General features: G+C 35.5%; 2 protein-coding genes across 4 annotated transcripts in view; one reads left to right on the top strand and one right to left on the bottom strand.

Annotated features, from left to right (window-relative positions):
- LOC135839417 (V-type proton ATPase 116 kDa subunit a 1-like) overlaps positions 1 to 23,070 on the bottom strand; it is a 30,614-nt gene extending 7,544 nt beyond the window's left edge. Inside the window, exons 1-13 of one of the 2 annotated variants that reach the window (XM_065355435.1) lie at positions 22,825 to 23,070; positions 22,493 to 22,669; positions 22,278 to 22,406; positions 16,202 to 16,323; positions 12,609 to 12,735; positions 12,345 to 12,521; positions 11,715 to 11,927; positions 11,470 to 11,620; positions 11,227 to 11,366; positions 6,210 to 6,446; positions 6,013 to 6,122; positions 377 to 531; positions 16 to 245 (exon numbers count right to left, since the gene is read on the bottom strand). In XM_065355435.1, the coding sequence (XP_065211507.1) occupies positions 16 to 245; positions 377 to 531; positions 6,013 to 6,122; positions 6,210 to 6,446; positions 11,227 to 11,366; positions 11,470 to 11,620; positions 11,715 to 11,927; positions 12,345 to 12,521; positions 12,609 to 12,735; positions 16,202 to 16,323; positions 22,278 to 22,406; positions 22,493 to 22,669; positions 22,825 to 22,941 (2,085 nt within the window). In that variant the 5' untranslated portion in view covers positions 22,942 to 23,070. Of the gene's footprint in view, positions 1 to 15; positions 246 to 376; positions 532 to 6,012; positions 6,123 to 6,209; positions 6,447 to 11,226; positions 11,367 to 11,469; positions 11,621 to 11,714; positions 11,928 to 12,344; positions 12,522 to 12,608; positions 12,736 to 13,499; positions 13,598 to 16,201; positions 16,324 to 22,277; positions 22,407 to 22,492; positions 22,670 to 22,824 lie in introns of both variants that reach the window. The other variant, XM_065355443.1, reaches the window with a different exon arrangement.
- Positions 23,071 to 33,782: 10,712 nt separating this feature from the next.
- LOC135839348 (uncharacterized) lies at positions 33,783 to 70,854 on the top strand. Of its 2 annotated transcripts, XR_010557583.1 has the most exons (8): positions 33,783 to 33,982; positions 36,969 to 37,011; positions 41,199 to 41,422; positions 56,106 to 56,258; positions 57,043 to 57,251; positions 57,787 to 57,954; positions 58,042 to 58,127; positions 69,891 to 70,064. XR_010557583.1 is itself a non-coding variant. In XM_065355344.1 (7 exons), the coding sequence occupies exons 1-7, from the start codon at positions 33,898 to 33,900 to the stop codon at positions 70,545 to 70,547; spliced, it is 1,539 nt and encodes a 512-aa protein (XP_065211416.1). In that variant the 5' UTR covers positions 33,785 to 33,897; the 3' UTR covers positions 70,548 to 70,854. The 2 variants fall into 2 exon arrangements, 1 of the variants encoding a protein (XP_065211416.1); XM_065355344.1 differs by lacking the exon at positions 58,042 to 58,127 and having other exon boundaries at positions 33,785 to 33,982; positions 69,891 to 70,854.
- The last annotated feature ends 1,235 nt before the right edge of the window (positions 70,855 to 72,089 follow it).

Raw genomic sequence — 72,089 nt, 5'->3', positions numbered from 1 at the left:
CTCTGCACAACTCACCATTTCTTGTTCCTTCTTTCTGGCTCTCATGATATGGACCGGTTTAGCGAACAACATCCACGGAACGCATAACAAAGCTATGAATAACAGGAACTTTTGCAAAGGCTCCTGTATACCGAACATAAACACACTGCCGCAATTGGGTAACGGAGTCAGGTTGTACTTGAAGAGCATCATGTTGATAAATGTGATTAAAATCGAAGGAGCACATCCGGGTCCGACTTTGAAATCTGATCAATGAAAACCAAAAACCAATATTTATTAATTTCCATAGTTCATACATTATAGTATGTTCATACTACGACAGTACGATCTTTTATTAATTATTTGAGATTAAAAACTAAATGAATAGGTAACTCACTCTCTGCAGCAGCATCTCCTGAAAGCGTGGGGTCTGTCGGTCCGTAGAGCATCCATTTCAGGAAGATCAGAAACACCATGTACAAGAATAGGAATGTTAAGAATATAACTTGTGGTATGAATTCGCAGATAATGTTCAATGGTCTCTTGAAGTACCTGTAGCATTTGATCACAAACAAAAATAGGTACCATAAAATCAATTCATTAAAAATAGGTTAAAGTTGAAGTCAATAAGGCATAAAATCACACAAAATATCTATATATTAAAATTATGACCGGATTCTTTTGACTCTGAGATCTCAGGAACGGCTGAACCGATTTTGCTGGGTGATGTCTCAAAAAAAAGCTTTTGACCCGCAGATGTGCAGGTTTTCATTGAAAGTTCGAAAAGTTTCGCCGAAAAGCTCAAAAAAGCTCAATAATTGATTTTAGCCTTTACGTAGCGCATTTGACGTATACATAGTAATACGTATATTGTAGCCTACCTTGAAAGAGCATCGAAAGAAGTCCAATGTCGAAGAAAAAAGTTTACATAAAAGCTGCGCCTTAAAGCTCAAAAAAGCTCATTAATTCTTTTGACTCTGAGATCTCAGGAACATCTGAACCGATTTTGTTGGGTGATGTCTCAAAAAAAAAGCTTTTGACCCGTACATGTGCAGGTTTTCATTGAAAGTTCGAAAAGTTGCGCCGGAAAGCTCAAAAAAGCTCAAAAAAGCTCATTAATTGATTTTAGCCTTTACGTAGCGCATTCGACGTATACATAGTAGTACGTATATTATACCTTGAAAGAGCATCGAAAGAAGTCTAATGTCGAAGAAAAAAGTTTACAAAAAGTTGCGCCTTAAAGCTCAAAAAAGCTCAATAATTGATTTTAGCCTGTATCTAGCGCATTTAATGTATGCAGAGAAGTACGTATATTATACCTTGAAAGAGCATCGAAAGAAGTCTAATGTCGAAGAAATAAGTTTACAAAAAAGTTGTGCCTTAAAGCTCAAAAAAGCTCAATATTGATTTTAACCATTGATTTTAGCCTATACATTCAGCATTCGCCATGTACAGAGAAGTGCGTCTATTATACCTTGAAAGAGCATTGAAAGAAGTCCAATGTCAAAAAAAAGTTTACAAAAAAGTTATGCCTTAAAGCTCAAAAAAGCTCAATAATCTATATATTAATAGCAAGGTGGTTTTTTTGTGATCGTTCGTTTGGAAGAACCGCCGAACCGATTTTGTTCGACGATGTCTCAAAAAAAAGCTTTTGACCCGTAGATGTGCAGGTTTTGGTCAAAAGTCCAAAAAGTTTTGAAAAAAGCTCAAAAATTGATACAGTATAAACAAGCGTGACGATGTATACGCGAAAGTACGTATGGTCCACCTAGAAAGAGCTTTCCAAAAAATACTTTTTCACCATATTTGCAAAAATTTTGGAAATAGCTTAAAGCTGCAAAAAGTTGAAAAAGCTTACTTAGATATGATTTAAAAATCGTCGTCTTAATACGCAAAGTGGCCAACTCCATTTTTGTAAATTGTTCAGGAAATGCGAAAAACAGTGTTATCAACTTTTGATGGGTGTTACATAGTTGAGGTTATTTATTAAAGTAAAAAAAAAATTCTGCCAAAATTTTTTTTCACTTGACACATTTTAAGCCACTTTGAGTGGAGTTAGATATTTTTCCCAACTTCAAACACAGATACTACACCAATGAATTCATCTGAGGTAATTTTCAATGTCGGAAGTTATTTACGAAGTGTTCACCTTTCAGATGGTGTTCATAACTCATTTTCAAGTAACGTAAAAATGAAACTGTTTTGGGTAGCTAAATACAGAGTGTGTTATCCTTTGGCGGAGTTAGATAATTTTCCCGACTTCAACCTCAGATAATAGACGAATGGGCCTGCACAAGCGTGTTTTTAAGATTTCAACTTATGAATTAAGTGAAGAAAAATCAGATGACGCTCGTAACTCATTTTCGTCAAAACTTGGAGTTAGCCACTTTGCGTATTAAGACGACGAAATATAATAGCAAGGCAGTTTTTTTGTGATCGTTCGTTTGGAAGAACCGCCGAACCGATTTTGTTTGACGATGTCTCAAAAAAAGCTTTTGACCCGTAGATGTGCAGGTTTTGGTCAAAAGTTCAAAAAGTTTTGAAAAAAGCTTTCAAATGATTCAAAAAGCTCAAAAATTGATACAGTATAAACAAGCGTGACGATGTATACGCGAAAGTACTTAAGGTCCACCTAGACACAGCTTGCCAAAAAATACTTTTTGACCATATTTGTTAAGTTTTATAGAAAGCCTAAAGCTCGAAAAAGTTGAAAAAGCTTTGTACATGACATAAACAATTAGAATTCTTCAATATCCCATAAACATTTTAAATTACCCTAGAAAGTGTTTGCCAAAAAATATTTTTTGGCCATATTCGTAAAGTTTTGAAAAAAGCTTAAAGCTCAAAAAAGCTCAAATGTCAAATTTTCCTTATATTATTGTGTAATACATATGTCGATTGATATGTTTTTGAGGTCGTACAGTTCGAATCTGGAGTCATTTTTTTGTTGGTTTGTGGTATCAAATCTTCGGAAAGTTCTGATTAAAGCTTTGAAAAGCTTTAAAAAGCTCAAAAAGTTCAATGCAGTATAAATGACTGTATCGATGTATACGCGCGAGTACGTATAGTCTACCTAGAAAGTGCTTGCCAAAAAATGTTTTTTGACCATATTTGTAAAATTTTGGAAAAAGTTCAAAGCTTGAAAAAGTTCAAAACGTTATACATGACATAAACAATTAGAATTTTTCTGTACCGAATAACTATTTTAATGTATGTATGGTCTACCTAGAATGTGCTTGCCAAAAATACTTTTTGACCATATTCGTAAAGTTTTGAAAAAAGCTTGAAGTTCAAAAAGCTCAAATGTTAAATGTTCCTTATATTATCGTGTGATATGTCGATTGATAATGTTTTCGAGGTCGTAGAGTTCGAAACTGGAGTCATTTTTTTGGTGAGGTTGTGGGGTGAGTCATGGAGGAGCTTAAAGCTTTAAAAAGTTCAAAAAGCGTCATACTTCATAAGAACAATTAAAATTCTCCAGTGTCCAATGAATATTTTAAGTATGTATAGTCTCCCTAAAAAGAGCTCCCCAAAAAATACTTTTTGACCATATTCGCAAAATTCTGAAGGAAGCTTAAAGCTGAAAAAAGTTCAAAAAGCTTCAGATATAATGTAAAAATTAGAATACTCCAGTGCCCAATGAATATTTTAAAGTATGTATAGTCTACCTATATCGAGCTTGCCAAAAAATACTTTTTGACCATATTTGTGAAATTTTGAAGAAAGCTTAAAGCTAAACATTTTTTAGAAAGCTTCAGATATGACATAAAAAATTAGTATTCTCCAGTACCGAACCAATATTTAGAGTACTCATAGTCTACTTAGAAAAAGCTTGCCATAAAATACATTTTGACACATTCGCAGTTTTGAAGAGAGCTTAAATGAAATCCTAAAGTTTTAAAAAGATGAAAAAGCTTCATACAATCAGTATTCTCTACTACTCAATAATATTTTAATTTTAAAATAGCTTTTAAACTTTAGTTGTGATGGTTTTTATCAAAAGTTGAAAAGTCTCTGAAGGGAGCTTTAAAAAGTTTTTCAAAAGCTCAAAACAGAAAAACAACGGTGTTGATGTACACATGAACAAGTGCTATTTTTAGCACATTGGTATCAAAATTAATCCTTGAACCATGGTTTCATTTTTTTAAGTTCTGGAGTGGTTATATCTAGCATCTCACTTTTTCATCAACTTATGCAAGTTTTGGACTATTTGGGAAAATCTCTACTGTTGTATGTAGGAGTTTAGATTTTTCAACTGAGGGGTTGAATTTTTTTTGTGAGTCCTTGAGAAAATTAGAATCCGTTTTGAGGAAATTCTCAATTGCATTTTTGACTCAGAAATTTTGAAATATTTCTAAAATTTTGTCAAGTATTTTGTTAAATTTTTTTTCTTCAGTCCAAAAGGCTCATAAATCTGAGGGGTTTAATTTTTTTGTGAGTTCTTGACAAAATCAGAATCTGTTTTAAGGAAATTCCTAATTGGATTTTTGACTCGGAAATCTTGGAATATTTCTAAAATTGTGTCAAGTAAGTATTTTATTGAAGTATTCTCCAGTACCGAACCAATATTTAGAGTACTCATAGTCCACTTAGAAAAGGCTTGCCATAAAATACATTTTGACACATTCGCAATTTTGAAGAAAGCTTAAAAAAGTTCCCGGTCAAAGTTAAGTGAAAGTTTGAAATTTTCAGTCATGTGGTATTAGATCCAATTCAATGTGTTAGTTTCATTTCAACTGTAGGAAAGAAAGGAGTCTTTTTGGAATTTTTCAGCAACTTCTGCTAAAAAAGTGATAAGTAGGTAGCCTAATTCGCAATTTTGCCTAAAACTTGAAATTTTTGCCAACTTTTTGAAAAATGAAACCATGACTTTTCAGGCAATTGTTATTAGAAAGATGATACTTTTTCTCAATTTTTGTAGAAAAGTAGGACATTATTTTAATGAATGATAAAGCGATGACAGAGTGATGCTTTAATTTAGGATATTTTAGAGAACAATTTACGCTTTGGGTTATTTATGATGAAAAAGTAAGAATTATTGGAATTTTTGCTTTGAAACAATTTTTTTTCTGTCAATTATTAAAACAGCCATAACCTTTCACAATTTCCGGCAAAAAGCAACAATAACAATGTTAGCAAAAAGCAAGACTTTTTGGGAATTATAGGCGAAAAAAGATATTTTCTAAATTTTCAAAATGAACAATTCAGGTCTAGAAGAGGAGCGCAGTATGCGCGAAAAACGGGTTATCTAGTTGTATATTATGTAGTCTGTTTTTTTTTTTTGTGGGAGCACGCAGGGGTCAGTGCCTCCAAAGTGTCCTCGAAAGTGGAAAACAGCACAAATTTCTTAGCACTTTTGGCAAAAAAAATGGGAATTTTTTGACAATTTTAACAATAACAGGATTTTTTGGACAATCTTGACCAGAACAGAACTGTTTGACAATTTTTGGCAAAAAATAGTAATTTTTGAAAATTTAATCAATAATGGACACTTCTCGACTATGTCGACCAAAATGGACTTTTTTTGACATTAGAGGGTTCTAATTTCTAAATTTGAATGTGACCCTATTTTTTCCAATATGACTCCCAACTCTTTCCTTATATTTAGGTTAACGTTCGTTAGACTTCGTGAGGATAAAATTCTTCAATTTTAGATTTTCACGTAAGTACCTAATTGGTCTGAAAAAAATTAAACCCCTTACCCCAATGAAAAAATTCAATTCATTCAAAAAAATTTAAGTTCCGCGTCAGAATTATTCTAAATAATCAACTTTGAATTTAAAACTGTTCCTGGTTCTCTCCTATGAAGCCCCTCCCTTGAAAAGAATCATGAAATATTGGAAAATTTTGATTCAAAATAGGGAATTACTTTCTAAAAATTATCAATTTCCGTATAAGGAATTCTTCTGAGTAATCCTCATTTCAAGAAAAACTTTCCTCCATTTCCCAAACGATGGTGGTCAACCTGGTCCCCTCGTTGGCGTGCCCCCAAAAAAAGAAGCGATAAAAAAATCCTGTATGTAGTCAACTTACGTATGATTCGAGTAACTCAAAATTATACCTAACAACATGTGACATACTCCGAAAATAATGGAAATCTTCATTTTGTACACGTTCAGGAAGACGATTTTATTGGAGGCCAACTAAAATCGAGACAAAATTATTACAAAATGTATAAAATGAAAAAAAAAACGGTATTATTAACCCAGAGCTAAAGAAGCATATCTTACCTGCCACACAGGATCGATACCAAACGGATATGGTGTTCCGGTGCAGTCTCTACTTGGATCAAGTGTCAGGTCTGGGTTGGTCTTAAAGTCTGCTTCATTCACACTTCTCACCCTCCAGTGAGAGCCGAATGTGTTCAATGATTTGGAGAACACGTCGTTGTAAATGAGACCAGTATACATGGAGAATAATCCCATCAACAGTATGACGTAACGACCGCCGAAAAATATTTTCCAAATCTGCAAAAAAAATTATTTCAATGAAAAATCCAAAGACCTCATACATTACAGATCACCTTGATAAAATCTTGATTTTTTTACATTTTCGGTCCAAATTTGAATTTTAAAATAATCAAAAATCAAAATTCCCATTCCTTCCCTAATTTATCCTCTTAGGGTTTGCCCAAAATCTGAATTTTCAAAAATTTGTCAGTAATCGAATCCCCCTGTAGAGGGTATTTGAGGACCCCGTTCACTTTGCATAGAAAGCAGCAGGGATGAAAAACTAGCCGAAAGCTGAAAGCCGAGCAGATTTTTGCACTAAGCCAAAAGCTAAAAGTTTGCAAGTTTCATTTTTTCCAAGCCAAAAGCTAGCCAAAAGTTTCATTTTTTTGTTGGCTTTTTCAAAGGCTTTTTTTGCAGAATTGAATTCTCTAAATTCAGAAGAAAAAAGGAATGAAAAAAAATGTCGTACAATTTTATTTTAATGCGATTTAAATTTAATAAAATGAAAAAAAAAAGAAAATAATTCTAGAAATGAATATTCTCCACTATCAGTAATTATGAAATCAATGTAACTATGTACCTGAACTAATTTTTAATCCCTTTTTTTGAAAATTGGTGGTGTACCAGCTAAAAGTTTAAAGTCAAAAGCTGTAGAGAGAAGATAGGTGGGAACTTAGTCCTCTACGTGAGGATTTGGTTCCCTTGATGTACCTGTCCGGGGTATGCTCGGCTAATTAATACCCTACACCTTCCCTCGTACAGATTGTGCATATCACTATTTATCCACACAATAACTTAAACGCGATAAATCACTTTTAACACTTTATTGAGCTTCATCTAGTGAACATTGAAAAGCACTATTCTATAGGTAATACCTAAAGCTATAATAACACACGCGTCCGTGCAGTTCTGCTCAAAAGGCTCGTTGCCTCGACGTCCGTTCAGAGGAGCGATTGCTCTAAGCGACCTAAGACAACTGCGAAGCAGACACGGCAGTCTGTTTCGGTCGTCCGCATCTTGCGGAACTAATCCGCTAGATGGCACTGTACCGGCAGTGTTACCGACGACCGAGGGCATATATTCCCTGCTATGACGAGTACTTTGGGTCCTCACCTACCCTCTACAAAGCTTAAAGCCAAAAGTTTGAAGCTAAAAGCTTAATGAAATATAGCTGAAAGCTGTTAAATTGAAAATATAGGGGAAAGCCATCAGAAGCCAAAAGTTTGGCTAAAGCAAGCCTTAAGAATCAAGATAAGGTGCACCGGGGGAAGTTGGAATTCGGGGTAAGTTAGAAAACTTGCTCTAGCACCTAGAGGTTTATATCTGGCAAAGTGCCACTAAAGGTGACTTGAGGGTACTACCCCTACTTTATCACGGCATGAAAATTTTCGCAATTCAGTTTCATTTTAGATGTCTTTGGTTCAATTGTATTTTGTTGTTGTTTTGAACTTATTTTGAATTTGGTCTAAAATACAGACTTTCTATTCCTTAGTTTTTCGCATATAGCGGACGAACCGTACGTCCTAGTGAAAATCTGATGGGAGTGATCTCAAAGAGAATTAAATTCTCTACAATTTTGTTTTTGTGCAATTTTTCTAGGACACTCGGTTTGTGATCTACGCCTCTGCAAAGTTTAGCCTGTTCTGACTTCCCCCAATTGGGGTAAGTCAGGACAGTTTATATTTTATTCCACTGGGCAAAAGCTACTGTGGCAATCACGCTCAAATTTTTACCATAGGTTAAGAACCCTTATGGGAACCTACATAATAAATTTGATCCATATTGGTTCATTAGAAGGGGAGTAACAGCTGGTCAAAGTTGAAATTGCAAAAAATCATTCTGACTTGCCCCGGTGCACCTTAGCTGAAAGCTAAAGCCAAAAGTTTCAATTTTGAAATTTCAAGCTAAAAGCCACAAGCGGAAGTTACATTTTAAGGCTTTTCATCCCTGGCAAGCAGGGAATATATGCCCTCTTTGGCTACATTGCAGTGTCAGCACACTCTAGACAGACTAGTTCTGTCCGATGTGAGGACACTGAGGACAATAGTGCTTTGCAAAGTTATTGATGTGAGCTTATATCAATATTTTTGATATATCGAAGATCTGTACATCAAAATTTAAAGGTGACTTTTTTAAGAGGGAAAATCTGGGAAAATTGGGCATGTTTTTGCAGATGAAAGAATGTAATTTGTAAAATACCAGCAAAATTGCACTTTTCTTGCTGTTTTCATGAGTCAAGAACAATTTTTCTACAAAGCATACTGGTTTTTATAAAATTAAGTCCGAATTCCAAATTGCTGTTCAAAAACCAGGGTTTTCAATAAATTTTTACAAATTTTGATGTGCATCTATTATCAAAATGTTACATCGATGCACATCAATATCGTCTTAAATCGATGTACATCGATGTATATCTATAACTTTGCACCACTATGTACCAGAAGAAAGATCAAAAAACTCGCTATCCCACGGATTGGATGTGGGCTGGACCAGCTTGACTGGGGCCAGGTATGGTCAATCATTGTGAGAGAGTTCAGGGAGATACCTATCAACATCAAGGTATGTAACTGGACCTCCCCTAACACCCGCTCTAAAATTAATTAATAGCACTTGTAAATAGACCATATAACAGTGTAACAATTTAGCAAATATTCTCCCCTAATATAACTTATCTAATTTAATCTATATAGTACAGTCTGTATATTGTAGCACTACCCTAAGCTGAGGGATGGAAGAAACCTATGGTATGTGTCCATCCTCAGCATTCAAAAAATACTTCAACTTTATCCACTATGTAAGGTGGGACTGAGTGTTCCCACTTTCACACATAAGAAATAATATCCTTTTGGACAATCCTGCTCTAGGAGATCTCTTTCTGAGGTAGTTAAGGGTACAGTGGTGCCCGGAGACCTCCTAGGCCTACCCCTAAATGGGAGACGGGTCGGGGGTCGCTCCAAATCCGCGGAAGGGGGGAATGGGCTACATCCTAGGGTGACCACTCCCTCAACCCCAAAGTGGTGGGAGCGATTCTGGGATACTGCCTAGGAGCTCCGGGCCTTTGGCCTGGTGCTGGGGGGGGGGGTGGGTCAGCAGTCCCAACCAAACTGGGGCCCCCCACTCACCGCGGCTCCAGGACCACTGGGTGGCCGAACCGTCCCCTCCCCCTCCTAGTCTTGAGTAAAATTGAAACACTCTCAATCCTGGCTTAGTTTAAGTTGTACATAGTTTTATAGCTAAATTCTAGTATTAAGTTTGTCATTTAGTGTTAGAATTTACATCACCCTCCCCTTAAACTTAAGATTGTACTGGTATTATTTCTGCGGAAGGGGCGGGGCTTAGGCTCCGCCCCCCACACCGCAGGGATAAGTAATTATAAGATGTAAATAATATTCATTAATAAACCTTTTTTTTAAAAAAAAAAAAAAAAAAAAAAAAAACTAGAGGACAACTGAAACAGCCAGCTCTGCCAGCTTTCTAGTTTTCTAATAGCTAGTTGCACCTCGGGGTAGAAGAATCATTTGTGTCATTCCGCAGGTAATGGGCCCATTTGGTCGATATTGAGTTATGGGAGTGGGGGGAGGGGTGAAGTAGACCTCCGGAGCAATCATATAAGCTGGATAGAAGCCCAAAAAGTGCAAAAAACTCCAACAAAATCCATAATTAAAAATTTGAAAAGCCCCAATTTTGAAAAAATTGCCTTCAAAGTTTTTTTTTTGAAAAAATCTGAAATTTTGTGTAATCTCAGAACTGTCATACCTAAAATTGAAGATTATTGTTTCTGATGTCAAAATATTACCACCCACCTGCAATAGCAATTTTATTTACTCAATCTTTTCATGTTTATGAACATTTTAAGCCTGAAAAACAATGATTTATTGAATTAAAATTTTGCATAAAAATTCATTACTCTGTTCAAAAGCAGAAAAAAAATGATAAAATTACATTTTCTGTCAAAATTCAACTTGTAAAAATGAAAATTGTGAAAAAAATTTTTTTTTCATTTCTTTCTGAGGCGTGATTTGAACCCATACCTCCGGTTCAGTACACCATTACTAATGCCACACGGCTATCGCTGCAGCTAGCAAAATTGTGTTTTTGAGTGGTATATGTACACGTTGCCACTGGCAACTAGGTGCAGTACAATTCGGAGGGTATTTTTTTGGAAGCGGATTTACTGCGAAAAAACAAAATTGACCAAATGGGCCCTTCTTAGAGAAACTTTAATTCCGTCTGCGGCCTTGATACTTTAACACGTGATAGTCGGATATGTTCTACATTGAAATCCATCAAAACCTCGATTATCGATTCTTTCAACTTTTTTACTAAAAACACGATTATCTCGAAGAATAGAAGCAACCAAATGGGCCCATTACCTACAGAATGACACATTTTTATGTAAGTGTACAAGGTCGTAGACCGTTGCATGGCATGCACAGAAGTCCTCAATTGTATATGAGTATTGTCAATTGTGCAATGAACCTGTGAAAGGAATATTCAATATTGTGTTGTCTTGTTTACTGTTGAAGTGTTGATAGAGTGTGTGGTAAATCCCTGACTAGGTCCCTACTAGGAAGGGTGGTGCCAGCTTATTCCAACTCATTTTAGGAGGAGTAAGTCAGATTCAGGGTTTACCACTACATTTGGCGCCCAACGTGGGGCGCCAAAAATCCAAATCCGCCTCCCCCCATCCAACATCTACTGGTATGATTGGATGAAAACGTTCCGATTCGGCCTCATCTAATCAAATCTTGAAAGAGATAACTTGAAGTAACATAATTTCAATAAAGCCACTCACCTCGTTATCAATTTTCTTGGCAGCTAAGGGCTTCTCTTTCATAACCATCCATGCGGCGAACAACGCCATCAACACACCGTGTCCGAAATCACCAAACATGACAGCGAATAAAAATGGGAATGTAATGATTGAATATGGCGCTGCACAAATCAATAGCATCAATTTCATTAGATCAACAAATTCTTCTTAATTGGAAATTGGAATACATAATATGAGCATATAGTCAACGCGTTTCACACTTACTCGGATTAACTTCTCTATAAGTGGAAATACCATAAGCATCGAATAAGGCTTGGAAAGCGCTGGTAAACTTATTGGTTCGAATATACGTTGGAGGATCTTCAAACGTTTCCATACGATTTAAAATTGGAGGAACAGAGCTACCGCTTCTTTCCTGTAGTATAAAAATGCACAAGTTATAGAAAATCTTAATCTCAATAATAATTATTGAGATTAACTATCATATATAAAAATGTAGGTGTGCTCACTATTCCTCGACGTAAAGCCAACTGGATGGATTCGATATCTAATATAGGCACCCAGCATTCAGCTATCAGACATTTTTGGGTAACATCTATATTGAAGAAATTCAACGTATGGTAAATTGCTTTGATTTTGCGCACTTTAACGAACCAGTTAACGACATTCTTGGCTGCAGCGACGAGAACTCTATGTCTGTGGTCTTGTGTTTGACCCAATACCTATAAAAAAATCAAAATTTTATATTACGAACCAATCTATACTTAGTGTGGCTGTGGCACATGACAATAGAAATAATTGCATCTCTCCTCCCCCACGGATCATCTCGGATAACTTTTTCTTTTAAAGCAAACCTGCCAAAAAAATGTTGTTTGAAACCGTTTTCAATCCATTTGGCACGTCGAAAATAGGATATATATCCCTAATTTCAGCAATTTCTAGGTTAATTTGGTTAATTTTTTTATTTTTTTTTCTGATCTTTTGGATTAAATTTTGATTTTTGGAAATTCACGAAAAATGGTCCGCTTTTAAGAAGAAAGTTATCTCAGATGATAGGTGGGGAAGGGGGTGTGCCATTATTCTGATCATTATATGCCGAACTGAAACATTTAATTTCAACAGTACCAAGTCGCACTTACTGTGTTCAAATCTTCGATACGAGTCATCACACCCATGGCCATTTCTCTACGATCAGCTGGCGTTTCTGGACACGGATACAGCGTTGCTCTGAATCCTTCGCAAATCTTCTTCACCTTGGTCTTGAGTTGGTCTCCTTGGAAGAAGATTATGAATACGGATTTCACTACTTTGTCTCCCTGCAAAAGAATTCCAATCCTTATCAGTGATCTTCCCAATTCATTATAATTATGTACATACTAAAAAACGGTTCAATAATAACTCACCGTAGATGGATCTTCCAAAGCAGTTTCGATTTCTGTCTGCCTCAAGAATACGTTACCGTGACAGGCTCTCCACAACATACGCTCGAACGAGGGTATCCTCTCTCTTAGAATAACGCCAGCTACAAATCTACCAAAATATACATTAAAAACGTATTAAAATCGTCATTGTTTTGAAACAGTTCCTTGCTTAAAATGTACGTTTATAATAATTTTCATTTGAAATTTCTTTTTTCAGTTTTATGAAAATTAAGGTCTACTATCCGTCGTTGGTTCTAACTAGGCCATGAGTTTCAACCTACTTCAGAGTTCAGATCTCACATTAAATGACATTATAATGTACACGTACAATAGAAGAAGAATGAAGAAAAAACATTTTTTAGCTACCTAGATTTAAAAAATTGACTGAAATCACCTTTTTTTTTCTTCAAAAATCGATATTATTGATCGATTGATTTTTTTGGTGGTTCGATTAATCAATTTTCGATCTAGAAGATCTGAGGATTCTTCAAACTAAAATTTATTTTTCATTTCAAGCATGATCGAACAACCATAAAAATGGGCCCAATAAATTATCACCGAGCGTAAAATTATTACCTTCGTATACCTTAATAAATAGATATTGTATAAAAATACACATTCGCTTATTAGAGCAACTTGCAAATAGGCAACCAGCCACACATATTCTGAGCATCTTATGTTTTAAGGTTTTTTTCAAATGCTCAGATTAGCTTAATACATACATTCACATACGTATCGAGTATTTTTTAAAAAAATATTCAGCGTTATAAATAGGTAAGTAAATATCTTTCATCGTCGCCATAAATACGATTTTGAGAAAGAGGAAGAATTTCAGAGAGTAAAACAAGAGAGAAAAAAATAGTGTCAACTTACCCAAGCTGAACAGGCCCCGCTCCGGTTTGTCGAGCAATAGAGTCATCCGTGATTAATGCACGTGTCATCGACTCGGTTGGGTGAAAACCACCCTCTTGCTATACCATTTAGGTCACAACATAAAACGTTGAGTATTACATGACAAAATTTGTAAATAAAAAAAACAAAAACAAAAACAAAAGCGAAATCTTATGAAAAATAAGTACATGCATTAGAAAATAAAGCTTTGTGTAATGCTTAACAATTTTCAAAATGTCAAATTTAAAAAAAACAACGATTTTTGATGAGATTTCTGAAAAATTTTGCACTATTTTTCACCAAAGTTACCTGTATTTTACCAAAATTACCAGTGGTTCACCAAAATTACCAGTAATTTACCAAAATTACCATTAATTTACCAAAATTACCATTAATTTACCAAAATTACCATTAATTTACCAAAATTACCATTAATTTACCAAAATTACCAGTAATTTCAATTTACCAAAATTACCAAATTTTAAAAATTATGCCAAATTTAAAAAAAAAAGGTGCAGATGAATTGATTCAAGTTTGATTTTTAATCATGCTCAATTTTTCATCGGAAAGATGACATTTTTTCGCTACTTTATCAAAATTAAAAACAAGCAAACTTTTTAGTAAAAATTAAAAAATCGATCGTGATCGGCAATCGAATATCGAAAATCGAATCTGAAAAAATCGATCACGACCGAAAATCAAATCTCGAAAATCGATCATGATCAAAAATTGAATCTCAAAAATCGATCATGATCGAAAATCGAATCTCAAAAATCGATCATGATCGAAAATCGAATCTCAAAAATCGATTATGATCTAAAATCGAATCTCGAAAATCGATCATGATCGAAAATCAAATCTCGAAAATCGATCATGACCGAAAATCGAATCTCGAAAATCGATCATGATCGAAAATCTAATCTCAAAAATTGATTTTAGAATCTCATGTGACCGATCATGTTTGAAATAAAAAATCAGTTTTAGCATCAAAAATTGAATGATCAAATTTTTAAACTGTTTGTCCAATTTCAACCTTGAAAATAGATTTATTACTCCACCAAAAATCGATCAATAATCGAAAATCAAGCCTCAAAAATTGAACAATCGAATCCTCATTACCCTTCAATCAAAATCAAAAATTGATTTTCACCTCGAAAATGAACTTCTCGATCATGTTCAAAATGAACAAATCAATTTTTGCCCCCAACAATAGACTTCTCAATCAACACTCGATCACAATCGAAAATCGAATAATCGAATCTTAAAATCGATTTACTCGCGATTTTTTGATAATACGTATACTTTGTAATCAATCATGACCAAAATGAAAAATTCAACTCGGAAAATATAAGTAAACCTCTCGATCAAAAATCGATTATGATCGAAAATCAAACTCAAAAAATCGCTCAATTTGCGATTTTTACATTTCGTATGATCGATCATATTAATCGAAATGAAAAAACCAATTTTACCCCCAAAAAAGGGCTTCTCTGCCCAAAGTCGATCTTGATTGAAAATCAAGCCTCTCAAACATCGAACAATCGAATTCTCATTTTTCCCAAATGAAATCAAAATTCGACTTTTAATCTCAAAAATAGATTTATGATCACGTTCAAAATAAAATTTAAAAAAAGAAAAATAGCTTACCCCCCTCCCCTCCCCTCCCCTCCCAAAATAGACTTTTCGATCAAAACTCGATCACAATCGAAAATCGAATTTTAAAATCGACCAAGTCGCGATGTCAATTACGATCAAAATGAAAAATTCAACTCAGAAATAAACCTCCCGATCATGAATTGATTTTGATCGGAAATACAACCCTAAAAAAATAGATTAATTTGCGATTCTTACATCTCATAAATGATCGAAAATGTTCGAAATGAAAAAAAATCGATTTCAACTTCGAAAATGGACTTTTTCTCCAAAAATTGATCCGCAAAAATCGAACAATCGAATCCTCATCGTTCTCAGTCGAAATCAAAAATCGACTTTTAACCTCAAATATCGACTTCTCGATCAGGTTAAACATGAAAAAACAAAATCGATTTCACTTCTAAAAAAATATCGCAGATAAATCGATATTAATGTTCGATTACTTGATTTTCGATCGTGATCGATTTTCGAAGAGGGTGTGTGTGTGGGGGGGGGGGAGGGAGGGGAGTAAACATTAATTTTTCATTTCGAACACGATCCATCATATATAGAATAACTTGTATTAATTAATAATAAAGACACGCGGACAAAAGCTAAGCTGAAGGAAGCACGTATTACGTAAGTATGTGTACAAGTTATAGTACAAAGTAGGTATAGTAATCATTATCAGTCAAAACCAAAACAGAGAAAAATCGTAAGTAAATTAAGTACTAGTGGAATAGTATTGTACGTAGAATAGTACCTATTAAAACGTATAGAATTCAGAATAAATAATATGAAAAGTAGAAACCCATGGCCATGTGTTCGAGTTAAATCAGAGACTAGGTGAAAATCACCATCATGCAGCCATAGCGTCGAAAAATGAAAATTCGGTAGAAAATTATCCCTGAGGCTACACCCTCGACTCTAAACGAGGTAATGCAATATCCACGTCTCACGAATTGGACGGAGGAGGGGGGGGGAATTATCAAGAGAAAAAAAATTGAAAAAATTAGCTATAAAAGTATGATGTATGTATTTGTACTTCGTACCCTAATTTTAACGACTGCTGTCCACCGGCCCGAAGTCCTTCCTCTCCGAGTAACGAGACGTGTTCCTCCTCCCAACTAGGATCAGTCATCTGCGTATAGTGATTCGAATCTCCCTTATAATCCTGGCAACATACTGTGATGACTTGATTATCTCCATCCACACGGCCCCCAACAATTCTTTTGGACTTTCAACCCATTGAGGGAAGTTTTGGGAGCCATGGGTGAGTCAATTTGTAAAACTATAAGACTGCATTCGTGTTCAGCGTTATCGAAAACATACTATTTCGTGTGTCACACGAATGAAACCATTTTTTTGTTAGGTTACCATCTTTGGGGAGGTGCTGGGGGCCGTGGATAGGGTCTAATCAAAAATCTGACGTCATATTTGTGTTCAGCGTCACCAAAAACATACAATTCGATATATTACATGCACCAGTTTCACTTTTGAAAGTTACACCCAAATTTGGGAGAGGGGGTGCTCCCCCCTCCATTGAAAGATTCCATCTGGAAAATTGAATATTTCGAAAAAAAAGATCAAAAGGTACGTCTATGGAAATCTTATCAGAATTTCAAATGGCAGCTCCTACTTACTGCGCCATTTTAAAATTTGAACTTTCAATTTGAAAGTTCAACTTTCAACTTTTGAAAACTTCAAAATGCTTAAAAAGTTTAGAATGCAATGCCCTTTCGAACTGTAAAATCAGTTTTGATCAAAGTATCATAGCTTTGGAGAAATGCGCTGCTGAAGTTGACTACTTGGACTCCTCCAGACAATGAGAAAATAATGGAAGCCCTCTCTCAGCCGCCCCCTGAGGGGGCTGGGACCAAACTGATTGCGGGTTTCTTACTTCCTGGTTGGTTAGATATTGTGAGAAAAATTTGAGCAAAATCAAAGGACATGACTCGAAAAAGTTGGTCGAGTTCCTTTTTGTCAATTTTTCCAAAAATGGGCACTTTTTGACAATTGTGCCAAAAAATGGACCCTTCTTGACTATTTTGCCAAAACTTGACGCTTTTTGACATTTTTTCCCAAAAAATTGACATCTGTATTTTGTTTAAATCGGTACCTACAATTTGACCCAATATTGAATTTTGACAAATTTTTAGTTTTGTACCTCCTCTTTTTGGACACATTATTGCGTTGTCGGGTCAGGGGTTCGAGTGGTCTTCAAAAATTAAATCTGCTCCTTTAAAACTCCACAGTTTGATACCTATTTGATATTTCTTGAAAACTTTTGGTTTTGAACGTTCCCTTAGGCTGAGGACCATTTTAGAGTTTGAGGTAGAATATTTTGCTCTTTCAAAAACCCACATTTTGACACCAAGAGAACCCATCTATTTCAGTTACACAATGTCTTGGACAAACATTAGATCCAAATATTGACCTGATAATAGACAGGGATGGATAAGTTTGCGTCACTGCCGATGGAGCATGCTCGAAAAATAGTGACGCCAATGCAATTGCAGGTGTAGGGATTTGTTTTGCACCAGCGACCACCAGAATCTGTTCTGAATGTTTCATAACACATCACTCACCCTGATTATCCTACTTCTAATAATTTGGCAGAGCTGATCGCAATCTGCACAGCCTTAGAAATTTTGAAGGACAATGAGATTCGAAAAGTCAAATTGTTGGGCGATTCAATTATGCCATCAAGGCACTCAACAATACTTGCTCATCTTGGCAAACCAACAACTGGAAGAATTCACAAAACAAGCCTGTTCGTCATAAACAAGTGTTCAAAGATAATTCTCGAGTTGCTTTGCTTGTAAGCACGAATTTACCAACATAATAACCGATTCTTTAGCCTAGAAAGGTCAAATCATCATCAAAATTATTTTCAAATTTCCTTTTAGAACATATTTTATGGTTTGGGTTCAATAAATCCCACTTTTTCAACAACTCACATTCCATGCAATATTACAAACCTAACCTAACATTTTCAAAAAAATACGATACTGGTTCAAAACACATGTTTTCTTAGGATTAGAATTATTTTTGAAGATCACTCAAACCCACCAGTGTAGCACTGACGAGATCATCAGTGGCCTTGACAAAAGTATTGACATGATTTTACATGATTGTTGATTGAAAAAAGTATGAACATTATTATCCACAAAGGGGTTAATCTAACTATGTTTAAGATGATTGATTAAAAATCGACAATATTTTCAAAAACTATGATGAAAATGCTGATGGTCGTCAATGCTGTCTACATTTGTATCTACAGTCATGTGCAAGATGTCGATATATTGTACATACATATCGCACCTCGGGAGTTATAAGGTCACATCTCAAAAAAGTGAAATTTTACAGGAGAGTGATTTTCTTTTTTTTAAAAACTTGATTCATTATTTTCATCAACTTATAATCAATTGTGAGGAATGAATAGCATGTCATTTTGAAGATTGGGTATCCTACCTTCATTTAGCATAAGAACACTTTGAAAAATAAAATCCTAAAGAGGAAATATTTCAATGTTTGGAAAAAGTTTTGAGTTATAACCTTTCATAAAAAGTGATCTGGAGGCGAAAAAAAGCGTCCAAAAAAATTTTCATGATAACAAAATTGTAGAGAATTAAATTTCCAATCGACATAATGTCGTTAGTTTTTTTCTAGAGTGCTTAGTTTTTGAGTTTTTCCCAAAAAACTAAAATTTTAATATATATGCAAATTAATTTTTCTGAAAAATGTTCTATTTTAAAAATTTTTTGTTTTGGAACAAACCTACAAAAAATACACTCCTTGTGATTATTTTACATCTTAAAAACGTTCAACACTATCGAAACTGGTTTCTGACACTTTGTATGTGCAAATTTTACTCAAAGAAAGAGGAGTTTTTTGAGATGTGACCTTATAACTCCAAACAACTTGCAATGTTGTAGAAATTTTGAGTTAGGCCCTTTGCATTTTTTACATGATCTAAGCAGCATACCCGACTCAAAGTGTTATTTTTGGTTGCAGGGGGTCATGCAAACCCCAAAAATGCAAAAACATCAAAATCGATTTTTTTTGAGATGTGACCTTATAACTCCCGAGGTGCGATATGTACATACTTTTGTAGACCCATGATCAATATTGAAATTCAGGTTGTCTTGTTGATCCGAAGTTGATGTCGACTAAAGATTGACAAAAGCATCTACAAAATTGTGATCTTGTATAGTTACTTTTTTTGATCTAATAATTGTCATCAACTTTGGCATTGGCAAGATGACCTGAATTTTGATATCGATTATAGGGTGTACCTACAAAAGTATCTGTGACCCCGCCTGACAAAATCGACCGTTTCGACAAAATTTCAAAAAATGATTTTTTTTTTCAAAAATCTGATCTTTCAACCCTTAAGATTCATTTTAAACGTCATTATTTTGGACACTTTTTTTTGTTGAAATGGTTGATTTTGTCAGGTGGGGTCACATCTACAAAATGTCGTCATCGAATAGATACTCCTGTAGATCTTGTCCGACATCAACCATCTGGTTAATATTGATGACGTGGATTACAAGATCTATAAAATATTTTTAGAAATTTCAAAGTGTTGCCAACTCTTTTGTCAATGTCTGAGTCGACAATACAATAAGAAAAATTTTCTAAGTCCAGAATAAGATGGACTGAATATTCTTTTAAGGCCTCTCCACTCATCAGCAGCAATGGTCTAGTGGTTAGGGAACGTGAGAGAAGTGAGTGGTAACCTAGGTTTGATCCCTGCCCTTTGAGAATGATTTTACTTTAATCAAAAAAAGAGTTTTGGGCATATTTCCCACATTTTTAATCAAAATTTGCTTCTTTTAGCCTCAAGAAAATGACACCAATGTTGAGACCTTGTCGAGACAAAAAATGAACGGAGACGACAGTCGATTTTGATATCAACTTCTCACTTGTCATTTATTGACATTGGTGTCAACTAGAGCTGAAAACGGTACTCGCTGACAGCGGGTAACTATTGTATCTGTATCGTAAATTCTCGCTACTCACTAGTAGCGAGTAGCTAGTTGAAAAAATGTCGCACCGGTTCAGGATATAACTAGTAGCGCATTGAATGCGTAGCTGGTGTACCGGCATGACATCATCATTGTCATCAATCATGTCAAACGTCAATCACACATACGAACGACAGGTGTCGAAGCGTAACTCCTCCCACTTACGCATTATCAAATTTTGGGGTGCGTGCGCAGACCAAGTGCGAAAACTTTCGGGTTGTACTCGCTATACGCTACTATCAATATCCGAATCAACCCGATACAACCACTAGCGGGTTTAGCCGGTATTTTAACCAGATACCGGTAAGCGGGTAGCGTAACCGTTTTCACCTCTAGTGTCAACACATGCCATGTCTACAAGTGACGGATTAGAGATCTCATCTTTTCCATCCAGTTTGACACCGAAATGAGCTACAAGGTGGTGGAGGGAGGGGTGGGGGAGAATAGAACCAAAAATTGCCAAAAAAAATCAGGGTTGAAAACCATTTGGAACCACCACAACCACTTTTTTTTAGGTCAGGTGAAATGGGAACCAGAACCATCAGAACCGTTTCAAAATTTGGAAGAGAGAAGTATGTACCAAAAGAACAAAGAACAACCATATAAAATGATTTTGAAACCATTTAGAACCATTTAGAACCGATTGAGTTTTTTAAGGAAAGAACAACCAGAACAAGAACCAGAACAAGTTTCAAATAAGAAGAACCATCAGAACCCTTGGTTTATTGTACAGACTGTTGGGACAGCTCAGGAAGTAGGGACTGTAGCGCCAAAAAGTATCCTTCTTGTGAGCTGACAAGTCGACCTTTGTATAATTTCAGGAATCGGTTCTTTTTGGTCTCCTCATCATTGAAACTTCGTTTTTTTTACCAAAGTGAATAAGAATTTGTGTTTTTCATGCAAAATAAGCGAGGTAACATGGAATTTTTTCAAATTTTCAATTTTTTGCCAGTTTTTGGACCTGGAACTGTTTGGAACCATTTTTTAATTGGTGGAACAACCAGCACCACCAGCAAAATATCAAAGGAGGAGTAAAAGGAACCACCAGAACCATTTGAGTTTGAGAAGAACTGAGAACCAGTTTGGAAGAACAATGTGAAAGGTACCTTTTGGAAATAGAACAAAACCATTACAAAGCCATGTCTGAGAACCTTTTGGGAACCAAAACTGGGAACCACTAATATTCTAAGGTTCTAAGAACCACCACCATTACAACCAATTCAATTTCAAACGGTTTTCAACCCTGCAAAAAATACAAGATGGGTATAGAACTGTTGTTTTCAAGGAGTAAAATACACTTCTAAAACATTCCTATTTTGTTCGAACCTTCAAATTGAGTCTATACAGGGGAAGTTCAAAACAACAAATTTCCAAAAAGTACAACTACATACTTATATGTAGGTTCAAAATGTTCTTTTGAGGACGACGAGATCTCGTTCTTATTCCCACTGAAATTTGAATAAAAATTTAGAAAAATTCTAGAAAGTTGAGTGAGAGCAGTTTTTGAGACAATTTTTCAAATTTTTTTGGAAGATTATTATACATATTATATGTAACAAACAACTTTTATAATCAAATATTGGAAACTTAGGAGGGGGAGGGGTGAGTCTCATGGAATTGAAGGGGAGGTGATGAAATTGGTTGTGATACGGGTCATTCGAAAGGAAATTTATTTCTAAACACTTTTTGTTATTATATGTATGTACCTACTTTTTAATACTTCTTTGTAAATTTTGAAAGAAAATCAAAAACGAATTTTGAGAACGGTTTTTTGAGCTTTTAAGCTCAACGGTTGTTCCAAACAAAAATTGAAGATGACCACGTTGTAGGGGCGATTTTTTTTGGTACAACAAATAGGTGAAGAGATAAATGGAATTTCAAGTTAGGGGGTGGACCCTCAGAAGAGAGGGAGGGTAAAATAGGCTAAACATTTTTGTATTGACCTGTAGAACAATAATCAATCATAAAATTTCTTTCGACATGACTATACATACAAGACCTACCAATAATATTTTTAATAGGTACTTATGATAATGATAATGGAAGCTTACTTATTCGCAAAATCTAATCGAAATATTTTCCTGTTGATACGTACCTCGTCAAAAAACGCTTGAGTTTTACGTAAGATATGTTTCAATTCGGTAAGCTCGAGAAAATTCCTTTTTAAAGCTTCGGCGTTCTGGTTTACTTCTCTCAATTCGTTTTCTAGTTTTTCAAACGTGGCCTGAAAGCAAATGAAAAAAAAAACCGTCGAATAAACTATACTTCAGATGTAGGATGACTGAAGAGATAGATCGTACGATAGGTTACCTCTAAATCGATCATTTCTCTGGGTTGGGGAGCTTCGGGAATTTCGCCAGTGTCTAGCATCGGGATACCATCCTTGTTGATTTCTTTCTCCATGTATCGAAGTTTTCGTTCCATTTCGTCGCATCTTCGAACCTCGTTGACGAACTTCCTTTGGAATACGTTCACGTCCGGATTCAACTACACATACCAAGAGAGAAATTGTTATTAAAAATGCACACCAGTACCAAGAACACGTTACCTCTTTCCTGATGGAAGTACCCCAGGGCGAATTCGAGCACATCGCGGTTGATCATAATGTAAAGTGTGAATTAAGGCGTAGCCCTTGTACTTACATCTACAAATTGAACAAGGCCGAGTTCTCCGAGCTCCGAAACACAAGCATACGCGGCTTCACTTTGAAGAAAAAGCTGACATAAAGTCATCTCTTCGCTGCGAAAGAGAGACCCCATTTTGGAAAACTTCCCTAGACTGTTTCACTATACTATTTAAGATGGATATACTGTCACATGAATCCATCGGCAAGGACAGTCTACAATTACAATTAGTTATCTAAAAGGAAAGATAACAACGTTATCAGCCTCACCCACTTGTTAAAATTAATAATCCAATGACTTAGCACATTCGAGCAGGTATTGTGAAGTTCACATCGAAAGAGCAACCGGCGGAACGAACTGCTCGGCTGTACCTGCTTACAGTGCCTACGTACACGATTACACGTGTATGTACGCGTGCGTGCTGGTGGGGGGGGGGGTGCGGTAGTTTTCGTCGCTGTTCAATATCATGTATACCATTTGAAAGCACTTATCGGCAAGCAGCAAGCTGCAATGCTAGCTGTGTGGCAGTGGTGATGGATCGTGGTGCAGGAAGTATGCGGATCAAATCGCGCCTCAGGCAGAAATTTTTTCAAATTTTTTCAATTTTTTTTCACAATTTTAATTTTGACGAGTTCATTTTTGACAAAAAATGTAATTTAATTCATTTTTTTGCATTTAAAAAACGAATAATGAATTTTTGTGCAAAATTTAAATGATTAATAGTAGTTTATTCAGCTAGGGAGTAAAAGTGATTTTTGGAATTTTGAGGTTTATTGCCCAAGCGAAGCGAGGGAAATCAAAATCGTCAAAAATCACTGGTTAATTTTTTTCCATGACCCAAAAAATTGATAATTTCGAGTTAGGTGTCGAAATTTTGTGTTTTTGAGCTGAAAAACTCAAAAATGAAGTCCTTTTGCGATTTTGATCCACAGTGGAGGGGGTAGTACATGAAGATTTTGAAAAAAAAATTGAAAAATATGTACCAAGTGGGGTGTCAAAGTCTTGTGTTTTTGAGCTGAAAAACTCAAAAATGAAGTCCTTTTTTCATTTTGACCCACAGGGGAGCGGATACCAAATAGATATATTGAAATTAATCTCGATTTATTTGGACATATTTGCAATTACGGTAAAAAGTTGTGTTTTCTCGTTCCTTTTTTAATTTTATGATTTTTGGTCAATTTTCGAAAATGCAAAATGTTTTTTGCAATGCTTTCTCAATTTTGAAAAATTAATAACTACTTAAATGCGATTCTTGAAGAGTTCAGAGGGGTGCCGAATGAAGGGGGCGATTTTCCATCTTTTCATCTACCCACGCGTTTTGTCAACACCCTTCTATGATGTACACAATCTGTGAAAATTTAAAAAGTTTTCAACAACCCCCCTCCGAGAAACAAATTTTTAAACTTTTGATGTTTAGGGGGCAGTTTCTCCAAAAAGGGAGGAGGTGGGAGGTCAAAAAATTTTATGGGGAGTTTTTACACCAAAGTTGACTTTTTGGACCACTTTCGATCCATTATGGATCAAAGGTCGTTCCACCCATCTTATAGGAGTAGGCCCCTTTGAGTTCTAAACACCGACCTACATACCTATCTACTCAGTTTGAAGCACTTCAAATTTCATCTGTCATGTTTGTCTCATTGTCGAAGAGTTAAGGATGTATGTAACATATTCGATTTACTATTTTATCAATTAACTCTTCCGAATATCATTCCAGATGAAGATAGGCACCTAAAATGGAATGCGAAGAAGTATCTAACGCAGACAGAATACCACTGTGTTTAGGCATAATTTGCAGCGAAACGTCGCCCATGTAAACCAGACATGGATTAATCGTTCTGGTGCCGGTATAAGTACGCACATACTTACCTAATTATATGGTTCCATCTCATTGCATCGAGACGCAAATTTGCCAGCAGTTAACTGTGTGCGCTTTTCATCGTTTGCGCTTTTATACATCGACATCGATTGCGCTTTTGGAAAGTAAAGGTTCCCACAGGGAGGAAAAGCCTTAAAATGAAACTTCAACTTTTGGCTTTTAGCTTGAAATTTCAAAATTGAAACTTTTCGCTTTAGCTTTCGGCTATCTCAAGTTTTAAGGCTTGCTTTAGCCAAACTTTCAGCTTCCAATGGCTTTCCCTTATATTTTCAATTTAACAACTTTCAGCTAGATATATTTCATTCAGCTTTTAGCTTTTACATTTTGGCTTTAAGCTTTTGACTTTAAACTTTTAGCTGATAAAACCATCAATTTACAAAAAAAGGGAGTTAAAAATTAAATCAGGTGTATTGATTTCATAATTAGTGGGCCGGTTCCCGTTTGCGAACCATGAATAGAAGACTTGACAGCCGAAAAGCAACCCGTTTGCGAACCACAATAACATGGTGACGCGGAAGAAAAAGAATCATTATGCTCATACATTTCAATTCAAAATGCACCCATTTGCGAACCAAACCCCAAAAGTAGGACTTTTGCGAACCACTCTGTTCTTCTTTTGCGTAAATACGTAATATGATATAGACTAGGAGAAGTAGGAGAATATCTATGGTACTGCAGGTCACCGCGATAAGACTTCCATAGGTACCTTTTAAATTTCAACCGTTACAGGTGGATCATCCATAGGGGGGGGGGAGACATACATTGACCAATTTAAACTTTTGAAAATTCGTCAAAAATCCAAAAATCAATTTCTACATCTGAAATTTTGGTTTCAGAGTTTTTATGATATACTCTTCCCACCCTAGGGTAATCCACGTCAAAATTTGTAGCAGCCCAATTGCAAAACTGCGGTCCCACGGGGGTCCAAAGGTCTCAACATTCAGATTTTTGGAAATTCCGCCAAAAAGTGAGCAAGCGTCAAAAAGTCATAGGGTCCTCAAGGCATTTTTCAGACCAAAAATTCAGAAAAATTATACAGAAATGGCTGGAAAATGTGAATGAGCAACTACATGCTTTGGGAATCGTCTTTTGTGATTTCTGAGATATGACCAGCAGTTTCAGTGTTGTATAAAAAAGCTTAATATTCGAATAAATTATGCGAAGTTGAAAAAAACCGATTTTTAAATAGGTATTGAATTTTAGCCACTGTGGTGGGGGGGGGGCTTCCTGAACCGCTGTGTTAGGTGCTTGAGTTATTAGGTGATGTTTTTCAACTGGTTGGTATTGGTTCGCAAATGTCTTACATTGACTTCAATATGAATCACTCGTTCGCTCGTAGTTCATTTTTAATTCTAATCTCGTTGGTTCGCAAATGTCTCACTTTTAGGCCATTAATCAGTACAATAAAAGCAGAATAATAACAATAGGCTGGTTCGCAAACGTCTTACGCCCTAATTAGTGATAGTGGAGAATATTCATTGCTAGAGAATTACCTATTTTCTTTTTTTTTCATTTTTTTTGTTTCTTCTGAATTTAGAGAATTCAATTCTGCAAAAAAGCCTTTGAAAAAGCCCCCCAAAAAAATGAAACTGTTGGCTAGGTTTTGGCTTGGAAAAAATGAAACTTGAAAACTTTTAGCTTTCGGTTTTAAGCTTTCGGCTAGCTTTTCATCCCTGGGTTGCCAAACTTGTTAGTAATATCTAGACACCTACTGGGAGGTATACAGATTCAATGTGGAAGTATTCTTTACGTCAACAGCATTTTATAAATACCTATAATAGGTACTAACTCATTTTATCACGAACGACCCCCTCCCCCCATTTGTTCAGCAAATCTGATTTTTGAAGAAACCCAAATAGAGAGACTCAAATTAAATTACAGTACCTATACTATCGAATGGTAAAATTAAACAAATGGCAACAAGAGACAGAAAAAAAATTGACAAAATTTTGAATGGTATTTTCAATGTACCAAACCTACAAGGTCATTGGCTTTCAATCAAATTTTGATTCACTTTTTTTATAATTCTCATGTTTTTTTATTATTATTATTATTTTATTAGTGTGCTATTAGTTTCGGTCTGAAAGTGGAAAAATTCTTTGGAACGAATGTTCTCTTAGATGGATGGGAGGATTTTTTTGAAATTTTCATAGGTAGATATGGTCTAACGTGAAGCATGGAACGCCGTAATTATAATTGCAATTACTCAATTAGTTTCTTGAGTAATTGCAATTAATTAAGAAAATTTGCACCAAAAAAAGAATAAAAAGGGGAAAAAGGCCATATCAAAAGTGAAGCCGACAAAAGAAAAGCCGACCTCAGATAAATTTCAAAATTTATGTAACACCACAGGGGTTCTAAAATCTTTTCTATTGTTCAATTTTCGAATTTATTTTTCAAAATTGAATAATGGAAAAGATTTTATCAAAAGTGAAGTCGACCCCCTGTGGTGTTATATTTATCAAAAGCGGACCCGACATCTGTTTTAAAATGTAACACCGCAGGTGTCCTAAAATATTCTTATCTACAGTGTTATCTTTCCCATTGTTCAATTTCAAACATTTCTGTATTGTTCAATTTTGAGAAAGGTTTTTAGAACACCTGCAGGTGTTTCATTTACACACATTCAGTACCTAGACACCGCAAGCAGGTGGTTACCCTTTCGGAATCAAAACCCACCAGTCATTTGTGATTTTGCTGTGCTCCCAAGAGGTTCTCTCAGTACCATAGTGCTTTTGGAGTCGCATTATGCTTTCAACTCTGGAGCTTTCAGAACAGCATAGTGTACTTATTCAGAATCATGTTGTGCTTTTTATTTCAAAATTAAGTTGTGCTTTTTTTCAAATTCGCATTCTTTTTTTTCAAAATCGCATTGTGCTTGTTTTCAAAATTGCGTTGTTTTTTTTCAAATTCGCGCTGTGCTTTTTTTCAAATTTGCGTTGTGCTTTTTTTCAAAATCGCTTGTGCGTTTTTTCAAATTTGCGTTGTGCTTTTTTTTCAAATTTGCGTTGTGCTTTTTTTCAAATTCGTGTTGTGCTTTTTTTCAAATTCGCGATGTGTTTTTTTTTCATATTCGCGTTGTGTTTTTATTTTGAAACCAAGTTGTGCTTTTTTTTCAAAATCGTGTTGTGCTGTTTTTCAAAATCGTGTTGTGCTTTTTTCTCAAAATTACATCTTTATTTTGAAATCAAATCGCGTTGTGCTTTTTTCTCAAATTCGCACTGTGCTTTTTTTCAAAATCGCGTTGTGCTTCATATTTTCGAAATTGCGGTTTTATTTTGGAAATTGCGTTTAGCGATTTTTTCAAAATTGCGTTGTGTGTGCTTTGTGCTTTTTTTTCAAATTCGCGTTGTGCTTTCAAAATCCAAAATTGTGTTGTTTTTTTTTTTTTGAAATTTGGTTGTACTTTTGTAACGAAAGAAGCTACGCACACTGTTACAGCTGCGCGTTAGTTTTTTTACTGGATTATTTTTACTAGTTGTTTGTTGCACTTTTTAAATTGATAGGTAATAACAATGGGAACTGCAAATGATGATTTTTCCAATTTGCCACTTGAGATGAACATTTCATCTCATTGAGCATTTTTTCAGCTAACTAACGTACCTACCTACATACGAATAGCTCACAAACGAAGAAGCGAAGCTAAATACCTAATTAGTAATTATTTTCGTTACGCGACGGAGATGCAACCATTTCATTCGGCCAACATCATTTAATCAGAGAATTTCAGAAACAAATTTTAGCGAATTCAGCAGGTTTAATTTCTAAAATTTTTATAAAAATAATTTTTCCAACTTTTGATGTGATTTTGTTCAGATTTTGAGTTGGAAATTTTCCAATTCTGGATCAGGTTGCCTGAGAGCCTGAGAGGAGTTCAGGTTCTAACTTGCGATCATCATTATGACACTTCAGAATGTTTAAAGTTGTCGCACTTGCAATGGTTGCAGAATGAACAACACAAAACGGATAGAATTAATGAAGTAAGTGCCAACGTAATTGTGAACATTATCAATTATCATTTATTCCGAGAGTGAAACACGTTAACGATATTAATATTTCATATTTCAGCGATGAATATGCATCAATGTCTTTTAAGGTCGTCAATTGGCTAATACTGTGTTACCTACCATACCCATGTAACCGGATGTCACCGGGAGCTCTGTTCGTGATCCATGGACGATGATAAATTACTTAATAATCATGAGGAATCGGATATGCAGAAAATCACCAGATCTCATAACTATAGAACCGTAAAAATATATGTACCTAACATCAATTTCTCGAACGAAGATCGTCAGTGTGATCAGCGATGACTCCTCAATCTCCTCGCTCATCTGTGAGTATTTGAAACGGAACGGAAAATGCAATCGGAGTCTTTTGATTTCGTTCAGAGAGTTCTCCTCGAGGGCTCGATGGTCTAGTGAAATGATGCCCGCCATCATTTCCGCGCTCCAATCGACTTGGTTTCATTGTAGTGGCCGAAGGGAAGGGGAAGGGGAGGAGAATCGTGTCGTAATTTTGACATATTGATGATTTTTTTAGCCAAAACTGCATGCCAGAAGTTTGACAGTTCAGATTTCGAGACTAATAAAACTTGGAAGTAGGTATAGGTACCTATCTAAATCCGTTTGTATAGGGTTTCTAAGAAAACAGATTTTTGAAAATTTGAAATTGATAACAAAAATCAGAAAAACTTAGTCAGAGTTGAATTTTTATAATGAAAGTTGAACTTTTTACAACGAATAGAAAAGCTGTAGGCACTACCAAAAAAAAATCAGGAAAAATTAAAACACGGACACTTTTTTCAATCTTGTTTCAACGAACAATTTCTAAAAATGCGATCTTGACGCCGTTGTATACGAAATTACCCACCCCCCCCCCATTCGAACCCTTGAAGGGGAAAAAAAGAACACAATTACGATGACAAAAGCAACGATGTTTTTAGAAGACCAAATTAAAAATCAAACGTCTTTATGTATAAAGTAGGTATGTTTTTTACGCGGATTCTCGAAAATCTGATTTTTGGACGTTTTTTGAATCTCTTTTTAAAACACTTTCAAAACCTTCCAAAATCCGTAGGTATAAAAAAAACACACATCGCAAACTATTGAAATGCGATAAGCCGATGAATGGGAAACCCTCTTTTCTTTTCTATAAGTACCTACCTACGTTGTTTTCGTTTGCAAGGTACCGATCCGACAAGTGAAAGACTAGATTGAAAATTTCGATGTTTGAACAAAAAGATCGCGATCACTTATGGATTAGTATGTAGGTATGCTCTTTTGTTACGTTTTTTCTTCATTAATGTGTATACTTACCTACCTAATTTGAAATTTTTTTGAGGTAAAGAAAAAAGAGCTTCAATTATGTGTGTGATTCAACGAAACCGAACGTACATATTCGCCGAAAATCAGTCGTTAATTTCAGGTTAGTAAACGGAGAAATTCATCAACGCCGAAAATCAATTCGGTTTTTTAATTTTTCGTGTACGTATACCTATTTTTGTTTACAGATTCATTACGTTAAGAACCCTTATGGGAACCTATATACATAATAAATTTGATCCATATTGGTTCTTTTGAAGGGGAGTAACAGCTGGTCAAAGTTGAAATTGCGAAAAATGCATTCTGACTTGCCCCGGTGCACCTCATACGAGGTACCGTAGTTTGTCCACTGAAGATTTTCACCAGAGCGCTCCATTCTCTCGCAAACAGCCTTTTTTGACATCAAAAATGACCCGAAAAAAAGTTGTCGAATTTTGCAATTTCAATGACGTTTTCCTACTACTCGTAATTCGAGCACGCTGAATCCAAAAATGACGTTTGTTTTGCGATCGGACTCATATTCGGCGAAATATTCGCAATTTCTCACTGAAGAAATGCCCATGACCCAAATGGACACCAGATTTGGACTCGGCTTGCTCAAATTAGTCAAAAACGACCCTTTACTCGATTTTTTTGAAAATCAAAAAAATCCAAAGGGGTTAGTTCATAGATATGTACATAGAAAGGAAAATCATGATCATTTCGCACCTCGGGAGTAATAAGGTGACATCTCAAAAAAGTGAAATATGTTACAGGAGAGTGATTTTCTTTTTTTCAAAAATTTGATTCATTATTTTTATCAACTTATAATTAATTGTGAGGAATGAATAGCACCTCATTTTAAAGATCTGGTATCCTACCTTCATTTAGCATAAGAACACGTCTTTGAAAAATAAAATCTTAAAGAGGAAATATTTCAATGTTTGGAAAACATTTTGAGTTAGAACCTTTCATTAAAGTTGATGTGCAGGAGGAAGGAAGCGTCCAAAAAAAATTTCATGTTAACAAAGTTGTAGAGAATTAAATTTTCAATCGACATAATGACGTTAGTTTTTTTCTAGAGTGCTTAGTTTTTGAGTTTTTCTCAAAAAACTAAAATTTCATTAAATGTGCAAATTCATTTTTCTGAAAAGGGTTCAATTTAAAAAATGTTTTCCATTTGGTACAGACCAATAAAAAATGCACTCTTTGTGACTATTTCTAACTGACAAACATTCAAAACAATCAAAACTGTTTGTTAACACTTTGTATGTACAAAATTTGCTGAAAAAAAGGTGGAGTTTTTTGAGATGTCACCTTATAACTCCAAACAACTTGCAATGTTGTTGGGATTTTGAGTTAGGCCATTTGGGTTTTTTACCTGATCTAGATAATGTACCCAACTCAAAGTGTTATTTTTGGTTGAGGGGGGTCATACAAGCCCTAAAAATGCAAAAACATCAAAATCAATTTTTTTTGAGATGTCACCTTATTACTCCCGAGGTGCGATTTGTGTTTAAAGATACCGGATACAATACAAACACAACCAGAGTTGAACTGGGGTTTTCATTTCGACCCTGCACACAGCGACTCGGATGGCGAAAAAAGGCGCGCATGGCGTTTTACAACAAAACTAAACTATGACCATATCAAGAGTGCGAATTAGGTGCGATTTTTCAATTTATGATATAAAATTGAAAAACTGACTCCCCTAGGGGCAGAATGAAAAAAAGGACTTCAGATTCGTGTTTCTCAACCCAAAAAACCTACATTTTGATGTATTACTTGATTTTTTTTGATTTTTACAAAATTTGATTTTGGTAGTACCCTTAAGGGCCCCCAAGGGGTCTGAGGGAAAAAAGGACCTCCGATTTGTGTTTTTCGACCCAAAAAACCTATATTTTGACATATCACTCGATTTTTTTTTCATTTTTACCAAATTTGATTTTGGTCCCCCCCCCCAGGGATCTGGCGAAAAAAATGCATCGGATTCGAGTTCCTCGTTGAAAATTACTACGAAATCACTACTTTCAACTCTTGATAATTATGGTCATAGTTTTGTTGTAAAACACCATGCGCGCCTTTTTTCGCCATCGGAGTCACTGTGCCCTGTTGGAAATAGTTACCTATGCTCACGCGGTAATTTAGCGGTTCCAGAGATGATGTTTAATGCTAAAATTTGCGGAGAACCAATTTTGCGTTTCAAAGTTGATTTTTAAAAAAAGGAACACCAAAGTCCGTTTTCGTATGTAGGAGTACCTGTACCTGTCGATCTGCTAGGTTTGAGAACCTGATGCGAAAAGAATGAACTGTTCTATGGTGTACTTATTGCTACCTGCAGAAATAAAAATACCTATTCGTGTTCGGTTAAGGGGGGTCATACAAACCCCAAAAATGTCAAAATCAATTTTTTTCTAGATGTAACGTTATTACTCCCAAGGTGCGATATACTTAAGTAGATGATAATTATATACATGAGTAAGTAGGTATGTTCGAAATTGCGATTTTCATTTCTGTTCTTCAAACTTCTTATGTTCACTTTGCCCCAGCCCAGGGGTGTAAAGTGTCCGTTGGGTACAATATTGTGTTCGCGAGTATTCGAAACCTGCAATTTGAAGTTCTATTCTTTGAAGGCAAATACCTAGTTACCTACATTCTATACGACAAAAATTGTAATGATGAAGATTGTAGAAAATAAAATTTCCTTTCAGATAAATGTCATTTAAGTTTTTCTTTAGGAGACTTACGTTATATGTAGTTCTCGAAGAAATACCTACACATTTTTATAACGGTAAACTGACCTACTAAGCTAATACGTGGATTTTATTCAAATCGATGGTTGAAGGTAGATAGGAGAATTGCATGTGCACATAGTAGGTACCTATCCTATTATTCTGGATAAAACGTTCGGGAAAATGCTCCTTCGGGATATCGAGGTTTGGGAAAAAAGCATTTATTACATATGTACTTATTATAAAATTCGTTGGAGACAACGTTTTTGGGATTTTCTAGGTATTGTGTCGTTTCTCGCAGGAAAAGATCCGAATAAAAATACAAAAAATGTCTTATTGGTGTTACTTTTAATACACATTTTAGAACCACATGGGACTATATATATACGCGTACTTACGCGTAACAATTCTTCACAGTAATTGTACACAGTAGGTACCACTTACCTATAGACCTACACTAATACTTATACGTTCATTGTACACAGTCTTGCCATAAGTTCTGACCCTACTTCAAACGCTTGTAATACAAAAATTAAATTTTAAAAACGTAAAAGTGATTTTATATTCGGAAAGTACATAGATGAAAAAAGCTGTAATTTGATTGACGGGCATGACAGATGAAACAACAGAAGCCCCACGAATTTTTTTTGGGTTTTTTGCGTACGTGGGGCTTCTGTTGTTTCATCTGTCATGCCCGTCAATCAAATTACAGCTTTTTTCATCTATGTACTTTCCGAATATAAAATCACTTTTACGTTTTTAAAATTTAATTTTTGTATTACAAGCGTTTAAAGTAGGGTCAGAACTTATGGCAAGACTGTGTACATTTACATTGGTTATGACCTTTTTCAACCTTTGGATATCTACTGTAAGTATGCTCATTGTCAGATATTTTCATGTAAACAAGTGGGTAGGTACCTATGATACTTTGTAACATCGAAAAATTATCATAAGTATACCATTTGCATTACAACAGTTTTTATCGAATAGCGCTGCTATTTAAACTAAATAGCATTGGAGGGGAAAGGATAATGTAATTTGGCGATACTACATATTATGCAAGCCAAGTGAACCACCTCGAAAAAAATTGAAACAGTCTTTGTTTAGTCTTCTGTTCTCTGCGTCTATTTTTCATTTATTAGGTACTTACTACTTACCTAGATTACGTGTTTTTTCAAACATGGTGAAAATGTTTTGTTTTAATAATGGTATTACGGGTGTTTTCGTCTGTTTATTTTTATTATATCTTGATCCAAACTCCACAAGTAAGTTTTGAGACAATAATACACAATTCAGTATCTACGATTGGTTTGTGCAATGTGACCTACAGGTGTTACCTATATTTACTTAGAATTAAGAAAAGAATAGCATGATTGGTACCTACATAGGTATACGTAAACGTAACATATTATACATGCCATCATCGTTGTTCTCATTCCTACCTCTACCTATGTACGTACTTCATTTGAACACAAAGTTTCTTCTAAACATTATACAAGTCTTTGACAGTTTGAACACAAAAGGGTCATTCCACGTCAATCGGACCACAAAGTGGTAGGTGGGTTCGCCGTTCGCCGATTTTTTTGAAATTTTTCCTGTGGAAAGACCTTCCGAAGGGATGACCAATGGCGCAAATCGCAGCCCTCTAGCCCATTTTTAACGGCAGCCAGGGGGTGTCAAAGTTTTCAGTGAGCCTAAAATACCATCCATTTCAGCAGTGGATTACTCGATAACCGCGATACTTATCAAAATGGAACTTTTTCCAATAGTTAGGGGTTTTGAAAGGCTTTTTGGTGATATCATAAAAATCAGTGTTGCCACTTTTTTTCGTACAAAAAATCAGCTCAAAAAGTTTCAAAACGTAGTTTTTATATCGTTCCCACTCTCAAAAATTCTGAAAAAAATATATTATGGACAACTTTTCATGTTGAATAACATATTAAAAAATTGGGATGGTAACTTGGCGCAAAGTTGATTTAATAAAATTTAAAGTTTGCGAAAAAATGCGATTTTTTGATTTCAAACATGAAAACAAGTTTTGATAGGTAAAGTTGACCCATTTGCTTCTATTTTTACGTATCTCTTGAAAAAGTTGAAAAACCCCTTCCACTCGATGAAATGAACTCCTCACAAAAAAATCAAAATTCGAAAAGATTCAAAAAATGAACGAATTTTTATTTATTTGTTGTGAGTGTAATTTTTATCAACTTTTTCATGAAATACGTCAGAAAGAGGTCAAAATAACACAACTAAATAAATTCTTGTTGCTTGAAATTGAAAATTGAATTTTTTCAAAATTTGATTTTTTTGTGAAGAGTTCATTTATTTTCATCGAGTGAAAAAATGGGCTAGAGGGCTGAGATTTGCGCCATAGGTCATCCCTTCGGAAGGTCTTTCCACAGGAAAAATTTCAAAAAAATCGGCGAACCCACCTACCACTTCTTGGTCCGATTAACGTGGAATGACCCAAAAGTTATCCCAATCCCTAGGTACACTTTTCAAAGTGGGCCAAAAGTCAGTATCCCGTTCACGTTTTAGTTTTTCTTAAAAAAATCAAAAACTAAGCATCCTAGACAAAATCATGTCGATTTGAAATTTAATTCTCTACAACTTTGTTTTTATGAAATATTTTTTGGAAGCTTCCCTCCGCCTACAGATCGATTTTTGTGACTTGATGATTTTTATGAAAAAATTTTCAAAAGTTCATTTCAAAGAGTTTTAGTTCTTCTTTAAAAAATCAAAAACTAAGCATCCTAGAAAAAAACTAACGACATTATGTCGATTGGAAATTTAATTCTCCACAACTTTGTTAACATGCGATTTTTTTTGGACGCTTCCTTTTGCCTCCAGATCAATTTTTATGAAGCTCACAATTCTCGTCAACAGTAATTGAGAGGTGTCTAGAAAAAATTTTCCTTCATCCAAACTAAAGGCTAACCTAGTTATAAACGCATTTAACGTACACCTACCATAAGTAGGTTACCCAAGTTTCAAGTTACCTTCTGGTTTGTCAGTTGGCAAATTTTTCGAAAATTTTGGTTTTTTGTACAAATATCAAAAACTAAGCATCCTAGAAAAAAACTAACGACATTACGCCGATTGGAAATTTAATTCTCCACAATTTTCTTCGATGTAATTTTTTCGTAGGATGCTTATTTTCATCTCCAGATCAATTTTAATTTAGTTTTTTGTAAAAAAAAAATCAAAAATTAAGCATCATAGAAATAAACTAACGACATTATGTCGATTGGAAATTTGATTCTCTACAGCTTTGTTACTTTTTTACGATTTTTATGCATTTTTATGCATTTTTCGTGGTGATGTAGAATAAATTGTTCGGCGATAAGTCAGTTTGAAAATTTTTTGTGATTATTTCGAATGCATTTTTTATAGCAATTTTTGACACTTTTTTTTGTTATTTTTAAAATAAAATTTTCATTATTGTGATTCGAATTTAATTTTTTTTATGGCGAGGGTCAAAGTTGAAATTTACAGGAAGGTCATTTTTTGGAGGGTCATAATATGACCCCACATAAACAAGAAGGGTCCAAAATCATACCATTGGTCAGTACCTCCGTTGTGATCAACACATCCCAATTTCAGCTTCCTAGGTCATCCCCATCCCCTTTAAGGTGGGAAAACCCACATTTTACCCCTATTTGTGACCCTCTCACCCCTAAAATTGATCTAGGGGGTCCAGATTTTCAGCATACAATGGGAGGGTGCCCCGTGAGTACTTATTGCAGGTTTCATCCTTCCAACTCTATTCAAGCTCTCTCCAGGTTCAAAAAAGTGAATTTGTGGTCTATTTTACATGTTTTTCGGCGTGTAGGAAAGCCTACAACCCCTCTAAATTGATCTAGAGGGTCCAATTTACACAGTACAGTGGAAGGGTGTATACTAGAAGTGCCTTTCGCAGGTTTCAGCCTTCCAACCCTATTTGACCCTTTTCAGGATCAAAAAATGTTTGTTACCATATTTTTTGAAGGGGAAAGAAGAGAGTTGGGCGAAGCCTGAGGGACTTGCAGGGGGACGAATTCCCCCCAAACACAGACGAAGTACAGGAGCGAAGCGAGGGTGCGAGTAGTTCAAAAGCCCTCAATGTTTCTGGTACAAAAATTTGGCGCTTACGTAGCGGCAGGCTGCAACGACCTTTTTTTTATTTTACACAACAAAACACTGAAAACAGGGAACTCAGTTTATCCGAATTTGTGGTTTCACGAACTCATGTTTATCAATTTTTCTTTTCAGTCTTGTGTGATGCAGCAAACGAGCTAAAAAGTACACCGGCACCGTAAGTAACAACTTTTCCAAATAATACCTACAATTTACGCACTTCTGAACATAGTATACCTACCTACCTACCTACCTACTAGGTACATATGTACTTAACAAAAATGTTTGGGCATGTGTAAATTCGGCACACAATAAGCAATAGCTCCGGGGAGTAATGACACGTGTAGGCGTAGGCATAAGGCATTACATTTATTCGGAACACGTGAAAAAAATAAAATCAAATAACCAAGTTTTGGAGATTCAACCGTGTAAGTAGGTCTAGGTACATAGGTACCTACCTATTTTAACGACAAGGTTTTCATAAAAATGGCAAACCACGAGATGAAAATTTGCCATCTTTTGACATGCAGTTTTCATTCAAATTTTTCCAAACTTGTGACCGATTTGCGGAAATTTTTTAAAATTCAATTTTACTTACACGAATCTGCCAAGTACCTACTTTGGTGATGAGTACCTAGTCCTAGGTATGAAGACAGCAATAAGACCAATCTGCCTAGTTTGTTTTCTCTTTGTATGCCTGATTTACATGTATCATTGGTGGGCAATTTTTGTCATTAGCTTCAAGTGTGCCGAATTTACAGCATTTTCCCAAATTTTTGACCCGGCCAGCCAAATGAGAATCGATGGAGGAGCCCACTCACATCCTAGCCAAAATTTCAAGCGCTAAAATTCATATTTCAATTTTCAGCGAATTTGCGAGAGCCAAAAATGAGCGAAATCAAAATTTTAGCCTACCAAATTGAATAAAACAGCTAAAATTTGGTTTGTACCTACATAACCTATTTTCGATCTCTTCGAGTTGATAGGTGACGGTTTGAAACCGTTTTATAGAGCCTTCCGCTTCAACGGATTTCAGGAATATTTCAATATGTAATACCTAACATTGGGGTGGATCACGAAAAAAAACAGTCGGCGGAATTCAGCTTTTCTCGGACCTAACTACTCGTATATCAAACATTTTAGAGTTTTTGAAATTGACAGTTGGGTCATTCCATGTCAACTCAACCAAAAAAAGGCGATTTTGGAAGTCATGTCTTTCGATTTCGCTCAAATTTTTTTAAAAATATATACCCACCCAGTAAGTAAGAACCCCGCAATTAGTTTGGTCCCAGCCCCCTCGGGGGGCGGGTGGGGGGCTTCCATTATTTTTACGTTGTCTGGAGGTACCTACTCAACTTCAGCAGCCCATTCCTCCAAAACTATGATACTTTGATCAAAACTGATTTCACAGTTCGAAAGGGCATTGCATTTACAACATTTTGAGCATTTTGAAATTTTCAAAAGTTGAAAGTTGAACTTTCAAATTGAAAGTTTAAGTTTTAAAATGGCGCTAGAAGTGGGAGCTACCATTTAAAATTTTGAAAAAATTTCCATAGCTGTATCTTTTGATGCTTTTTTGAAATAGAGTTTTGAGATGGGATCTCTTAATGGAGGGGGAGCAGGAGCACCCCCACCCTCAATTTTGGAAGAAACTTTCGAAATAAAATCTGCATGAGGCATGTGATATATCGAATTGTATGTTTTTGGTGACGCTGAACACGAATATGACGTCAAATTTTTGATAGGATCCCATCCATGGCCCCCAGCACCTCCCCAAAGGGGGTAAAAGTTCAAAAAAGTGTTTTGTTCGTGCGACACATGGAATAGTATGATTTTGGTGACTGACGCTGAACACGAATATGACGTCCGATTTTTGATTGGACCCATCCACGGCCCCAAACAATTTTTTTGGACTTTTACCTATTGAGGGAGGTTCAGGGGGCCATGGGTGAGGTTGATTTAAAAAACTATGGCTATATTCGTGTTCAGCGATGTCGAAAGCATACTATTTCATGTGTCACACGAATGTAACCATTTTTTTGGGGGATTACCCCCTTTGGGGAGGTGCTCGGGGCCGTGGACAAGTGCAATCAAAAATCTGACGTCATATTCGTGTTCAGCGTCACCAAAAACATACTATTCCATGTGTCGCACAAACAAAACACTTTTTTGAACTTTTACCCCCTTTGGGGAGGTGCTGAGGGCCATGGATGGGGCCCTATCAAAAATTTGACGTCATATTCGTGTTCAGCGTCACCAAAAACATACAATTCGATATATCACATGCCCCAGATTTTATTTCGAGAGTTTCTTCCAAAATTGGGGGTGGGGGTGCTCCCCCTCCATTAAGCGATCCCATCTCAAAACTCAAATATTTCAAAAAAACATCAAAAGATACATCTAAGGTAAAGTACCAGTTGTGGATAGGGGTCCCGGTTGTGGATAATCGTTCCTATGGGCTAAAAAAAAAAATTATCGCTCGTATCTTTTTCTGTAACATTTAATCATTTCCTTGCATTCATGACAACATGAAAATTCACCCATGAAGTCTATGTACAAAAGCATTGAAGTTTCAAAATGATAAAAATGCAGATTTTAAAATTTTTTAGGAGGAAAATTTCAATGATGGAGAAAAGCGAGTCAAATATGTAATTTTTCATAACTGCGGAAGTTTTTGGATAGTAATAAGATGAAATAACCACCTCTGCATATTTTTGAGAATTTTTGATTTCATTTAGTACTATTTAGAGCAGTCTTTGTCCGCAACCGGGCCAGGGGGCCCGGTTAGCGGATAATTGGAAGTTTTTAAGATTCTCTACTAAGAAATGAAATATTCTTGATTTTTTTTTTTCCTCCCAAGTATTATGTAGTTCAACAGTTACACTACACAACAAAATCAAAAAAATTTGAAAAAAGTTGAAATTTGGGCTTCTCAGAGCATGTTGAAAAAAGTATAACCACAACTGGTACTTTACCTTATGGAAATTTTTTCAAAATTTTAAATGGTAGCTCCCACTTACAGCGCTATTTTGAAATTTGAACTTTCAATTGAAGGGCTCAGTTCCAAGTTGGCCTGAGTCCATTTTTTCCATTTTTGAGTTAGCATCGCCATGTGGTGGTACAGGTCGGTTAACACCTATAGAAGTTGTCCCAACACCTGGCATTACTTTTTTCGCTCAGGAGCACTGTTTTGCCTGCTCGAAAAAAAAACAATTATTCCAAAGTGGCCTAAATAGGTAATACAATTTTTTCAGAATCTTTCTAATGAAGTGCAGTTTTTTTAAAGTTTTTCAACAATTTCATTACGATTTCGAGTGAAGGCGTTTTCCTATGTACTATTCATTATGGTATGTACTTGAATGAAATTTTTTCAGAAATGTAGTAAATTGATGATTCGTGAATTTTTTTTTTAAAAAACGCATTTTTTCAGCTCTTTTTCAAAATTTTTAATGTCAGATAATTCCAAAGTGGCCTAAGTCCACTTTTTCTGACTCTTTGGCGCGCTCTGGAGCTAAAAATACGCAAATTTTAAAAAATGCCAATACCGTACTTTAAAGCAGAAAGATCAAGCTTCACAACCATATAATCACATCATATATTATTGAAGCGGAAGGGCGAGGAAAACAGTTATTTACGTTTTTCTCGAAATGGAAAAAATGGACTTAAGCCGATTTGGAACTGAGCCCTTCAATTTGAAAGTTCAACTTTCAACTTTTGAAAATTTCAAAATGCTCAAAATGTTGTAAATGCAATGCCCTTTCGAACTGTGAAATCAGTTTTGATCAAAGTATCATAGTTTTGGAGGAATGGGCTGCTGAAGTTGAGTACCTCCAGACAATGTGAAAATAATGGAAGCCCCCCCACCCGCTCCCTGATGGGGCTGGGACTAATTGCGGGGTTCTTACTTACTGGGTGAGTTGAGTATATATTGTAAAGAAAATTTGAGCGAAATCGAAATACATGACTCAAAAACGTTGGTTGAGATGACATGGAATGACCCAATTGGGTGGAGGGTGGGGGTTTGGGTTAAAAAAAACCGGCATCGTTCCAAATGGTGGGTGTTCTTTGGTTTTGACGGAAATGGCCCAATTTTTTTTTAAATGCCTCAGCTCTTTGAAGATTTATTATCTCTCCTCCAGGTGTACCACCGGCGCTAAAACATTTTCTGGTTGACTTCCAACTTGAAATGGAGGTCGCCCGCCCCCCTTCTCCCGACATTCGTTCAGAATTATCCGGCAACATTTTTATCGCAATCCACTCTCATGAATATAGCATTACCTATACCTAGGTAATGTAGGTGGGTACTATTTAAAATATAAAATCATCATAATTTACTTGATATAAAATGTCGTGATTTACCTGCAGAAAAATTTGTGAGGTGCCCACGCTATCATCACCCCATATGAATAACACTTACAAATGTATCAAAAACATCGAGGATGAATCAAAATCTTGTGTTTCTAACGGTACAGTTTTCGAATTGACAGTGATTAAAATCAAGTGCAATCCTGGTTATTTTGTAAATGGCAAAGAAGAATTGGTATCGGTTTGCTACGATAACGAATGGGTTCCTCCCATAAAAGAATGCAGTAAGTATACGCATCGAGTTTCTTATTTATTATAGGTAGTATAGGTATAACTAACTACTTGTTAGGTATGTAGGTACATTTATGTTAACGTTAGGTAATGTATTTGTATTGACTCCAGGTGAAATAATTCCGTATGTAGTTAATTCATACATTATCTGCAAAAGTGTGTAATCAAATTTTTTCGACACTTTTCTTATAGGTACTTACCTATTGTTAGTTATTTCATACATACCTACACAAGGTATGTTTCGTTAAAGTGTGCACCTATTCAATCATCAATGAATGAACTGCGATAAAGTAAGAAATGAAGGTTAATTCAAAACTAGAACATTACGTTATTCGGTACTTTTCTTGCTATTTGGCCTCCCAGAAAAATGTTAAGCCCCCCCCTCCAATTGTTCAAGGGGCTGATCCAGGAATCCTCAACGTGGAATCATTTTTGAAAAAATTGTAGTGTTGCCACGCTTGGGTAGTATAACCTGTGAAATCCTTTGGCCACTCCCTCAAAAGTTGCGATTTGAATTTTCTAAACCTGCCTATGGCCTTTTGAATTCAAAATTTATTGAAGAACTGAGCCGCCCCGGCGTCCTCCCTCCCAAAAAAGGCCAAGATAGTGGGAAATGACTCATTATGGTGTAGCTCCAAAGGACCATGTCAGTAAAACATTTTTTTTTTCAATTTTTGGAAGTTTTTGTAGTACAGGTTTGGGAATTTTAATAGAAATATTTTTGAGGGGAAGTTTGACGTGTCATAATAAGTAGGAAAACGGAAAACTGGGCATAGGAAATGGGATTGTGGAATTAATTTACAGGAGATGAACTAATTGGAACCTGCCTATACAACATTAGGTACCTAAGTAATTACGAATAGAAAATGAATCTTCTATCGAAACTGAAAAACGGGACTATTTACACAGAGGTACGCTGAGTGTTCTTCCAGGGTGGATATACCACATATATCAGATCACAATAGTGTATTTTTATCTTTAAAACTGGTTAAAAAATCTGTGAATGCAGCAAAGCAACCTCCCTTGAAAAAACGTGTGTTTTCTAAAACAAATTTTGATATTTTTTTGCACTCTCTGGAATCTGAAAATTGGAATGCTCTCAAAACAAGTGATATTAATTCAAGATTTTCTAATTTTCTACAAACTTTCTTGTACCATTACAACTTATCATTCCCACTTCAAACTTACACAAATCGTAATTCTAACAAGTTACAGTATCCTCATAGTATTCGAACCCAAATACGCACCCTAAAAACTAAACTATTAGAATCTTATTCAAATTGGAAATTTGGTGGGTCGGATGATGAAAAAGTTGTATACAAGCTACTCCAAAAGGAATATAAAAAATTGATCAACTGGGCAAATATACTCGTAGAAGCAAATTCTCACAAAGTTGCAGTCTCAAACAATATCTGCAAAACTACATGGAAGATAATAAACTCCTATCAACCAATGCTGAAACAAACCATTGATCATATTACTTTCCAAGACACCAAATACACTAACTCAGCTGATATAGCAAAACTATTCAGCCAACATTTTGCAACAGTTGGAAAAAATGGAGTATGCTCTTCTCAAACACTGGACCCACTATCCCTTATTCCAGTAAATGATTCTTCAATATTTGTATTACCAGCTACTGCTGCTGAAGTATCCAATATAATACAAGGTCTCAAAAATTCTAATTCAAGGGATAAATATGATCTAGATGTAGGCCTTATCAAACAATCTGACCAGTATATATCCCATATACTTGCTGATCTTTTTAATGACTCTATAGATCAGGGAACATTTCCAGACTGCTTGAAAGTAAGTATTGTAACACCTGTTCACAAGAAAGGGGAAAAATCAAACTTAGGCAACTATAGGCCCATCTCTGTAACGCCAGTATTCTCAAAAATTTTTGAACGGCTGCTATATAATAGACTACTCAGATTTCTATCATCTCATAGCATTCTAAGTGAAACTCAGTTTGGATTCCGTCGTGGCAAAAACACTACCCAAGCAATATTTCATTTACTTAACAAAATTCTTCAAGCTGGCCAAGATGGTGAAAATTCTTTGGCAGTGTTTTGTGATTTATCAAAAGCGTTTGATACAATGAACCACAAAATACTGTTGAGAAAGTTGGAGAAATATGGGATAAGGGGTCCAGTCCACAGTTGGCTAAAATCCTTCCTTGAAAAAAGGGTACAAATAATAAAAATCCTAAATGGTGAGACTTGCACCTTTTCTGAAGAGAAAATAATAGACATAGGGGTCCCCCAAGGCTCCATACTTGGACCTTTACTGTTTATTCTCTATGTTAATGATTTGTCATCCTACATCAATGCACTCCTAACTCAGTTTGCAGATGACACAACTATGTTGTTGAAGGGTGGTAGCTGGGACTCACTACTAAAAACAACACAACATGTTCTCCAAAACTTAATTTCTTGGTTTAATGCAAATGGCATGAGCTTGAACTTGGAAAAAACAGTGACAGTGCCTTTTAATGTAACCCCCAAGGAGGCCAACCTGGTAGCAGAAACTCTCTCGCCTCTACCAAATGTTTCTAGTGTTGCAAAATTTTTAGGGGTTGATGTTCAATGCAATTTAAAATGGGATGTATACATTAATAAATTAACCTGTCGTTTGTCATCTATAAACTTTCTACTCTTTCAGCTAAGACAAATTACAAATCAAAAAACTCTCAGACTTGCATATTTTGGACTATTCCACTCTACATTGGCCTATGGGGTAGTTTTTTGGGGAGGTAATGCATCATATGTCAAGCAAATTCTTACACTACAAAAACGTGCGATAAGAACAATTTATAAAATACCTCTAAGACAAACATGCAGGCCCATCTTTGTTGATAATAAAATCCTCACTACAATATCACAATATATTTTGGACATATCTCTCATGGTTTATACTAAGGTTATAACCTTTCCAAAAATTACCCATCCATACAGCACAAGATCACTAGGTAACCTTAGAACTCCCCACCACCGTACAAAACTTCTCCAGTGTAGTGCTGTATCATCTGCAGCAAAAGTATACAATCGGATTCCAGGGAGTGTTAAAAACCAGCCAACTGCAAAAAAATTTAAAATTGCTCTCAAAGAATGGCTGATCAATAGTGCTTTTTACACCCTGGAGGAATATCTTAGCTGCTCTGATCAATAATTGCTTGAATTTTGATTTTGTATGTATAGTTTCAAATCTTCATCTTTTTATGTTTTAATCATGCCTTTTATTCTATTTAAATCTGAAAATTGTATCTTATACGTAGATAAGTAATCAAAAATGTTTACAGTTTTCAATTATGTAATGCTCAACGTGATATAATGGCAGCTTTGCTGCCGCATGTATCTCAAATATACAATTTGAATTTGAAAGGTAGATCCTATCTTAGGCCAAGAAACACATGTTGAGATCGTAACCTCGTTTTAGTTAATGATTAAAAAGCTTATTTCAAATTCATACCTGAATCATTTAATTAAGGTGCACCGGGGGAAGTCAGAACGGTTTTTCGCTATTTCAACTTTGATCAGTTGTTACTCTCGTGCTAATGAACCAATATGGCTCAAATTTTGTTATGTAGGTTCCCATAATGGTTTTTTACTTAGCACAATCGAATAAAATGTAACAATATCTACAAAATTAATAGGGCAAAACGCGCATTTCAGGTTGCATACATGCACCATGTGAATCGTGGGCTGAACCCTTGATTATATATTACATATACATAATCAAGGGACTGAACCTTACAATATAGCTGTAAACAATGCTGTTCACTTCTACTTTTCAGCTCGTTAAGTCAATTTTCTCAAGGAAGACTTTCGCGGATTTCAAAATCTGTAGTACCGTTGGAAAGAGGACAAAATCCTCTACAATTTAGAGCCATAAAATAATGGGGTCCTCGAAATGGTTTAAAAGTTCTGTCGCCTCAAAGTTCAAAGTTTACAGAAAAATATGTTGAATTGGCTACATTTTTCAGCTCGTTAAGTCAATTTTCTCAAGAAAGACTTTTGAGGATTTCAAAAAATTTAGTACCGTTGGAAAGGGCACAAATTTCTCTACAATTTAGAGCCATAAAATAATATGGTCCTCGAGATGGTTTAAAAGTTCTGTTGCCTCACAGTGCAAAGCTGACAGAACAATGAGTTGAATTTTGCCGCATTTTTCTGCTCCTTAAGTCAATTTTCTCAAGGAAGACCTTTGAGGATTTCAAAAAATTTATTACCGTTGGAAAGAGAACAAACTCTACAATTTAGAGCCATAAAATAATGGGATCCTCGAGATAGTTTGAAAGTTTTGGCATATCAAAATGCAAAGAGGACAGAACAATCACTAGCAACATGCCTACAATATGTAAGGGGAATCAAGAGATACCACCATTTATACACCTTGTGACGTCAGGGCGTTTTGCCCTATTGGTGATATTAGGATTCGACCCTCATCGATGTGCAATGTGTCGAATAATAAGTTTTCGAGGTCGTAAAATCCGAATCTGCAGTTATTTTTTTTTGTAGGAGTGGGGGGTGAGGCGTGGGGAGAGGGAAACTTTCAAATTTTTCCTACAATATTGTGTAGTATGTTGAATAATAAGTTTTCGAGGTCGTAGAATCTGAATCTGGAGTTATTTTTTTTGTAGGAGTGGGGGGTGAGGCGTGGGGAGAGGGAAAATTTCACATTTTTCCTACATTATCGTGTAGTATGTCGAATAATATGTTTTCGAGGTCGTAGAATCCGAATCTGGAGTGAATTATTTTGTAGGAGAGGGGAGTGAGGTGTGGGGACAGGGAATATATCAAATTTTTCCTACATTATTGTGTAATATGTTGAATAATATGTTCTCGAGGTCGTAGAATTTGAATCTTGAGCTAGTTATTAGGGTCGAGTGCTATTCAAGTATCACCGTTTGGGGAGGGGGATTGTGGCTCACTGTGCTCCGTGGAAGTTGGAACAGTAATGAAATGAGCTAACTAATGATTATTTGAAACTAGGGGGCTTTGCCCCCTGGCCGCTTCGCGGCCCAACCCCCATACTCGTTCTAAACCCGCCTGAAAACTCAGAGTAAAATTTAAAGAAAAAAAACATGTTTATCCAAAAAAACGCACTTTTCACCAGAAAAAACCTTTTCCAAAAAATATTCAAGAAGTACCTATTCATTTCTCTTCCTAAAAATTACCAACAAAATCCCTTTTTCTGCATGAAAAAATATCAATGACTAAAAAATGTCTTTATACCATTTCTTTGTCCAATAATTATGAAAAATTTGTGCTTTCCTCCAAAAATAGTCAGTTTTGCTTTTTTCTTGAAATTGTAAAAATTCTCAGTTGTTTCCAAAAAATTCTAAAAAATTTTATTTTTTCAAAAAAATTGTCCAAGTCTTCCTATTGCTGAAAATTCTAGCTTTTTTGTAGTTGAAAAGTCTCGATTTTCAACGTAAAATTGCCACAAGTTTCAAAGTGAAAAATCTCACTTTTTGGAAAAAAAATTGCTTCCATGAAAAGAACAACATGCAAACATGTATGTACTTAGAATGCAAATTCGTCAGAAACTGGTTCAGGCTCCCCCCTCCTCCCCAGGGCGAAATCCATTCTATTCGGCCGAATACATAAGCGTGAGAGGCCAGCTAAATCCAAAAGGGCACTATTGGTGCAATAAAACATTTTTTTTCTATCAAATGCAACTGTGTAGTTGCTTTTTAATTGCATAAATTGCCGTTTTTTAATCATAAAATTAGTCGTTATTAGATATTATTGCGTCGTGAATTTCACTTATCCAGTTGTCGTGTAAAATAATTTTGTCATATGTAGAATGTATTTTTTTACCCTGCAATATTGAATGCCTGTCGTTGAAGGGATTTTTTGTCTTTTTTTTGTGGGCCATGGTATTTATTTTTTCTGTCGCTTAGACCTCTTAATTTTGTCGTGATAAATCATACCCTAAACAAAATCAAATTTGTAAAAGGCCACATCTGCACTTTATTCAAAATTGCAATGTCAGAAATAGTCAGGGAGGTCGAAGACGCATATCTCGAGACTGATGTAACTTTACGTAAATCTTTCTCTGTGAAGTTTTCTATGGAGTAGGTGAATATGAAGCTCAAGAGTATTTTCAAAATTGACTCTCAACATCCCCCCCCCCAATGGGCACAAGAGTCACAATTTTTTATCAAATCTCCCAATTACACATAGTAAATCATTAAATCGAGGTGTCTGCCTCTGCATGGGTCGCAATTTTGAGAAAAAGCAATGGCCTGAAATCCCCATAACTAAAATTTTGACTTCTCAGATTGATTTTCCAATTTTTGACAGAGTGTCTAACAAAATCTGAAAACTAAAAAGAAGGACTTTTGAATGACCTTGGAAGGACCTTTTGGAAGGACATTTTTAAAATTAAAAATGCACCTACTGACCCCCCCCCCTATTTTGTTTACAAAATTGCCAGAAAAAATTTCAAAAATTTATAATTTTTAAAAGAAACAAAAAAAAATTAAAAATATGTACCTATTCATAATAGATTTTCTTGTCTAATGAAGTAATGACTACCAAATCCAAAAAAAAAAAATTCGTACTTTTTTCCCTATTTTTTTCACTTTTTTTTCATACGACATATTTTCAAGATATGTTATACTTTGTCACGCTTCACGTACCCTCGCTTACTTTTTAGACATCAAAATTGAGATTTTATTTTCAGAGGCGTGACGGGAGATGGAGAGGGGGTGAGACTGAGACATTCTTTCAATTTTTCTCGCTACATTTTCCCAATTTTTTTTCTCCAAACTCCCCCTTCCCCCTCCACACCAAGATTTTTTCCAAAGAATTGGCCAGATGTGGTTCGAACCATTTTTAAAAAAGGGAAGTTGAAAACAAAGATGTCGAATAAAAATTTATTTGAATTTTTCATTGATTCGATTATGTTTTTGGAATTTCTCAAGTTGATTTTTCCAGAAATGTTTGAAAATTGTTGCAGCAGAATTGCAATCTGACCGAGCGAAGCGAGGGTGAAAGCTGTGAAAAATTGATAATTCAAAACGTGAAACATCATTTTTTATGCAAAAAGTTGATTTTCATAGCTTCAAAATTTACAAATTTTAATCTCTTTTCACTCTCAGAACTCGCCTTTTCAAGGTTGCCGCCAAGTCTATCTCAACAAAAAGTTTTATTTAGGTGTGAAGAAGAAATTCTTTGCTAAGCATTTGCCATAAACTTTTTTTGCTGCAGTGTTACCAAGTGATAAATTTTTAATAATTACTGAGCTTCAGGAACGAAACGATAATGATATTATGTATTTCTGATTTGCTAAGCATTTGCCATAAAGTTTTTTGCTACAGTGTTACCAAGAGATGAATTTTTAATCATTATTGAGCTTTTTTGAGCTTTAAATTGCTCCAGAAGCTTTCCTAATTGACATTTCGAGCTTTTTAGATTTTTCCTAATGACCTGTTACAAAAATCTTTCCACATCTCAAATTTGAGCTTTCTAGCTGTCATAGTTTCCATAATCATTATTATCACCCAGTAATAAGTAACATCCGGCAATATGTATATAGATACTTTCCGCTCAAAAACACGGATGAGTATGAAAATGGGGATCAGTAGAAATCTCCCCCTCCTGCCTATTAATTCCTCCATAGTGGCATCTTGGCTGTCTTTGTGGTAACTTCAGAAAAACAATTCATCTGACAATTTATTGTAGAGTACAAAAATGTATTTGTAAAAAATTGAAAAACTCATGTAAGGAGAAAAAATAATTATCATCTACTGAGAAAACAAAACAAAAAATCCTCAAAACATAGTATACACCACTCTAAAATACACATCTGACATCATCCTGCAAAAAAGAACACACGATATTGCCTGATTGTATAGGATTTTTTTTTCAAAACATGTTCTGAATTCTGATTTTATATAAAAAACTGTCAACTTTGAACATCAGAAGTATAAGAAAACATTGAGATAAATACTTACCTAAAAACCAAATTTGGAATTCTTTACTTTCCTCATTCTACCAAAAAAACAACTCTAGATTCGAACTCTACAACCTCGAAAACATCAATCAACATATTACACCATAATAATATAAGCAAAATTTGAAATCCCCCACTCACACGAACCTACGACTCACCTTCCACCTTCACCACAAAAAATGACTCCATATTCGAATTCTATGACCTCGAAAACATATTATTCGACATATTATACAATAATGTAGGAAAAATTTGAAATATTCCCTCTCCCTACGCCTCATCCTCCACTTCTACAAAAAAATAATTCCCGATTCGGATTTTATGACCTTGAAAACATATCATTCTACATATCACACATCGATGAAGTCGAATCATAATTATCAGTGTTCACTTTTCTGACTTACCCCATAGCACTAATTTAGGGGGTAAGTCAAAACAAGCGATATAAAAATAATCAATAATTGAAAATGAAATAAAATTGAATCTTTGGGGTTTTACATTATTGTTTTAGGAATACTTTCACCTACACCTATAATATCATTTTTACTGATCATTTCTTCTGAGGTAAAAAGCAGTTTAAAAAATACTGATTACAATTTGAAATCAAATTCAAAGCAGCAACTAAAAAAGAACCAATCAAAAGCCTGTAAAATGAAACTGGGTCGCGAAAATTTGTATGCTGTGATGAAGTAGGGGTAGTACTCTCAAGTTACTCTTGGGTAGCGCTTCGGCAGATATAAGTCTCTAAGAGCTAGAGCAGTTTTTCTGACGTACCCCGGTGCACCTTATACCTTGGCAATACCTTGACAATCTCATATTTTAATCAATCCACGCCTTTATGTGGTAGACTTAATATGGAAATTTATACCTAAATTCACATCATCGCCTAGGCTAGTGCTTCTTGCACTGTCATTACTGGCATGCGCAAAACAGACTTATTCTTCCACGAGAATTAAATCGGATTCATATAAGTCAATTTACTCGAAATTTAAACCATTTTAATTAGTTCAAAAAACACATTCAAAAAAATACAAAAAAAAAGAGAAATTAGGTAATTAACACGCAATAATTTCACAATAGATGCAACTCGAGTAGACGAACAAAAAACGTTATTATGATAAGTTGCCTATCTTGTAAAATGAGGGCGCTACGTGCTCCACAAAACTGGAAATTTACGAATTTTGAAAAATTCATCAAAAATAAGAAAACGTTTGAATCATTTAAGTGATGCCCCTAACCCGTAGTACTCGAGTGGACGAACAAAAACAGTTATTATGACCAATTGCCTATCTTCAAAATTGAAGGGGCAAACCTGATTCAAAATTTCCGAATTTTGAGTGCCCCAAATTTGAATTTTGAAATTGTGCTGGCCCTTTCAATTTTGAAGATAGGCAATTGGTCATGATAACATTGTTTGTTCGTCCACTCGAGTACTATGGGTTAGGGGCATTATTTGAATGATTCAAACATCTTCTTATTTTTGATGAATTTTTCAAAATTGGTAAATTTTAGTACAAAAATGGGGTAATTTCATCCATTTGCAGACAGTAAAAAAATGTTTGTATTATTTAAATGATGCCCCTAACCCATAGTATTTGAGTGGATGAACAAAAAAAGTTATTATGACCAATTGCCTATCTTTAAAATTGAAGGGGCCAGCACAATTTCAAAATTCAAATTTGGGGCACTCAAAATTCGGAAATTTTGAATCAGGTTTGCCCCTTCAATTTTGAAGATAGGCAATTGGTCATAATAACTGTTTTTGTTCGTCCACTCGAGTACTACGGGTTAGGGGCATCACTTAAATGATTCAAACGTTTTCTTATTTTTGATGAATTTTTCAAAATTCGTAAATTTCCAGTTTTGTGAAGCACGTAGCGCCTTCATTTTACAAGATAGGCAACTTATCATAATAACGTTTTTTGTTCGTCTACTCCAGTTGTATCTGTTGTGAAATTATTGCCCACGATTCATTTAACACCCTGTATGTTAGATAGGTACTACCTGACACCCTAAAGTTCAATTTTTTCCCACACTCCTGACTTTGGCCTTGAATGATTATTGAAAATCAAGTAACAAGTCTAGCCTACCAAATATATGAAGGCATTTTATAGACTTGTCTTATGTTACATAAATTCTCCCCCTACAAAGCTGAAGTCAGGTGAGAGGGAAAACACTGTACCTTTGGAAAAGCAAAACTTGAAAATTCAAAAAGTAAAAAAACAAACAAAGGAACAAAGACATCCCAGCTGCTGATGGATACAAAAACAAGGTAAGTAGTAGGTATATAACCTATTTCGAAGCAAACAATTATATAAAGACAAACAAATATACAAGGTCAAATTCTAGAAAAAGGTCGCAATCAAGATCAATAATAATTATTGACATGTCAAAATTGGAAAATAAATTTGTCAAAATCGGGGTTTACGAAATGTCAAGATTTATTTTGAAAACTATCTTAAATAGCGGCTGAAACTCGTTTGCGCATAAATGGGGGAAAATTGACCGAGTATAGGTAAAGGTAGTTTGCGCGCAGTAGCCGTCGTGACCACAACTCGTTTGCGCACATGTAAATGTATGCAATTGTACATTATGTTGAATGTTAGTTCCTATACGAGCAGAACTGAAACACAACAATGGAAATACTCTGTTAGAGCGGGAAAATAACGTAAAAAAGCAGGGGCAAAAAGGAAAAAATTGTCACATAAATTTTTTCTTCGGGAATGTGTTCGGATGGACCCTCGGAACCACCAAAAAGAAGCCGACTCTTCTACCCCTGGAGGAAAATTTTTTAGGGGGCTGAAACCGGTTCCGATTCACGTTTTTTGCGTTTTACTCCGTAAATATTAGGTTTTTGAGAATAAATACCATCACGAAAAATGTTCCCCTTCAAATTCTCGACAATTTGATACTACGTTCGATACCCATCCCTCAAAAGGGGTGTCTGAAAAAAGGGATGGAAAGAGTAGGTGTTTCAAAAAAGGTCAGTCCAATAAATTGATCAAAATTACCACTTAAAATCATTCATTTTTGCTCAAATTTTTTTTACAAAGTCTACACACCCAACTACCAATCAAACTACCATTGGTTTGTCTTCAAACCTCCTCGGGGGTTCGTGAGGGTTGCTTGATTTTTCAAGTATGTAACACACTACTGAATCATATATTTTAAAAACAAATCTGGACGTGCGATATATCGAATAGTATGTTTTCGAGGTCGCTGAATACGAATATGAACTTATTTTTTGCATACAACCCCTCAAAGCCCCTCTGTGCCCCAAAATGGGGGTCAAAATTTTGAAAAATCGTGAAAAGTCGAGTGATATATCGACTTGTATGTTTTCGAAGTCGCAGAGCACGAATCTGGCCTTATTTTTTGGGCCCAGCCCCTTGCAGCTCCCAACTGCCCCAAAAAAAGCCCAAAATTTTGAAGAAGAAGAAGAAGAAATATGTATTTATTGGCTCAGCACCTAAACGCTGTACACGAAGTGATCAATTTTTATACAATAATAATGCGATACTTAAAAAAATGTGAAAAGTCGTGTGGCATATTGAATGGTATGTTTTCGAAATCGCTGAGTACGAATATGAACTTATTTTCTTCCTACAACCCCTCAAAGCCCCTCTGGGCCCCAAAATGAAGGTCAAAATTTTGAAAAATTGTGAAAAGTCGAGTGATATATCGATTTAAAAAACACGAACTACGAACTATAAATTTTCGATGTTTTCTTTCATAAAAAAAAATGATTTAATTTTTTTGTTTTCGATTGGTAGCCAGTAATGAATGAAATCGAAAACTTTACAGGAAAACAATCAAAATGAAAATACTGAGATAGGCAAGAAGATTGACATTTTACCTACTACGAATAAAGACATTGAGGATAATTTTTGAATAGTAAAATGAGTGAAATAATAAAACTGAGTCTATAGTCGTATTCAGCGATCTTGAAAACATACTATTCGACGTATTACACGTTTTTTGGCGACTTTTCGAAATTTTATCCCATTTAGGGAGCGTAAGGGGATTTTGAGGAATCGTAGAGCAGGAAAAAAGTGCATATTCCAGTTCAGTGTTTCAAAAACATACAAGTCGTTATATCACTCGACTTTTCACAATTTTTCAAAATTTTGACTCTCATTTTGGAGCACAGAGGAGCTTTGAGGGGTTGTAGGCAAAAAATTAGTTCATATTCGTACTCAGCGATTTCGAAAACATAAATGAGTAGGTACCTTAGAGTCAAACCCAGAATTCTCCACTTTTCCCCATTTTGAGAAAAACGCAAAAAACTGATGAAAGGTAGGAATCAGTAGTAGCAGGTTTCTGATCTCGCCTATATATAGTGCTTCGGGTAACAATCGAATTGACAAAAAAAATTTTGTTTCAAGTCTTTCCATAGCAGTAATTCACGATACCGTTTTGGAGAATTCTGGTTTTGACTCCAAGTCTGTAAAAAATTTCGAAAATACACGAAAATGCATGATAAAATGAGGGATAATTCTAGATTCAAGTCTGTTGAAAGTATCTCAAGGTTGTTTATAGTCGACTAGAGTGAAAAAAAAAAATTTTTTTGAAGTATTTTTTTCAAAGTTTGACTCGAACCCGGTACTTTGGACTCCCTAACCATCATGGTATCGAATGAGGTAAAATGTTGAATGGCAATTGATGCGTATCTACTAACTGTACCCAAAACGACCATAATCTCACTTTTGAAAATTTTGGACATTTTTCGGAATTTGACTCTGACCCGGTACTTTGGACCCCCCTGACTGCGTCATTGTGTCAGATAGGTAAAAACGGAGAATGGCAATCGATGCGTACCTACTAACTGTACCCAAAACGATCATAACCTCATTTTTGAAAAATTTGGAGAATTCTGGGTTTGACTCTAAGGTACTCAAATATGTCACTCGACTTTTCACATTTTTTCTAAATTTTGGTCTCTTTCTGGGGCAGTTGGGAGCTGCGAGGGGTTAGACCCAAAAAATAAGGCCAGATTCGTGCTCAGCGACTTCGAAAACATACAAGTCGATATATCACTCGACTTTTCACGATTTTTCAAAATTTTGACGCCCATTTTGGGACACAGAGGGGCTTTGAGAGGTTGTATGCAAAAAATAAGTTCATATTCGTATTCAGCGACCTCGAAAACATACTATTCGATATATCGCACGTCCAGATTTGTTTTTAAAATATATGATTCAGTAGTGTGTTACATACTTGAAAAATCAAGCAACCCTCACGAACCCCCGAGGAGGTTTGAAGACAAACCAATGGTAGTTTGATTGGTAGTTGGGTGTGTAGACTTTGTAAAAAAAATTTGAGCAAAAACGAATGATTTTAAGTGGTAATTTTGATCAATTTATTGGACTGACCTTTTTTGAAACACCTACTCTTTCCATCCCTTTTTTCAGACACCCCTTTTGAGGGATGGGTATCGAGCGTAGTATCAAATTGTCGAGAATTTGAAGGGGAACATTTTTCGCCGTGGTAGTTTCTCTCAAAGACCTAATATTTACGGAGTAAAACGCAAAGAACGTGAATCGGAACCGGTTTCAGACCACTAAAAAATTTTCCTCCAGGGGTAGGAGAGTCGGCTTTTTTTTGGTGGTTCTGAGGGTCCACCCGAACACATTCCCGAAGAAAAAATTCATGTGCCAATTTTTTCCTTTTTAAAACCGCTATTTGCCCGCTCTATGTTGCAGCATGAAGATTTTAAGTCGATTCACCGTTCAATAATATAAATGACTGCAGGTTTTCTTTTACCTATAAGTCAGAAAACTTAACCAAAACCATATCTATGATTTAAAACTTTTCTCTGAGAGGAGGCTTTAATATGCATTCTTTTTTTTGTAGTCTTAGCCAAAGTTAGAACTATTAGACTGTGACTTTTTAACAATTTTGGAAAAAATGAAAACTTTTTGGCAATTTTGGCAAAAATTGAACTTTCTGAAAATTTGACAAGAAACGAACACTTTTTAACAATTTTTGTAAAAAGTACGAGATAGGATTTCAAAACTTTTAGACAATTTTTGCAAAAACAATGAATTTCTCTTTTTGATAACTTGACCAAAAAAAAAAAAAAAAAAAAAACAGACACTTTCTGACAATTTTGTCAAAACTAGCATCAGCAAATACCTATCGATTTTAGGACAACGATGTCACCCCACTTCCCTTTAAATTTTAAATCAATCTTACTATCTACTTACTACTCACACATAAATATTTTTAATCACACGTGCCAATAAAGTAGACAGTCGTAAGCCTGTGAAAGTGAGAAAGAAAACATGTGCGCAAACGAGTTGTATTGTCCCTGTATGCCCCTAAGTATCCTGTGCGGAAACAAGTTATACTTTTGTGCGCAAACGAGTTTCATTTTCCCCCAATTGTGTGCAAACCACTTGCAGCAGCCTAAATGACGACTGACAGGAGCGAACTTGTTCTTCAATTCCACTGAATTCAATGTCTTCAACCTCGCTATTTCACAGAATAACTAGATTCTTCATACATTACCTAGGTTAACTGTGAAAAATTTATTTGATAATAAACGATCGCAGGTATTACTGTATGGATTAGCTAGTTATTTCATACATTACCTGGAGTAAATACATTAACGGTAACATATATCACAGGTGTGCTTAATGAGATGAAAGCATCGGCACGTACCTACTTCAAGAGTAGACAATTTCACGTTGATTTCATTCATTTTTATAGGCCACCCTCCCGTAGATTGCGGTCGATTGCGAAAAAACACACGTGATTCGCAAACCTCGAGCATGCCATGGGATGTCACCATTCTCCGATCAGATAAAGAAACTATGAGAGTATGCTTCGGTACTATCATAAGTTCCAGAGTAATTCTAACCTGTAAGTTGAAAACTTCGTGTTCTAGACTTTTCAAAGAAATTGCGAATTAGAAGAGGTACTTACCTATTGTACTGGCCTCTTTTGTTTGACTCGAGAGGGAATTTTCCTTTCCCTTCGGATTCGTGCAACCCTCTAAGGGTACAAGGTGGTGAAATTCACCACCAATACCGGTTTTTGTTCAGGTGGGCAGAGTAATGTTGTTGTTTGGTTCAACGATTGGGGCGCTTAGTACATAGCTAGACTATTGGACTACGCATGGATGTATGTGTGGTTGCCTACATGAACCTATTACGTATTTTTATTTATTTTGTTAAATATTGGATACTTAAATTTATTAAAAACACAAGAATTCACCTTAAGGCGTCTTCTTCGTATTGATTTTCATTGATGCGATCAGGGAAAAACGCCTCCTTAAGGTGACATTATTCTATTTGATTTTTTTAATAATCGAAAAACAGTAATTTTTCTAAATATAATGAAAGGAGGGGACTTGTAAGTGGTGCGTTATGTTCAGAAAGGTCCGAGGTACACGTCTATACCAACAACAGCTATGCCACCCATCTCAAATTAATTTTGCCAGTGTGTTTTATATGGTGGTGAAATTCACCACCAGGTACCCTTTGCGTTATTTTCCATAAAATACCCACGTAGGGTTAAAATACTAACATACGATTCGTACCTATACATATATGTAATTTTTTCTTCGTATATCTACCAATTTATGTTGTCGTTGTCTAAGTGACCAATAATGCGCAATGTTATTGTTCTTTAATATGTCCACAAGCTGAACACTGTTTGCTCATCAGCGTTTTTGATCAATATGACTACAAATCTATGAGCCGCCGAAATCCCTTGGATCCCGCAAAGTTCGAAGTAGTGCTTGTGAATGATCTACGTTATCAAATTAATTCAACGTGGTGGAGCCGTGTGAAGTATTATTCATCCGAAATATTGAACCCTTTTCAAAAACACAAACATTCTACACCACTGAAGGTAAGATACTGGTATTCTATCTACATCACTTTTAATCGAATTTTTCAAGGTAGGTACCTACCTACCTAGGTGATACGTTGTATTTCTTACTATGTCTCTCTAACTCTTCTAAGGTATTCCATAGCTTTGGATTTTCACGCGTGTACGGATATAAAAAGTAGATAAACTTACCTATCCATAGGATAAGAACTTTATTATAGGTGTAGGTATCAACTGTCGCATTCAAGTACATACTTACCTAGGTAATTTCGTATAAGTACCTATTTATATTCTTCCCAGTGGACATTTTTACGTACAATCAATTTACTCGTAATGAACAATCAATAAGTAGTGTGATTTCAAAATTGCTGATCGAATTGCGTCGTCGAATAGGTACCTATTTTAATTTTTTTTTCTCTCTCTGAAGCGTTGACCTAGGTTGCGGTCGAAACATATTCGTAGTCCTTGAATAAAAATCAATAATACCTACTTGGATAATTTACTTAGGTACCTATGTACGAGTACTACCTATAAGTATATTATTATAATGTTATAGATTGAAGAATTTCGTTATTTCAAGCACGGAAATCAAGACGAATCCCTCTATCATGACCCATTAATAGTAATTATGGAAAAAGAAATCAAGTTCGACTCGCAAGTTTACCCAGCTTGTGTTCAATGGGAAAACCCCAAAAGACTCAACATTACTACTGGAATAGCAAAGGTATAAGTTCTTTAAAACGTACCTACATATAATTGTAAGTATACCTACCTAATTTTATACCATTCAAGTACTTATGTGACTACATAGGTACGTGCCTATTGCTACAATTAATGCTACACGTTCTTCTGGAGTAAGACTGTGCAACATTTACCATACCTATCTGCATTACTTACGTACGTACGTCATACTTATTTCATGCTTTACAATGGAATCATTCGATCGTGCACCTCCCACTAATAATTACTGATTGGGTACAAAATTCGTCATGAAAATTCAATTTGAAAAATAAAATTTATAGGTAGGTATACCTATATCATGAAAGTTCATTTTCATTTCTTCGGAGAATGTCGAGCATGACTTTAAACTAGCGTAGGTAGGCAACGTAAGCATAACCTCGATTTCAGCTTCACAAATTGATTTTTCGATGTTTGGCGAACTTTTGAAATTTTAAAATCAAGTAGCTTAGGTACCATATCGATGTAGGTAGATATATATTTATGGCGATGAATTCTTTTTTTTATATGTATATCAACTTTCTTAACCGAATTTTTCAATTTCGGACGGTTCTGCAACCTTCGTCGTCATTTTAGATTTCTATACTTACAGAAGACGTGGAAATCAAATTTTCGATTTGAGCAGCTGAAACTACCTAATGTTATTTGTTGTGTATTTTAAAAAGGTCGGAATCTCTGCATTTTTACGTAGGTACGGTATTCGTTTATTCAAATTAAACGAATATAAAACGTGTTCAATAATCACATATATGTAGGTAATACATAATACCTAGGTATAGGTACCTAATAACGTATAGGTGGTACCTACATGAATATAATATAGGCACTTAGGCACCTACAGGTAGGTAATACTTACTGTCCGGTAAGTGGATGGCAATAACTAATGATTCAGATTTGGATACAACCGAATAATGGGGCTTAGGTGCAAAAGTGACAAGATCCAAAAACCATTTTTTTCAGGAAACACGAAAAACTATCAACGCCCTATCAAATAAGCTGAAAATTGGTACACGTCTTCCCTTAGTGGTTCGAAAACGATTGCCAGAATTTTTTTTTCAAAATTCACCCCTGCGGGGGTTTGGGACCACATTTTATGTTGGATCATGTCACTTTTGCCACCAACTTTTTTTTTCGTTTTATTCCGCGGTATTATGGAGTAATACTTGCTGAAATCGTAGATTTTGTTATTGTAAATGTTCCCCTCCCTTTTTTGACCAAAATTTTAATGAATTTCTTATGAAATACGTCGTGATTTCCTTTAATCAACACAAATTTTAAAAAATTTAATGAATCACCGAAAATGAGCTATGCATATCACTGGATAGAGAATTTCAAGCCGTATCGAATGGTCGAAACAGATTTTGTCGAAAGTCACTTTTACTCTTGTAGAGAGGCCTTCAAATAGTAAAGTTGGTGGCAAAAGTGACATAATCCATGGGATCATGTTACTTTTGCCACCAACCCTACTTTTTGAAGGCCTCTCTACACGAGTAAAAGTGATTTTCGGCAAAATCCGATTCGACCATCCGACGCGGCTTGACATTCTTTACCCAGTGACATGCATAACTCATTAATGCCTTTTTGGGATCTTGTCACTTTTGCACCTAGACCCCTCAATTTATTATGACTTGAGAAAAAAGGACTGTTATACTTACCCACTCGTATGTGAATGTGTGGTCAATATTTTCAAAATCCAATTTTGACCATGGCAGCCGGACCGTTGCGTCCGTAGTAAATACTAGATGGTACATACTTTGAAAAATGAACAAAATTAGCTGGGTTAGGTACTATATGACTTTTTGCCAGAGAGCCCAATGAAGACTTCAACCCCGTCTTAGACTATAGGTTTAACCCTTAAACAAACAAACAAATCCTGAGATGTTATGAAAAAATGCTTTCAATTTCCTGAATAAGATCATCACAAGTATCACTTTTACTCACAGTTCAACCCCCCCCCCCCCAGCCCCATGAAGCCACCTCGATAATGATAGACATATTTATTTGATTATTATCAAAAATCGAGGAAGCAAAAAACCCGATTAGGTCAATCTTGGAACTGAATGATATAGTTTCATTAGATGTAATGAATGAGTGAAAGCATAATTCCAAAGAACACCTCACCCCTTTTTTTTGGGGGGGGGGGGGCAAACATTGATAAAAGTTGAAGTTGGTATAAAATACAGGGACCCATGCTCCATTTTTGGGTAAACATATTCATGGTTGAACTTTCACAAAATGAAATCAAGAAAGGTGTGTGCATGGTGGACCAGAGCATTTTTTTACAAATTTGATAAACTTGTTTCAGAAAAAAAGAAAAAAACTGAAAAAACAGAGCATGAATACGCAGAGTAGGTACATAATATGGAAATATTCTCAAGTAGGCTTGAAATGACAGAAACAAGAATTGAAAGGAACACAAATGCTCTTAACGGGACATAAGTTCAGAGAATCTACAATCCACCCATCAAATCTGTTTATCACACTGTGGATATTCTTTCTCGATATTTGTCACCAAATAGTTACATCTCACAAAGGTTAGCAGTTGGATTGTTTGTCTGCAGAAATATCAAAATGGGTTTATCTACCACTGTGAAAAGCTTTACAAAGTCAAAATTGCAATACTCTCTGGCATTTCATAATGTTCAAGCATTCATGAAGAGGTCACTATCCCTCCTCGATCATAGATAATGTAGTTCTACATCATGAGAATTGCATGAGCAGATGTTGTTGTTTCCAATCATGATATTTCATGATGTAGAACTACACTATCTATGATCGAGGAGGGATAGTGACGTCTGCATGAATGCTTCAACATTATGAAATGCCAGAGACAGCTGCAATTTGACAGTGTAAAGCTTTTCAAAGTGGTAGATAAGCCTATTTCGATACTTCTGCAGAAAAACAATTGTACCACTAACCTTTGCGGGATGTAACTATTTGTTGACAAATATTGAGAAAGAATATCGACTTCAGCAGGAATTTCTCAAAACGTTCAAAAGTTCAGAGTTGTGGTTGAACAGCAGTTGAAAGCTTTTTACTGAATCTCAAATCCCCTGAATCCAGTAGTCATAAGCTATAGACACAATCTCATGATTGTGAACGACGACTTCTGCTCATGCAATTTTCATGATGTAGAACTACATTATCTATGATCGAGGAGGGATAGTGACCTCTTCACAAATGCTTGAACATTATGAAATGCCAGGGAGTGCTGCAATTTTGACTTTGTAAAGCTTTTCACAGTGGTAGATAAACCCATTTTGATATTTCTGCAGACAAACAATCCAACTGCTAACCTTTGTGAGATGTAACTATTTGGTGACAAATATCGAGAAAGAATATCCACAGTGTGATAAACAGATTTGATGGGTGGATTGTAGATTCTCTGAACTTATGTCCCGTTAAGAGCATTTGTGTTCCTTTCAATTCTTGTTTCTGTCATTTCAAGCCTACTTGAGAATATTTCCATATTATGTACCTACTCTGCGTATTCATGCTCTGTTTTTTCAGTTTTTTCTTTTTTTCTGAAACAAGTTTATCAAATTTGTAAAAAAATGCTCTGGTCCACCATGCACACACCTTTCTTGATTTCATTTTGTGAAAGCTCAACCATGAATATGTTTATCCAAAAAGTGGAGCATGGGTCCCTGTATTTTATACCAACTTTTATCAATGTTTGCCCCACCCCCAAAAAGGGGTGAGGTGTTCTTTGGAATTATGCTTTCACTCATTCATTACATCTAATGAAACTATATCATTCAGTTCCAAGATTGACCTAATCAGGGTTTTTGCTTCCTCGATTTTTGATAATAATCAAATAAATAAGTCTATCATTATCGAGGTGGCTTCATGGGGCTGGGAGGGGGGGTTTGCTTGGGTGTTTAAGGGTTAGAATGTAAATAGATTACTTTTTTATAGTTGGTTTGTAAGAGGTGGTCAGTGCTAAAGAAATATAAATAGGCATTTTCCACCTCATTATGTATTTCCAAGTACATGTAGATAGGGTTCCAATGTAGATAGTAGTTTGTATAGATATGACCCCCTAAATGTAAATAATTTCTTTCCAATAATAGATATGTAAATATTTTTTAATTTTCATTTTTTTTCATTCTCAAACCTAGTTATATATCCCAGAAGAAAAGAAGAAGCCAAACTATCCAGATGTCAAGATTGAAGACAAACCTGGATGAAGATATCTAAAATTGTATTTTATACCTACTTAGGTAACTTAGAGAATAGCAACAATCTTTCACGTGGGTGGTTGGTAAGAAGCCAGTAGCAGGTGCACTGACTGCCCCACAAATATCCAATGTACCTCATGGCCTTTAACTAGGGACCCCAACTTGTTGGGACCACCCCTAGGAAAAATGTCTCCCCCTTCATACTTCACCCTGAAATGGGTTGGTGGCTTGGTTGGCTGTCAGACAGGTATGCGTGAATAACAACTCCTGGAACATGGCAGGGACCGGGCCTTAAGCAACCGCCTAGGGGCTCGGGCATGGGTGGACAATCCGTTTCACTCTCCCCTTTCCCCTCCCCTCCCCTGTCTTAATCTTGGGGCGAAGCTGTAGTACATAGATTAACTTTAGAAATAGTAATATATAAGTAAATGTACTCTAGTATAACCTTAAGATTAAGATTGTTTTTCTTTTTTCTATTACCTATTTGATACTAAACCCTCGGCGCCTAGTGCGTCCGAGGTGTTTACCAAAAAAAAAAGAAGAAAAAACCTGAAAATTGAAGGGACCGCAAATTATTTTTTTATTTCAGAAAATCGCGATGAAAAAAATAAATGCGGAAATGAATACATACCTATATATGTGACGCAGCCAGCGATACCATACCATATGTCGGAAAACTTTTTTTTGAGATAATCGCGTTTTCATTGAAAAAGTCAGAAAATATCAAAAAAATGTTTTTGTCGATTCATATATGTACTATGAAGCCTATACTTTGGAATGGGTGTACCCACCGATCTCAAACACGTCGTTTTAGTGGTGAAAAACCGGTTTTACAAAAGTGCTTTTCATAAAAAAATGTCCAAAAAAAAAAAAAAAATATGATGTAAAACCATTAAAAGATGAAGAAAATCAAAAAAAAAAAAAAAAAAAAAATTAAAAATGTTACAAAAATAACCCAAACTTTTAAACACGTTTTTCTCAGAATTTTGGTTTTTGAATTTCAAAAAATACGCAACTTTGAAATTTTGCAAATTTGTCAGATTTTAATATTTTGAAAATCTGTTTGCACCATTGAAAAGAGGAAGAAAAACACTACCAGAAACCACAATAAAACGGAAAAAATTTTTGCCGACATATGGTATGGTATCGCTGGCTGCGTCACATATTATGTACATTAGGGTGGCCCTTATTTAAACTTGGTGGGAAATTTTTTTTTGGTTTTTTAGTGGAAAAAATCAAGATTTTAACGTGCTCAGCTCAATCGATGGTATCAATATTTTCAAAAAGAGAGGCGTTCTGTTAAAAGCACAAAAATTGTTTAATTCGAACTCGAAAAACGAATGATGAACTGAACAGAATGCTGAACTAGGTATATACTTACTGCAATTTTATTTTATTTCATGTTTTTATTAATTCATTCTTTCATCCAGTCTTTCTGTCTTTCCGCCCTAATGTACATACTTAGCTATTGTACCTACGTCAAAAATTGAGCAAATTTTGTTACAATCATAAAAACCTTTTTCAAAATTTGAATAAGTATTACTTTATTTAGGTAGACTGCATAGTGCATATTATAAAAATGATACAAAATGTGAGAAAATTGTAGGAAAATTCGAGATTTTAAATGAATTGCGAATTTCCCAGCTGGTTGCCTCAAATTTTTTGCCCATAATAGTTGAAGAAAATACAGAAAAATCGAATTGTCTGAAAACGATTGCTCAAAAACAACAAAAAGTGTTTTTTACCTTTTTTTTCAAATCAACACTTTTCTGTTCCTAACTGTAAGTATATGAAAATTGTTGAAAATTTTACGAATGGTTGCATCTTGTCCAGAAGCTCCCTCCCCCAACAAAAAAAAAAAAACGGAATTTCATACTTTCGAGTATTCATCCTGGAGCATCCAGCGCGATTTTCGATTTCCCGAGAAGTTTGAAATTTCTCCGTCCAGAAAGTCTGGGAATCAAGAGTACTTTTAGCAGCCCAACTGATTTCCACGCTATTTGGAGAAATTTTAAAATTCTCAATAAATCGAAAATGACGCTGGAGGTTCCAAGACTCGCTCGAAATTGCGGGATTCGGTTCGAGAGGGTTGATTGTATTAGTTCCAGCCTTCCAGCACTCATTTCTATCATTTTCAAAACATAGATACGTACTACCTGTAGTACGTACCTACCTAAAGTGCCCGAATCGGTCGATTTTGAATTTTAAAAAATTCGCCAAGAACCGAAGAATTATAATTAAGGCAGCTGAAATTTCGATTGTAAACGACAAACGTAGGCGATCCTCTTCGATCGAGTCGTTGGCCAACTTGCAACTCCACACAGTGACTCGGATTGCGAAAAAAAGCGCGCATGGCGTTTTACAGCAAAACTATGAGCATATCAAAAGTTGAAAGTAGTGATTTCGTAGTAATTTTCAACGAGGAATTCGAATCCGATGTCCTTTTTTTTCGCCAGACCCCTTGGAGGGTGGTACCAAAATCAAATTTTGTAAAAATGAAAAAAAATCGAGTGACATGTCAAAATGTAGGTTTTTTGGGTCGAGAAACATGAATCTGAGGTCCTTTTTTACCTCGGACCCTTTGGGGGCCCTTGGGGAGGTGCTACCAAAATCAAATTTTGTAAAAATGAAAAAATCGAGTGATATGTTAAAATATAGGTTTTTTGGGTCGAGAAACACGAATCTGAGGTAATTTTTTTCTTCAGTCCCCTCGAGGGCCCTTGGGGAGGTGCTACCGAAATCGAATTTTGTAAAAATATAAAAAAATCGAGTGATACGTCAAAATGTAGGTTTTTTGGGTCGAGAAACACGAATCTGAAGTCCTTTTTTTCATTCAGCCCCTAGGGAAGGTGTTACTGAAATCAAATTTTGAAAAAATCACAAAAATTTGAGTAGATTATCAAAATTTAGATTTTTTTGGCTGAGGGTAGAAATTAGTCAGTTTTTCAATCATTCGACCCGATATCTTCGGTTATTTTGTATCATTACTAGAAGAATCGCGCTTAGTCGCACCGTGAGGAACCACACCCAAATTCTACACTTTTTAACACACATTTTCCCGCAATCGCGATTTTGAAGGGAGTTGAATGAAAAAACTTATGCCATAGTCAATTACAATTATTTCGCGTTAATTTAGTTAAAATGTAGTTGCGTTTGAGACGAGATATCTCAAAAATGGTAGCACCTCTCCAAGGGCCCCCGAGGGGCCTGATGGAAGAAAGGACCTCAGATTCGTGTTCCTCGTCCCAAAAAACCTATATTTTGACATATTACTCGATTTTTTTCATTTTTACAAAATTTGATTTTGGTAGCACCTCCCCATGGAGTCTGAGGGAAAAAAGGACCTCAGATTCGTGTTTCTCGATCCAAAAAACCTACATTTTGACATATTACTCGATTTTTTTTTTCATTTTTACAAAATTTGATTTTGGTACCACCCCCCAAGGGGTCGGGCGAAAAAAAAGGACATCGGATTCGAATTCCTCGTTGAAAAATACTACGGAATCACTACTTTCAACTTTTTATATGGTCATAGTTTTTCTGCAAAACGCCATGCGCGCCTTTTTTCGCAATCCGAGTCACTGTGCTCCACGAGAGTCGAGACGTTCCCCCGTTCGGACCGTTGGAACATCGAAAGAACACACCGAACCCCCTTCGTCGTGAACTAGAATCGTTGTGCATTCCTTGTTTTACATTTCACAGACTTAAATGAGTACCTAGGTACCTAATTCCTAAACGTAATTGGTTTGGTTACTGATTTCCATTCATTCCGAAAGATTTTACGCTAGATAGTAGGTACACTACACAGAACACACGTATCGGAATGTGTTTTGAGGATGCAAAAAACGACGGACTATAAATGGATAGAAAATGGCAAAACATCGCAATAGCGATCAGTAGCTTAACTCGACACCCCTTCTGGGGGGAGGGGGTTTGAAATCAAGATACAAGATTATCTACCAAAAAAAAGTGTATTTTTACGTGACGGCATCGCACGCCGTTGCGAGCGAAAAAAGTCATTTTTTCAGGGTGTCTGTGGGAGTTTTGTACCCAGCCCCCCTCCAGGTGATTACGCCACTGATAGCGATAGCTGAACATTTCAAATTTTAAATCGAATTTTAGTATCTAATCAGTTTTTTTTTTTTTTTTTTGTAAAACACCTCGGACGCACCAGGCGCCAAGGGTTTATATTTATTATTATAAAAGAAAAAACAATCTTAATCTTAAGGTTACTAATATTAACTATTATTACTATTCTAAGTTTAAGCTATACCTTCACCCCAAGATTAAGACAAGGGACGGGAAGGGGAATGGGGGGGAGGTGAGACGGATTGTCCACCCTGAGCCAAACCCCTAGGCGGTGGCCTAAGGCATGATCCCTGTCACGTTCCAGGAGTTGTTATTCACGCGTACCTGTCTGACAGCAGACCAAGCCCCTAACCCATCTTGGGGTGAAGTTTTAAAGGGAGAGGCTCGATAGCAAATTCAGCGTAGAATTTTTTGATATGGCTAATAACTGCGCCAGATGAACAGGAAGAGTTGTACCAAGCAAAATAATTGGAAAAACGAGTTCAAAAATTAGCATTTTTTTTGTTTTTGTAAAAAATCTAAAAAAATTTTCCTCATGACATACCTATTCTTTTTATCAGTTGCTTTGAATTGAAAAAGTGTGACATTTTTGGCCCCGCAAACCCACGCCTCTCTATCTCAATTTGTAAAAAAGTTTCACCACTTTCAATGCTGAACAAAAGCTTGGAAAAATTCAAAATTTTCATTTTTTTTTATTCTCATTTAAAGAGCTGGTGCAGTTATTAGCCGCATCAAAAAAATCTACGTGAAATTTGCTATCGAGCCTGGCAAACCTCAATTTTGAACAGTTCATTTCATGATTTAACTGATCGCACCTCACTATTTCATTAGAATAACTAGATTCTTCATACATTACCTAGATGAACTATGAACAATTTACTTGCATTAAGTACTTTTCTATTAATGTTATTTCATACATTACCTGGAGTAAATACATTAACGGTAACATATATATGAGGTGGAAAGTGCCTATTTATATTTCTTTGGCACTGATCACCTTTCACAAACTAAAGATAATAAATAAAATTATTTACAACTTAAAACTATAGTCAAGATCGGGATTTAGGTCTCTGTCTGGCACTGGCTAATACACTATCATGTCGATTGGCTACAGACTCGGACTGTTATTATTGGGGTATTCTTGAAGAACTCGATAATTGAGTGTCTTACCGATCCCCAATCCAGTTGATCTCGTCCGCAGCCCAACCTGGGTATAGCCAGCTTCTTAATTTCCAACTCTGTACATTTGGAAGCTAGATTCTTTAGGGTCTTTAAGAAGTTTTCTTGAGTGGGTTTGTCTCTGAAACATTCTTTAGTGACCATGTCCCGACAAACCACCTCGACACAATATCGAGAAAAAAAAAGGGTCGAGTTGACTCAAATTTTGAGTTGAGTTTGGGCCGATTTGTTTCCTTTTCATCAGTTTTTTCGACATAAAATCTACCTAATCTCAAACATTATTGATATAAAATCGACCCAAATTTACCATCGAGCATTTTTCATATTGAGACATCGCCACATATTTTTTGTCGATAATTTGAAGATTGTGTGTAGTTTATTAGTCGATTTTTCAACACTTTCTTGTGATTTGATGCAAAATCAACTCAACATCTGTGACGACGGTTTTGAGTACTTTTATCGACACTTTTTTCTAATCAATTTTGTGTCGAGCTTATGAAAAACGACCTTAAATCTTCAGAAAATCGCTCTTCGTATTCTAGTGCATATTTATTCAAATTATACAAAATATTATGTGAATTGATATTTGAAATGATTAGATGGTAAAATCCCTGCACCTCGACTCCACCTTGACTTTCCCATGACTCAAAAATTGGGTCGAGATGACCCCTTAGAAATGAAGTTACATACTCTTCTTTTCTTCAACATTAATTTTTTTGGAAAAACTACTTATACAGTTTGCTACACATTTTATCTGCGAGTAGTAAATTGTATCAGTGATGAAAAATTGACGTCTATTTTTTATCAATTTTTGGTCTACTTTTACTACTTCTGTGCTGTAAATTAACCATAAAATTTTGAAGCGATTTTCATACCATTTTCATTTCTCATCAAAAAATAGTCAAAATCTACTTCAACTTCAACTTCAGTGTGCAGAAAAAATTTTATATTTTTAAGAAAAAAATTGATGAATATTTTGAGTCAAGTTTTGATCGATTCTTATTCAAACAAAATAATTGATAAAATATCGACCCAATTTTTAAGTACAGAATCGTCATCGATTGCAATTCCACAAATGTGCCTCTATTTTAAGCCAACCTCGAAACTTATCTTCATTTATCTAAAAAAATTGACCTAAAATCGACACCAACTTATGTTTGCAAAATTGAGTCAATTTTCTGAGAAAAATCAGTGAACATTTAGTGTCAAGTCTTGGCATATTTTGTATTTCGACGAAAAATTGACAAAATGTCAGTCATACTTCTTGACACAAAATAGTTATCGATTATAGTACCACAAATCTGTAACAACTTGGGATCAATTTTCACATGATTTTTATTGTGTAGTAAAAATCGACCTAAAATCGATCCAGTTTTCTGTATGGAAAATCAACGTCTATAATGAAGGAAACATCTGTGAAACTTTGAAGTCAGGTTTTGACTTTAGGCAGAAATCGACGTAAAATCAATGTGAATTTTCGACCAAAAAATCGTCATTGATTTATGCAAGAAAATATATAGCGATTTAAGATCGAGTTGCTCTCAAACTTGTATTCTGTTTGAAACTGTTAAAAACTTTCAGGCGAATATTTTGATATTTTCGATCGATTTTTAAAATCGACATAGAAACGATCAAAACTATCGATCAATTTGCACTCGATCAAAACTCGACCTAAAATTGACGATCGAGATGGTTTGTTGGGTATAAGATGAAATTTTTGGTTTTGGTATGATTTACGAGTAGTTTCCCTTCCTTTCCATATCTACTATAATATCCCATACCATTGCCCCCTTCTCCTCAGGTCTTCCTTGCCTCCAAATTTTCGAGTAATTTGCTTGGCAACACCCTAGGACATCTCAAAATCCACACTGACACAATGTGCCAGTGCGTACTCCGGGAAACAACGGTGCAGGTCTTCTTCTATCTCCTCCAGAGTAAAGATGCCGTTGGAAGTTGTCACCAACTCCCCCCAACTTCCCCTCTGGAGCTTCTCGTTCAATCCCTTCTCTTTCTCGTCCAATATAAGCTTGACATGTGCTGGTGAACTTGGGGCAGTGGCCAGGTACTCACTGTACAGAAGTAGGGCAGCCACTGCCGCCAGCCCAGCTGGTCTATAAAAACGTTCCTTACAGGCCCTAAGTACAAGGTACTGCATTGGGGGTGGGTAATGATGTTGATAGAATAATAGGGTATAATAGGGATGACATAACTCCCCACTGATGAGGTGCTGTTCCAGGGCCCTATCTACAATCCTACTAGCCACGTTTTGATATTCGATGTTGGCAAAGTACTGCCCTACTATCGACTGTGGGCTAATCTTTTTAAGAAGACCGAGCCTCACATATGAACGACTTTTATTAAATATGTACATACAAAAAATATTATTGGTAAAATAGCAAATCAGTTTGCCGGAATACATGTACCTTATACTTTTTAAAATAATTATAATGACCGCTATAAATTTCAATTTCAGGTAGAACAATTCAGTACAGCTGCAGACAACGCAGGTTTCAGTAACAATGATTACTCTTTCATGAGCCAGGACGCATGCCGTGAAAACCCAACATATCCTTACTTCGTGTTCAACTGGGCAGCTCTCTTGCGTCGTGTTGACGATGAGCCAAACACAGACCGCAATGATACTAAATTATTCATCAAACGCAACCCTACTGCGCTACACAATGGGACATTGTTTTGTCTAGAGCTGAAGCACAACGAATCGATCCGTTTTCAGACTGTAGGCGGCAGCGGGGTTATTATCGAAACAGATCGTCGCTACTTTATTCGAGGAATTGCAGGACTAGGACTCTTCAGACACCCATTAAACGACGATGCTCGTTTCAAACATTTCATGAATGCAATTCGTAACGTTGCAAACATTTCGTATCAAGACTTTTCAAAAAATATTTCTGATTTAATAACTAACGGGTCATTTGATCCTGGATTTGTTCACGAAGCAGTCTTCGTATTTAATTATAACTTTGCAAGTCTTCTGCGAAATCATCTTAAACCAGCTGGAGAGTTGTTGACGAATCAGCCAGACAAGTTGATCGGTGTTACAGATATAGCTGACTATGTAGATTGGATCAAACATATTGTAGCTGAAGTCGACCCATATTACATACTATGATTGATTATTAATACATACATATGTAAGTGTAGGTATACCTATACTAGCACATAGAAAGTGAATGTTTTTTAAAACTTGTTTACATTTTTCACAAAGCGCAACTTTCTTTATTTCTTTCCTTTTTTCTTCTTATTTTTTCTTAGTTGAGTCAAGTACCTACCCAGTTAGGTATAGGTACTCATGTTGTAGTCTTGTAGAAATGGCTCCGGTGAATGTGAAAGTGTTGTAATCCGAAAACATATGTAAATATTCGCCTTTAAGGTGCCTAATACGTAATCCATTAAAATTCTGAATTTCTGTTGTTGTACTTGTAGTATTCGTTTCTGAGTAAAAATTACCAAAAATATACAACTACTTATGTAGATCCGTACTTACGAGTAGTTAGTAATGGAGTGCGTAGGTACTTTTGATTTTAGCCACATGTGTGTGCATTTACAAACTTGAGGTAGATATACTATAGTCTATTACCGTTGCCTAACGATCTAATAGTAAAGCTATGTATGTATGTATGTACATTGTACATACCAACAGCAACTTGGCTGTTGATACCTTAGATACTTTCGTTCAACTCAGGAATGGTAACCGTAACAGAAATTTTTAAACGAAATTAATTTTAACCGCTAAAATGAGACAAAATCTGTAAACATAACCATAACCATAACCGTAACTGTAACCGTGATACAGTGAGTCTTAGAATTATTGAGATGGGGAGGAATTATGTTAATATTTTGGTTAGGTGGTTTAGTGAATAATTATCCCTTAGAGAAGGAACAAAATTACTTACCTTGTCCTGGATAGCTCAGAGTTGGTAGAGTAATACATACTAGACACTCGGTAAGATCGCGCATAAATGCGCTACCTTTGAACGGATTCATAAGTAAAAATAATTGGATATTATCTTGTAAGGTTGAATGTTACTGAAATGTTTTATGAAGAATTGAAGACAGTACATAAGAATTATGAAAAATAGAATTGGAAGGAACGATGTAAAAATAAGTATGGAGATGATTGGTGACAGTCAATATTTTACCTTAAAAGGATTGCGAATAAATGACATACCTACGTATGAAGTAGGTACATGACAAAAATCGAACAATTTCACAAAAAATGTCGTTTTCAACTAATTTGAGAGGTGCAATGAAAATTAACACTGAAGGGAGAGGAAGTGATATTTTTTATCCCAGGTTTGCAGCGATCTATGGTGATTAGGTGTGCATTTTACTGATTTGAATTTATTATTGTGGTTTTGCTGTGAATATTGATCTATACTGATTAGTGATTAGGTGTTGATTTCATTCCCAGAATTACTTTAATCATACCTACCTTATTTTTCACTCCCCCCCCCAAACAAAAAAAAGTTCCATGTCGAATGAAACTACAATCAATCGATTTCAAAGGTTGAAAAAGTGTACCAACATCAGCTTTTGTACAATGGAAATTGATCACCCCCCCCCCAAAGTTCCATGTTGAATATTGAAAATACATACCTAATAATTGATCGATTTCAAACGTTAACAGTATCCTCCTTATTTGTTATCTCCC

The sequence above is a fragment of the Planococcus citri genome, chromosome 1 (assembly GCF_950023065.1).
Source record: "Planococcus citri chromosome 1, ihPlaCitr1.1, whole genome shotgun sequence".
Taxonomy (NCBI): Eukaryota; Metazoa; Arthropoda; class Insecta; order Hemiptera; family Pseudococcidae; genus Planococcus; species Planococcus citri.
This window is presented reverse-complemented; position numbering and strand designations above follow the sequence as displayed.

Bases quoted from the DNA above. Each gene is read 5' to 3' on its own strand.
- LOC135839348 (XM_065355344.1), top strand. From the start codon at position 33,898: ATGGTGAAAATGTTTTGTTTTAATAATGGTATTACGGGTGTTTTCGTC. The intron at 41,423-56,105 runs GTAAGTATACGC...TCATTTTTATAG, and splicing joins TCCTCCCATAAAAGAATGCA to GCCACCCTCCCGTAGATTGC. The intron at 57,252-57,786 runs GTAAGATACTGG...ATAATGTTATAG, and splicing joins AACATTCTACACCACTGAAG to ATTGAAGAATTTCGTTATTT.